General features: G+C 38.7%; 2 protein-coding genes and 1 pseudogene across 2 annotated transcripts; 2 read left to right on the forward strand and 1 right to left on the reverse strand.

Moving 5' to 3' along the window:
• Positions 1-7897: 7897 nt before the first annotated feature.
• Positions 7898-9044, reverse strand: LOC102416087 (olfactory receptor 2T27-like). Its single transcript, XM_006052765.4, has one exon. It carries the CDS (start codon positions 8834-8836, stop codon positions 7898-7900), a length of 939 nt encoding a protein of 312 aa, XP_006052827.3. The 5' UTR covers positions 8837-9044.
• Positions 9045-34877: 25833 nt separating this feature from the next.
• Positions 34878-36120, forward strand: LOC102415763 (annotated as a pseudogene).
• A 26623-nt stretch (positions 36121-62743) lies between these two features.
• On the forward strand, positions 62744-63712 carry LOC102415427 (olfactory receptor 2AJ1-like). Its single transcript, XM_006052763.4, has one exon. The coding sequence runs from the start codon at positions 62744-62746 to the stop codon at positions 63710-63712; it is 969 nt and encodes a 322-aa protein (XP_006052825.3).
• Positions 63713-72089: the final 8377 nt, after the last annotated feature.

The raw sequence follows: 72089 nt of genomic DNA on the forward strand, positions 1-72089 counted from the left end.
GTTGTGTCCAGCTCTTTGTGACCCCATAGACTGCAGATCACCAGGCTCCTCTGTCTTTGGAATTCTTCAGGCAAGAATACTAGAAAAAACAACAACAACAACAACAAAATTATAGGAGAATAAATAAAAAGTAAAAACAAACAAACAAGAATACTAGAATGGGTAGCCATTCCCTTCTCCAGGGGATCTTCCTAACCCAGGGATTGTACCTGGACCTCCTGCATTGCATGCAGATTCTTTACCTTCTGAGCCACCAGAGAAACCCTCCTTACTGTAAAAGCTCTAATTAAATATCCTTGATATTCTCTCATCTGTAATATCTTCAGTTATTTCCACAGTAGTGTTTAAAATGGTGTATGGACTCTTAAACAGGAGCTATAGAAGATTTACAATTCAGAATCCTAGGATTTTAAAGTTGTCCATGTCTTCTATAGCAGAGCGTGGCTTATTGGACATACAACCTGATGTCAGAAACTGAACGCCTGTATATGACAAGTGACTGTGCAGCAGGAGTAGCCTACCATGAGCCATTATTTTAAATGGATCAAATTGTGAGTTTAACCAGGCGCAGCAATCCAACATATAATGAAAATGATGTATTGAGAAATTGAATTAAGCAGATTCAGAGATCATAAGTAATGATCCACAAATGGTACCATGAATGGTAGCCCAATCAGTCTTCAAAGACATCTACTTTTGTTAAACCAATGCCTCTTCCTAAGATCAAAGAATGGAAAAAGCAAAAATGTGAACCTAATTCACTGATGCATTAGTTTAGTACATTGGTTTAAGCCAAAATAAGGGATTTCTTTTACATTATGACCCATTCTTAGGAGACCCTAAAGGACAGTTGTGTGTGAAAATCTTCCCTCAGGGCAGAGGTTTAATTATTTACTCTGTATGTAGAGAGATGTAGACTGAGATAAGGACATACATAACTTAAGCCATGGTTAATGGCTTGGCTAGTTTTATGTGGCCTGGGGAAGCATAATTTGAAAAATCAGAAACAAAGAAGTCTATGGAAGGAGCATGAAGTATGAATGAATCTGTAAGATAGGAATAAACTGAGCAGAACTTTCTACTTCATATCAGTGCCTTCTTAGAGCACCCATCATTGAATGGCCACTAAAGAAAGAGGTGGACAGAATGACTTATCCAGTAAAGGTCATGTAGTTTTTATCAGTGGCCAACCTGGTGCTTATATATAATAGGACCATGAATAGAATGACTATTAATGCAATGAAGCAGGCTGTGCATGGGTCCAATACCATGGATACCCTTGAACCAAAATCAATCAATTGGGGATTATCTAGAAACCAATGCTGAATGAACACTATGATTGCCACATTGGACCATAGTACCCCAGACAAGACAAGGAAGCTTCTTCATGGAATTGGCATCTGTGGTGGTGAATTTGATTTTTATTTTCTGCACTACCTCTTCCAGTACTTCTTCAAGAGTTTACACAGTTTCTTATTGAGAAATACTGAATCTTACATCAATATTGCCTCAGGCAAAAATACCTATTTTACAGGGATGGGCCTGTGGCAATGCATGTATGACCTCATGATTCTCTCATCCTACCATGTGAGAATTCATTTGGAAACTGTTAACCTGATAGAACAACAGAATACCTTTTAGAGTTTCATTGAAGATTCTAGCTCAAGGTCAGTGAGATGGGGTGTTGTCCTCCAGGATGTGGCATATGTACTGAATCAAGGGTTATTACATGGTGTTGTTGCACAATAGCTGGAATGTATCAGGTTTTTTGCAAGGGCTAAAGCAATGATTGCTTCTTCCTCCCTTTACTCTGTCACTTGTGACATTTATGCTTCCCATTCCCTCAGGCTTAGGTTCTGTCAAAATATAGGTCCTGAACTTGGGATACAACTGTGGAAGTAACTCCTGAGAACAGACATTGACCAAAGGAGACTGAGACTGGGGAGAGAATTTTTCTTTCTTCTGACCTTCAGTTAGGTAATTCTGGAAGGCATTATGTACGCTTCTTAGGAGGACCAACAAAATAGAACTCCAGCTACACACAGTAACATCCTTGAATACCCTATAAATGAAAATCTTATAATACATACTTCCCTGGCAGTTCAGGGGTTAAGACTCTGCACTCCAAACACAGGGGGCAGAGGTTCCATTCCTGATAAAGGAACTAAGATCCTGCATGTTGCATAGTGTGGCCAGAAAATGAACCAACCAACCAAACAAAAAAACCCAATAAAAACTTTATACTTTTCCACCTTCTCTATGTCACTCTCCCTACTGTATCACTCTTGCTTCCTGAGATCATCTCCCAAGTCCCTCTATCAGGTTCTGTTGTAAGGAGAACTCAAGACAAGAAATTCTTCAAACTTATTTCCCACCACTCTTTCCTTTCCTGCTAGTTACAATCACGAAGGCTTGGAGACATCAATACCCTAAGTACTTCACAAATTCTAGAATCCCCTGCTTTCTGTTCTTTATCCTGAAATACATTTTCTCTTTTCCTCAACTTGGTTACTCCCTATTTTCATGTTTTAACTTCAGTAAAACTTCATCATAAATCAACAATACTTCAATTTAAAAAGTAAACTTCCTCAGAGGAATCTTCCTTGACACTCCTTAAATGTACTAAACTTGGAAGTCTGCTCATCCCAACATTATTTTTTACTCAGATATAGTTGATTCACAAGATTCAATTAGTTTCAGGTGTACATAAAAATGATTCAGATATGTAATTTTTTTTCAGAGTTTTTTCCTTACAGGTTATGACAGGATATTAAATGTAGTTCCCTGTGCTATACAGCAAATCCTTATTGTTTATTTATTTTATGTATAGTAGTATGCATCTGTTAATCCCTTACTTCTGATTTATCCCTGTGCCCGTTTCCCTTTGATAACTCTGTTTGTTTTGTATGTCTATGAGTCTGTTTTTGTTTTGTAAATAAGGTCACTTGTACTATTTTTAGACTTCACATATAAATAATATCATATAATGTTTTTCTTTCTCTGTCTGATTTACTTAGTGTGATAATGTCTAAGCCCACTCACATTGCTGCAAATGGCAATGTTTCATTCCTTTTGTAGAAGTAATATTCCATTTTCCATTGTGTTTTTTATCTGGATAATGGATAAATGAATTTATCCATTCATTTGTTGATGCACACTTAGGTTGCTTCAATGTCTTGGCCAATTATAAATAGTGCTGATACGATCATTGGGATGCATATGTCTTTTCAAATTACATTTCTCATTTTTTGGATATAGGTGCAGGAATGAGAATCTTGGATCATATGGTAACTCCATTTTTAAAAAGAAACTGCATACTGTTTTATATAGTGGATGCATCAATTTTCATTTCAACCAACACTGTAAGAGGGTTCCCTTTTCTTCACGTACTCTTCAGCATGTATTGTGTGTAGTCTTTTTGATGTGCCCATCCCAGCATTAAAAATAGACAGATTTTAATTCATATGCATTTTATGGGACTTTGGTCACAAACATTAGCATAGTTTATGGCACATAATATTTTCACAATATGTTATATTCAATTTGATAAATATGATTGGTAAATCCTTGAGAGTAACAAGAGCTCAGGAAAGAAATGCATCTTAGTTCTCATTTTCTTTATTTAAGCAGGGTACTTAACATGGTTCAGATGTGTTAAAGAGTCACTATTTTGGAGAACCGTATGGTAGCTGTTATTTGGGATTTAATTAGAATATTTTTTCAGTTTTCTCAGGTGATAAATACATCATGAATACTACAAAGCACTATAAGGATACTAGGCTTTCCAGGTGGTGCTAGTGGTAAAGAGCCCTCCTACCAACCCAAGAGATGCTAGCTTGATTCCTGGGTGAGAAAGATCCCCTGGAAAAGGATATGGCAACCCACTCCAGTATTCCTGCCTGGAGAATCCCATGGACAGAGGAGCCTGGAAGGCTACAGTCCATGGGATCACAAAGAATTGGACACGACTGAAATGACTTAGCACACATGCACAGGTATGCTATACACACAAAACAACTTTTCAAGTTATTTTATGATATGATAGAAAAATTGAGTTGTAGAAAACAGTGAGAAAACAGTTTTAAATATAGTTTTTCACAGGAAATGAACTGTTTGAGGCCCAATCTGGTTGCTTGCTGTAATTAAAAAACATTTTTAGCATATTATGTAATTACCCTCTCATTTTACCTTGTTTCTGTGGGCATGTCCTTTAGTAGCTTCTTTCTTTTGATACTGAAGAGCATGTGTATTATTCAACAGTTTTGCTGAAGCCAGTAACTATGTTATTGACTCTATGTGCCAGGTATGACCTATCAAATCCCTTATGATTACATAGTGGAAGTGACAAATAGATTCAAGGGATTAGATCTGATAAAGTGCCTGTAGAACTATGGATGGAGGTTCATAACAGGTACAGGAGGCAGTGATCCCCAAGAAAAAGAAATTCAAAAAGGCAAAATGATTGTCTGAGGAGGCCTTACAAATAGCTGAGAAAAGAAGAGAAGTGAAAGGCAAAGGAGAAAAGGAAAGATATACCCATTTGAATGCAGACTTCCAAAGAATAGCAAGGAGAGATAAGAAAGTCTTCCTCAGTGATCAGTGCAAAGAAATAGAGAAAAACAATAGACTGGGAAAGACTAGAGATCTCTTGAAGAAAATTAGAGATACCAAGGGAACATTTCATGCAAAGATGGGCACAATAAAGGACAGAAATGGTATGAAACTAACAGAAGCATAAGACATTAAGAAGAGGTGGCAAGAATACATAGAAGTATACAAAAAAAGATCTTAATGATCCAGATAACCACAGTGGTGTGATTACTCAACTAGAGCCAGACATCTTGGAGTGCCAAGTCAAGTGGGCCTTAGAAGCATCACCATGAACAAAGCTAGTGGAAGTGATGGAATTCCAGCTGAGATATTTCAGATACTAAAAGATGATGTTGTGAAAGGACTGCACTCAATATGCCAGCAACTTTGGAAAGCTCAGCAGTGGCCACAGGACTGGAAAATATCAGTTTTAATTCTAATACCAAAGAAGGGTAATGTTAAAGGATGTTCAAAGTATCACACAGTTGCACTTATTTCACATGCTAGCAAAGTAATACTCAAAATTCTCTAAGCTAGGCTTCAACAGTACATGAACCGAGAACTTCCAGGTATTCAAGCTGGATTTGAAAAAGGCAGAGGAACCAGAGATCAAAATGCCAACATGTTTTGGATCATAGAAAAAGCAAGAGAATTTCAGAAGAACATCTATTTCTGCTTCATTGACTACACTAAAGCCTTTGTGTGGATCACAACAAACTGTGGAAAATTCCTAATCAGATGGGAATACCAGACCACCTTACCTGCCTGGTGAAACCTGTATGCAGGTCAAGAAGAAACAGTTAAGACCAAACATGGAACAATGGACTGGTTCAAAATTGGGAAAGGATTACGTCAAGGATGTATACTGATACTCTGTTTATTTAACTTATATGCAGAGTACATCATGTGAAATGCTAGACTGGATGAAGCAGAATCTGGAATCAAGATTGCTGGGAGAAATATCAATAACCTCATGTATGCAATTGACACCACCCTTATGGCAGAAAGTGAAGGGGAGCTAAAGATCCTCTTGATGAAGGTGAAAGAGGAGAGTGAAAAAGCTGGCTTACAATTGAACATTCAAAAAATGAAGATCATGGCATCCGGTCCCATCACTTCATGGAAAATACATGGAGAAACAATGGAAACAGTGACAGACTTTATTTTCTTGGGCTCTAAAATCACTTTAGGCAGTGACTGCAGCCATGAAATTAAAAGATGCATGCTCCTTGGAAGAAAAACTATGACAAACCTAGGCAACATATTGAAAAGCAAAGACATTACTTTGCTGACCAAAGGGTCCATTTAGTTAGAGCTATGGTTTTCCCAGTAGTCATGTATGGATGTGAGAGTTTGACCATAAAGAAGGCTGAGTGCTGAAGGATTGCTTTTGAACTGTGGTGTTGGAGAAGACTCTTGAGTGTCCCTGGGACTGCAAGGAGATCAAACCAGTTAATTCTAAAGGAATTCAATCCTGAATATTCGTTGGAAGGACTGATGCTGAAGCTGAACCTCCAATACTTTGGCCACCTGATGGGAAGAGCCGACTCATTAGAAAAGACCCTGATGCTGGGAAAGATTGAAAGCAGGGGGAGAAGGGAATGACAGAGGACAAGATGGTTGGATGGCATCACCAACTCAATGGACATGAGTTTGATCGAGCTCTAGGAGATGGTAAAGGACAGGGAAGCCTAGGGTGCTGCAGTCCATGGGGTCACAAAGAGTCTGACATGACGGAGTGACTGAACAGCAACAACCAGGACACAATACACAATTATTTGGCTAAGTATTCACCATACCCATTTTCTTTTCCTCTGGTGACACAGCTAGAAGATATTTTCCAGCCACCATTCAGTAAGATGTGGCATAGGACTTGCTGTTGTTGTCACTAAGCTGTGTCTGACACTTTTGCAACCCCATGGACTGTAGCTCACCAAGCTCCTCGGGAATTCCCAGGCAAGAATATTGGAGTGGGTTGCCATTTCTTTCTCCAGGGTATGTTCTCTACCCAGGGATCAAACCTACATCTCCTACATTGGCAGGCATATAGCATATTCTATACCACTGAGTTGCCAGGAAAACCCATGGTGTAAGACTCTGACAAATTCAATATGGGTAGATGTCATGTTTGCCACTTCCCTGACTAGCCTGTAAGACCATCTCAGACATTTCTGCACTCCTTTTTGCTGGATATACACCAAAGCCCATTCAATCTTAGAAATCACATGCTAATGATGTCAGAACCTCTGTCAGTCTGGATCACTGATTGTAAGGAACAGAACCACAGATTCTACCTCTCTAAAGATTAGACTTTTATGAACAAAACATAAACTTTTATTGTGTTAGTGAGCTAAGATTTCGGAGGGATATCTGTTATATCAGCTACTATTACTTTTACTAATGTTCTGTCTCTCTGAGATCATGAAGGGATCATGGGAATCTTTTCCCTGCGTATCAAGACACAGTTCCTTTGTTTGGCTATAATATTGCTGACCTCCATGAGGTTCTGATAGGGTAATGAGATACAATCTACTAACAAAACACTGTACTGTCTTCATCTCTCCTTTATCACTCCCCTACTTTCACCATCCAACTTTTTCTCATAGGAAGTGGGGAGGGATAGGACATCCATCTGTCCTTGAAATTTCTTTCTCAAAGATATGTTGGTTTTGTTTATCTGAGAGAAATGAATAATGGGAGATGAGGTTAGAGAACTAAGAAACAGTAAAGTAACAAATCTCTGAAAACTCCTACTGTAACTATGAGGTCAGAATGCAATTTCATCAAATTAAAAGATATGAAATACAGTCAATAGATAATCGTTCCTTAATAGTTGTCAAAGAAATAAATTTGGTTTTCACGTAATCAAAAGAAATATTATTAACCTGGAGAAAACAGTTCTTGGAGAAAATTAATGACCCTGTCTCCTTCTCTGTTCTACTCTCAGACCAGGCTGATACTTGGTCAAACGTTAGAATAAGTAGTCCCAGCTTTCTCTATCTCTGTGGTGATAAAAAAAAAAAAAATGATGGGAATCCTCATCCACTTTTGTGGATGAATTAGGAAACTGAGTATATATGCTTCCATCTATGTACTATTAAAGCCCTTTTCTCCAAATATTTCTATGAAAGCAACTCATAACTGAACTTAATTATTTTGTTTCAAACATAATAAAGTAACTGGATAGTCAATATTTCTAAAATAATATATGTTCCTAAATAGGAATTCTGTGTAGAGGAAGAAAAAGCAAGCCAGGAACTTGGACTTCCATATTGAAACTAGATTTATGGTAATGATATTTCTTAAATTACTTTGATACCAGCTTCTTCCTCAGGACCTTTCTCAGGGCCCCCATCACCTCCTTGTTCCTCAGGCTATATATAATGGGGTTCAGCATGGGAGTAAGTATAGTGTAGAACACAGAAAGACCTTGATCCAATGCTGGGGTGTGGGAGGAGCCAGGTGTCATGTACACCACTATGCCTGGCCCCAGGTAGAGACTCACCACAGTCAGGTGAGAAGAGCACGTGGCCAGAGCTTTGTTCCTCCCCTCAGGAGATTTCATTTTGAGAACAGTGAGGAAGATTCGAATGTAGGAGGCAATTATGAGGTTGAAAGGGATGAGGATAAATATGATACTTACCACAAATACCACCATCTCATAATCTGAAGTATCCTCACAGGATAGCTTCAAGATGGCTGGCATCTCACAGAAGAAGTGATTTATTTCCTTTAGACCACAAACAGGAAAATGCATGGTGTAGATGGTTTGAATGAGTGAATTTAGAGCACCCCCAGTCCATGATGCTACTGCTATGAGCAAACAGACCTTAGAATTCATGATGACTGTGTACTGCAGGGGATTACAAATAGCCACAAATCGGTCATATGACATGAAGGTCAGAAGGAGACACTCAGCACCACCTAGACTTAGGCAGAAAAACATTTGGATTCCACAGGCAATGAAAGAGATGCTGTGCTTCCCTAAAGAGTGGTTGATGACCATCTTAGGAACTGAGCTGGAGATGTAGAACAAGTCAATGAGAGAGAGCTGGCTGAGTAAGAAGTACATGGGAGTGTGGAGGTGAACATCCAGCCAGATCAGGAAGATGAGTATGGAGTTCCCTGTGAGGGCAATGAGGTAGACCAGAAGAATGAGGTAGACCAGGAGGCTGGCATATTGGAACTCAGGAAAGAGGCCCAAGAGGATGAAATCTGTAGTAGATATGTTATTTCTTTTTGCCATATCTTAACTTCCTCTATGATGGCTGATGCACTGTGGGAGAAAAAATATAGGACATCTCGTAAATCTTATGCCTAGTTAAGAACCTTTATTTTAGATTAGTTATTCCCCTATCCATTCTTTCTATGTCTTAGTTGAACAAAATGATATTTAAAATGTCTTGAGGAACTTACAGTCTTCCCACGTGGTGCTAGTGGTAAAGAACCTGCCTGCCAATGTAGGAGATGTAAGAGATGTGAGTTCGATCCCTGGGTTGGGAAGATCCCCTGGAGGAGGAAATGGAAATCACTCCAGTATTCTTGCCTGGAGAATCCCATGGGCAGAGGAGCATGGTGGGCTAGAGTCCATAGGGTTGCAAAGAGTTGGACATGACTGAAGCGATTTAGCATGCACATGAGGAACTTATGGGTGTGAACATATGGAGAGTTGGGGAGAGTGAAGCACTCAGACAAGGCATGGAACCTCCATGTCTTACATATTTCTTTCATCTGAATGTTCATCCATATCTTTTATCACATCCTTTTATAATAAATCAGAAATCCACTAAAAAAAGGTGAGGTTCACCAGTCTTTAATTATTGTTTGATAAACACTAAAAGCTGATAATTTTACTCCACTATTTAAAAATTATTTCATATCTACAGTTATCATACCCATCCAAGAATTAAAAACTCATTATTTGGAATTTCCTGGGACAATGAGACTCCATATTTTGGTCTCCTTTTAGTTTTTGACTTATCAACGGGACCATTTCCTCAAGCGTCTTAAGTAGCTCCTCCTCTCCTCTGTCTATATCATCTCCCTTGTCAATCTTTCATAGCCCCATGCAGGACCAAATACATATTTCACATGGCAAAATTAAAATGTGGTACCCTTTTTTCAAAATTATTAAAAATTTCAAGATGGCAACATCAGATCATTAAATCACACACGGGCCACTCCTAAGCACAGGAAACTGTATGACCTCAGAGTGAAGCTTTTCCTGATTCTGAGTTCAAGCTCTCAGAACAATATATTTACCTGTCTATCCTCTTTGGAGCTCACTTCTGTATTTCCAACAATTTCTTAAACACTTGCATCACATGTCCTGCCAGCACTTCCAATTTATCATGCCAAAACTGAGCTCAACTCCCACCTTTTATGCCTTTATTATTTCAGTCATCACCTCTCCTCTAACACAAACATTCAGGCTTATAACATTGAGACCATGTTTAATTATTTTTCCTTATATATTTAATTAGTTAATTGATCTAACCATATTTAACTATCATATCTCTCAGACATTCCTCTCTTTTCCAAACTTATTATTTCACTCAATTCTAAATCTTTAGTCTTCTTTTCCTGATTGTCCAGACTCCTTCTTCTTCAAACATAATCATCTTAAAGCATAGCTGTGATTGAGTCACTCTCTGTGGCAACATTTGAAATGTTCTCCATGAATTAGTGAATTAAGCTCAATGCTGCTTATATTTGCATTTAAATACTCAACAAGTTTGTCACTAATTTAGCTGGCCAATTTTCTTGTATTGCAACAAAAATTTTCCCTTATAATGACTTACACTATAATCTTATGAAATATCATATCTTTCCATCTTCATGCATTTACTTATGTACTGATAGTTTTCCTTTTATTTAGACCAGGCTCCCTCCAGTAAAGGCTGTATCAAATCCTTCCCATCATTTAACATTCTGATCGATGTCAGTGCCTTTTTGAATTCTTCTCAAAACTCTGTCCATTCCATTCTGATCAAAAACTGATTTTACCTTCTTTTTAAAATATTTGATTCCCTTTGAATTTCAACACTTGTTATCCAGTCCCATCACTTCATGGGAAATAGATGGGGAAATAGTGGAAACAGTGTCAGACTTTATTTTTTTGGGCTCCACAATCACTGCAGATGGTGACTGCAGCCATGAAATTAAAAGATGCTTACTCCTTGGAAGAAAAGTTATGACCATTCTCCCGGTGGATTCATTTTGATATTTGGCAAATCTAATACAGTTATGTTAAGTTTAAAAATAAAATAAAATTAAAAAAAAAAAAAAAAGAAAAGTTATGACCAACCTAGACAGCATTTTCAAAAGCAGAGACATTACTTTGCCAACACAGGTCTGTCTAGTCAAGGCTGTGGTTTTTCCTGTGGTCATGTATGGATGTGAGAGCTGGACTGTGAAGAAGGCTGAGCGCCGAGGAATTGATTGCTTTTGAACTGTGGTGTTGGAGAAGACTCTTGAGAGTCCCTTGGACTGCAAGGTGATCCAACCAGTCCATTCTGAAGGAGATCAGCCTAGGGATTTCTTTGGAAGGAATGATGCTAAAGCTGAAACCCCAGTACTTTGGCCACCTCATGTGAAGAGTTGACTCATTAGAAAAGACTCTGATGCTGGGAGGGATTGTGGGCAGGAGGAGAAGGGGACGACAGAGGATGAGATGGCTGGATGGCATCACTGACTTGATGGATGTGAGTCTGAGTGAACTCCGGGAGTTGGTGATGGACAGGGAGGCCTGGCGTGCTGCGATTCATGGGGTCGCAAAGAGTCGGACACGACTGAGTGACTGAACTGAACTGAACTGAATAGAGTAGTAACTTTAATACCTGTAGTTGACAATCCCTACATATTGTTCCCTCAGTACAATTTTACAACATGGATCATAAAATAGGTAAGTGTATAAGAAAGTATTGGAATGCAGATATTTCAAGATTATTATATCTTTGCTATTATTCACTTTTGTGAACATATGAAAATGAAATATTTCTTTACTTTGACAAGCTCAGTGCTCAAGCAGTATGTCTGGCTGCTGTCACAAATCATTGAAACCTAGAGTTAAAATAGCTCATGAAAAAGGGAGTTGAATAAAGATTGGGAGGAGAAAGAGAAGGAAGTGGAATGGAGATAAAAGAAGTAAAATAAGAGGAGGGGGAGGAATAAGATGTTAGAGAATGTAAAGGAAAAAGAAGAAGAGGAAACGTGTTAACTGAAATGATGCCCATGAACTTCTCTAGCAATCCAATAGTTAAGAATCCACATTTCCACTGCTGGGGACATGGGTTTGATTCCTGCTCAGGGAACTAAGATCCCACATGCCACGAGATGTGGCTAAAATATAAAATAAAATGGTGCCCAAGTTTTATTCTTTTATGATATTATCAGCACATACCATAGATATTATTACAAAAATTTTGCTTGTGGGTCACTTTTGAGGCCTCTAAGCCCTGGGTCCTTCTAATCACTTGTGAGTAATCATTTATGTGAATTAATGTACTTGTTAATTAACTTTTTATTTTAACAAACTTTCCTTATGGCTCTTTGTCATAATCAAAATACAGTTTGTGAGAAATGTGCTTCTTCTATTATGTATGACAGTAAATTAGTTTTAGAAAAACCAAGAAATTTTCTCAATCACAAAAAAATTGGTATAGAATCAGAGCTCTAACTGACGGAATTTGACTACTCTTCATGACCTAATTAGGGCTTCCCAGGTGGCACTAGTGTTAAAAGAATCTGCCTGCCAATGCAGGAGACACAAGAGATGCAGATTCAATCCCTGGGTTGGAAAGATTCCTTGGAGGAGGAAAATGGCAACCTACTCCAGTATTCTTGCCTGAAAAATTCCATAAACCAGAGAAGCCTGGTGGGCTTCTCTGTCCATGAGGTTGCAAAAAGTTGGACATGACTGAGAGACTGAACACAACATGACTTAATTATACCATGTTTACAAAGAAATCTGACTTTTCTATGAAGAGAGGTAGAGACAGCTAGATAAACACATGCACTCAAATCTCCAAATTGGGTGAGAGTTATTATGCATCGGACTTCCCTGGTGGCTCAGACGGTAAAGCGTCTATAATGTGGGAGACCTGGGTATTAAGCATCAGCTTAATTCCAACTGGCAACCTGGTTTCAAGCTTAGCACTAGAACATGGCTAAATACTGGAATGCAGCCAGATCCTATCTCCAAAAGTAGGAGATATAATGTGCAGTCTATGGACCTTTTTAGAACTAGAATGTGTTACTGAAACCAGTGGACATTTATCACCAACAAATATAAAAGCAAAGAAGTCTCCTGCTCTTGGATCACTGCTTATTAATTGAGATTAATTCCTGTTGGTCATTTTATACCATAGGATAAGGAAAAAAGGTGGGTGGGACACCATAGAAATAGTAAGTGAATAAGGCAGTTGATAAGAGGGAAAAATAAGGGAGAAAAGGAGAGAAATAACTGGGCTCTTAGCTATAGCTCTCTCTGCTTTTACTGCCACACCCACCGCATTGCTGCTTCTCCTGTCACTCTAAATCTGTTAGCAACAGCTTCAGGCATTAAACCAAAAACTTCTACCTCTAATATCAGTGGCTTATGTGTCTGCTCTGTAGAATCCTATGATAGTTATCACCTGGTTGTTTTTGGAGGAAAACATGTTTAGAACTCTCCCCTGAACCTCATCAGGAACTAAGTTTCTCTCCACTAGAGAAAAAGCAGAGTAGGGGGTGAGGCTGATGAAGAGAGCTGCTGCTTCTCACTATTCCATCATATAGAAAGAGACCCTGGAGCCTGTGTTCCAGGAGACCCAATGGGAGCAGAGAAAGGGATGGAGCATAGGACATTTCCAGGGCTTGTAGAGGTCACGCAAGTCAACCTTTCATCAAATAAGGTGATCTCTGCAACAACAGACAAAAAAACAAATGGCGAGAACTTGCTTACCAGGCATTAAGTGCGTGCGTGCGTGCGTGAATGCTCAGTTGCTTCAGTTCAGTTCAGTTCAGTCGCTCAGTCGAGTCCGACTCTGCGACTCCATGAATCGCAGCACGCCAGGCCTCCCTGTCCATTACCATCTCCCGGAGTTCACTCAAACTCACGTCCATCGAGTCGGTGATGCCATCCAGCCATCTCATCCTCTGTCATCCCCTTTTCCTCCTGCTCCTGCCTCCGAGCATCAGAGTCTTTTCCAATGAGTCAGCTCTTCGCATGAGGTGGCCAAAGTACTGGAGTTTGAGCTTTAGCATCATTCCTTCCAAAGAACACCCAGGACTGATCTCCTTAGTACTAATTAAAGATGCCACAAATATCCATTTAAAAAAGAGGTTCATATTATTAGTACTATCTCCTTTTTTGCTGAAGTGAAACAGGGGCACAGAGAGGTTCTATAATTTCCCATCCAGCTATCAAGGAGCAGAGTCAGGTTTCAAACCAGGACCCTGAGCAGCTCTACAGCCAGGGTCTTCTTCCTCTCAAATGCCATAGAGCTCAAGGATGTTTTCCTTCTCCTAAAAGTTTTCCACAAGGGTCCACAATAAGTAGGGGCACCTGAGTGCTGAAAAAAAGAGAGGGTGGGGAATTTAGGTGCTGGAAAAGTGAAATGTGCTACATTAGAAATGTGCTACATTTCTAACCAATCTACCTAGATTGCTTAGAAACAGCACAGATATCAACAGTGATGTTGGGAGAGCAGAAAGAGGATGGTGTGAATGGACACAGCACTGAAGCAAGACAGGAAAAAAATTGGAGAGGCTGTAAAAATATTGATAAGGGGCCTTGGCAGAAGGCTGAAGGAAGGAGTGATTGTGCCTGACAATGTAAGAAATCATTAGTTACATGATATTTATAGAGAAGTTAACATCTTTCAAGCAGTCCTTCATAATTTATTATTCTCATCTTTTTTCAGTTTTAGTTTCTATCTATATATCTGTCTCCACCATGAGTTTTTTGACTGCTGTGATCCTGCCTCATTTATCTTGATAACCTCCACATTTAGTATTATTTGTAGAACATAGAAGGTGCTAATAAATGAAGAATGAATAAATCATAACTCTATGAAGAAAATAGTATCATCTCTATTTTTCAGACAAGAAAACTGATGTTGAAAGATTCAGAAGTTGGCCCAAGTTTTCCCAAGTATATGCCACATCCTGAGTCCTTAGTCTGTCATGTCACAATTCCATATTTCATCTCTATTCCCGTAGCACTGAACACCTAATGAGAACACCAGGAGTTTGACCAAAGGTTTATTTGTGCTGGCATAGTTACTCACATGAACCATTTGTTGTTGTGCTGTAAAATATAGTACGGAAAGAGACAAGCTAAATGGTCTCCATATCCTTTTAGAGCTTTAATTATGAAAATTCTCGGCTGCTTAGTCACTCAGTCATGTCTGACTCTTTGTGAACCCATGGACTGTAGCCCACCAGGTTTCTCTGGTCATGGGATTATCCAGGAAAGAATACTGGAGTCGATAGTCATTCCCTTCTCCAGGGGATTTTCCTGACCCAGGGATCAAACCCTGTCCCCTGCATTGCAGGCAGATTCTTTACCATCTGAGCCACTGAGGAAGCCCTGGAAAATGCCCTAGTAGTGGCAAAAAGTGGCAAGGATTTGTTTTTTCTTGGAGGAAGGGCTGAAAATAAAGTACAGGTAAACTTACTATTGTCGTAGTCATTCATATATTTCTACATCTATTCCCAAGCCCTGACTCAATCGTGTGTCTATTAATTGTAATTTTATGCTTCAGAAAATGCTTGTATAATGACTAGAAAATGCCAAGAAAATGCCAAACCTCAGAATATTGTTTTAGCAAGTTGATAACTTCTTAGACTTATTCAAGTCCATCCATCCGATCTTTTTCTTGTAAATGTTGGTTTTCAGACTTTTGTTCAGTGAGTGGTGACTGTTCTCACAAGGAGACACCTTGTGTTTTTAAGAAATGAAATGTGATATTGACAGAAATCAACACATCTTCACTTTCATCGGGTCACAGGCTTAGCCCTGAGGACAGGTTTTGACGCCAAAATAAACTAAGGATTAAATATGAGCTGGGTTTGAGGGAGTGAAACCTCCCTCAAAGTATTAAAGTGAAGTATTTCATAAAAGGAAGCAAACCTCTTTCATTCTGGTGACTTAATAGTGCTTAGGGCCTTGTTTCAGATCCCCTGTGGGATTTCTGTCCTTTCACTTTAATTATTAGGATCTTCCACTTCCCTGAGCTTCCAGAACTTCTCTAAGGTATACCCACAGTTAAACAGCCACTTTTTCCCCACTGGGCCCTGGAATATGTATATAATATCACCTCCTCTGGGGCCCTGAGCCTGTTGTCATCTTAAAGTTTCCCTAGGGTTTTGTTTCTTGCAGATGAGTAGAAGGCCAATGAATTCCCTTAATGCTTTGTGAAATTAGCTATGTAAACACTTGATTTTTTTCTCATGAAAGTAAAAGTATGATGAAAATGTACAAGTATATGTTAATAAGTTCTTACTAAGAAGTTGCTCACAAGAAATGATATTCTAGGAGTTTGATGATTCAAATTATATCTTCAGGAATACTGTGTCATATTTATCAAAAGACTATTAAAACTGCATTTGGATGGACTCTCAAGCATCATTCACAACTGATTCAAATTAAACTAATGGCGTTTTCCTTTATTTTTTAAAATTTATTTTTAGTTGGATGGTAATTGCTTTACAATGTTGCACTGGTTTTTGCTGTACAACAACATGAATCAGTTAAAAGAATACATATGTCCCCTCCCTCTTGAAACTCCCTGCCACCCCCAATCCCATCTCACCCATCTAGGTTGTCACAGAGTACCGAGTTGGGCTCCCTGTATTACACGGCCACTTCCAACTAGCTTCTACTTTATGTATAGTAATGTATATGTTTATAAGCTACTCCCTCAATTCATCCCACACTCACCTTCCCCTGCCATGTCCATAAGTCCAATCTCTATATCTGTGCCCTGAAAATAGGGTGATCACTGCCATTTTTCTAGATTTCATATGTTCATTAACATATGATATTTGTTTTTCTCTTTCTGACTTACTTCACTCTTTACAACAGGCTCTAGGTTCATCCACCTTACTACAACTGACTCAAATTAATTCTTTTTTATGGCTGAGAATATCCCATTGTATATATGTACCACAACGTTTTTATCCATTCATCTGTTGATGTACATCTAGGTTGCTTTCAAGACCTGGCTATTGTAAACACCTCTGCAATGAACACTGGGGTACAGGTGTCTTTTCAAATTTGGGTTCCTCAGCATATATGGCAGAGAAGGCAATGGCACCCCACTCCAATACTCTTGCCTGGAAAATCCCATGGATGGAGGAGCCTGGTGGGCTGGAGTCAATGGGGTCGCTAAGAGTCAGACACGACTGAGCAACTTCACTTTCACTTTTCACTTTCATGCATTGGAGAAGGAAATGGCAACCCACTCCAGTGTTCTTGCCTTGAGAATCCCAGGGACAGGGAAGCCTGCTGGGCTGCTGTCTATGGGGTCGCACAGAGTCGGACATGACTGAAGCAACTTAGCAGCAGCAGCAGCAGCAGCAGCATATATGCCTAGTACTGGGATTGCTGAGTCGTATGGTAGCTTTATTATTAGTTTTGTAAGGAATCTCCATACTGCCCTCCAGAGTGTCTGTATCTGTTTACATTCCTACCCAACAGTGCAAGAGGCTTGGTTTCCTTTCTCCACACTCTCTCCAGCATTTGTTTGTAGATTTTTGATGATGGCCATTCTGACTGGTGTGAGGTGATACCTCGTTGTGGTTTTCATTTGCGTTTCTGTAATAATGAATGGTATCTTTTCGTGTGTTTATTAGCCATATGTATATCTTTTTTGGGGAAATTCTCTTTAGGTCTTTCCCCCACTTTTTGATTGGGTTGTTTGTTTTTCTGATATTGAGTTTTATGACCTGCTCGTATACTTTGGAAATTAATCCTCTGTTAGTTGTCCCACTTGCTATTATTTTTTCCTATTCTGAGACTTGTCATTTCACCTTGTTCATACTTTCCTTTACTGTGCAAAGTTTGTAAGTTTAATTAGGTTTCACTTGTTTATTTTTGTTTTCATTATTCTAGGATATGGGTCATAGAGGATCTTGCTGTGATTTATGTCATTGAGTGTTCTATGTTTGCCTCTAAGTTTTATAGTTTCTGGTCTTAAAGTTAGGTATTTAATCCATTTTGAGTTTATTTTTGCATATGGTTTTAGGAAGTATTCTAATTTCATTCTTTTACCTGTAACTGTCCAATTTTCCCAGCGTGACTTATTGAAGAGACTATCTTTGCCACCTTGTATGTTGCCTCCTCTGTCAAAGATAAGATGCCTACAGGTGTGTGGGTTTATCTCTGGGCTTTCTGTCTTGTTCCCTTGGTCTATATTCTGTTTTTGTGCCTGTACCATACTGTCTCAATGACTGTAGCTCTTTAGAATACTCTGAAGTCAGGATGGTTGATTCCTTCAACTCCATTCTTCTTTCTCAAGATTCCTTTGGCTATTTGTGATTTTTTGTGTTTCCATGCAAATGGTGAGGTTTTTTGTTCTAGCTCTGTGAAAAATGCAATTGATAATTTGATAGGGATCACATGGACTCTGTAGATTGCATTTGGTAGGACAGTCACTTTCACAGTATTGTTTCTTCCAACCCAGGAACACAGATTATCTCTCCATCTGTTTATTTTTTCTTTGATTTCTTTCATCAGTGTCATAGTTTTCTGTATACAGCTCTTTTGTCTCCTTAGTTTTGTTTATTCCTATGTATTGTATTATTTTTGATGCAATGGTAAATGGAATTGATTCCTTAATTTCTCTTTCTGTTTTTCATTGTTAGTATATAGGAATGCAAGTGATTTCTGTATATTGATTTTGTATACTGCAACCTTACTAAATTCATTGATTTGCTCTAGTAATTTTGTGATAGTATCTTTAGGGTTGTTATGTATAGTATCATGTTGTCTGCAAACAGGGGGAGTTTTACTTCTTCTTTTCCTATCTGGATTCCTGATATTCCATTTATTCCTCTGATTGCCATAGTTAAGACTTCCAAAACTATGTTGAACAATAGTGGTGAGAGTGGGTGCCCTTGTCTTGCTCCTCATCTTGGAATGCTTTCAGTTTTCACCATTGAGAATAACATTTGCTGTGGTTTTGTTGTATTATGGCCTTTGCTACATTGAGGTAGGTTTCTTCTATGCCCATTTTTGAAGAGTTGTTTAATTTATCATAAATGAGTGCTGGCTTTTGTCAAAGGCTTTTTCTTCATCTATTGAGATTATCATATGGTTTTTAATCTTTCAGTTAGTTAGTATGGTGTATCCCATTGATTGATTTCTGTATATTGAAGAATCCATGTATCCCTGGGATAAACCCAACTTGATCAGGATGTATGATCTTTTTAATGTGTTGTTGAGTTCTATTTGCTAGAATTTTGTTGAGAATTTTTGCATCTAAGTTCATCAGTGATATTGACTTGTAATTTTTTTTTCCTATGTGTGTGTGTGTGTGTGTGTGTGTGTGGTGTGTGATTCTTTGTCTGGCTTTGGTATCATTGTGGTAGTGGCCTTGTAGAATGAGTTTCAAAGTGTTTCTTCCTCTGCAGTTTTTTGAAAGAGTTGCAAAAGGATAGGGCTTAGCTCTTCTCTAACTGTTTGATAGAATTCACCTGTGAAGCAATCAGACCCTGGGCTTTTGTTTTTTGGGGAAGTTTTTTTTTTTTTTAATCACAGGTTTGATGTAGGTGCTTGTAATTAGTTTGTTCATCATTTCTCTTTCTTCCTGGTTCAACCTTGTAAGGTTGACCTTTGCTAAGAATCTGTCCATTTCCTCTAGATCATCCATTTTATTTGCATTTTGTTGTTCATAACAGTCTCTTATGATCCTTTGTATTTCTATATTTCCTGTTGTAACCTCTCCTTTTTCATCCTAATTTTGTTAATTTGATTCTTCTCCCTTTTATTTTTCTTGATGAGTCTGGTTAATGGTTAATCTATTTTGTTTATCTTCTCAAAGAACCATATTTGTTTTATTAACCTATTGTTTCCTTCATTTCCTTTTCATTTATTTCTGCTCTTATCTTTATGATTTCTTTCCTTCTACTAACTCTATGGTTCTTTTGTTCTTCTTTTTCCAGTAGTTTTAGGCATATAGTTAGCTTGTCTATTTGATGCCTTTCTTGTTTCTTCAGGTAGGATTGTATTGCTATAAATTTCCCTCTTAGAACTGATTTTGCTGTACCCCATAGGTTTGGGGTCATTGTGTTTCCATTGTTATCTGTTTCTAGGAATTTTATTTCCCTTTTTATTTCTTCAGTAATCTATTCACTGTTTAGAAATGTATTGTAAAATCTCTAGGTGTTTATGTTTTTACAGTTTTTTCCCCTGTAATTGATAAATGTCCTATAGCACTGTGGTCAGAAAAGATGCTTCATGTGTTTTCAGTTTTCTTAAATTTACTGAAGCTTCGTTTGTGACCCAACTGATTCTTGCATTTTCTCCATTTTATTTTCAAGGTATTGGATTATCTTTACTATCATTACTCTGAATTCTTTTTCAGCTAGCTTGACTATTTCCTTTCATTTATTTGGTCTTGTGAGTTTCTGCCTTGTTCTATTTGTGCAGTATTTCTCTGTCTTTTCATCACTTTTTTCTAAGTTACTATATTTGAGGTCTTCTTTTCCTAGGCTTTTGGAGAAGGAAATGGCAACCCACTCCAGTACTTCTTGCCTTGAAAAATCCCATGGACGGAGGAGCTTGGTGCAGGCTACTATCCATGGGGTCACAAAAAGTCGGGCACAACTGAGTGACTTCACTTCACTTCACTTTCCTAGGCTTTAGGGTCATATTATTTCTTCCTTTTGTTTTCTACCCTCGATGCATAAGGTTGGTCCAGTTGTTTGTGTAGGCTTCATGTTGGGAGTGACTTGTGTCTGCATTCTAGAGGGCAGAGGTGAGTTTTATTTTTTTCCCTCTGATGAGTAGGGCTGTGTGAGATTGTATGTTTTGGAGTGTCTCTGGTAATCTTGTCTGCTGTTGATTGAGTCTGTATTTTTCTCTTGCTTGTTAGTTGAGTGAGGCATCCTGTACAGGGTGCTGTCAGCAGGTGGGTGATGCTGGGTCTTGCATATAAGTAGAGGCTTTTCTGGGAGTTCTCACTAATTAGTACTCGCCTGGGCTAAGAGTTCTTGGGCAGTTTAGGGTCCCGGACTCAGCAGTCCCACTCCAAAGACTTAGGACTGATCTCTGGGCAGGGAATCAAGACTCCACATGTCACTTGTTATGATATTAAAGGGGATTAAAACAAACATACAAAGAAAACAAACAAAAAACATAGTAAAAGATAAAACTTGAGCCCAGAGGAATGGTATGTGGAAAATGGGACTAATAATAACAAAAACAATGTAACATACCCACACACACATACACATAAACAAAGTCGAAACAGTACAAAGGAAATAAAAATACACTAGATTGACCTGGTAGGCAAAGGAATTAAAAAATTATATCGAACAATTAGAAACAAAGCTAGCTAAAATATAATCCAGGAAGCCAAACCAAAGCAGAGTGCCAACTGGTGAATATTGCAAAAAAAACAAAGCAAACTAACAAACATGGTTAAAAAAAGAAAAAGAAAGAAAGAGGAAGAAAAGGTAAGAGGAAAATAACAGAAAAGCAAAGTTAAATAGAAGTAATAGAAAGATTTGTATGTATTAAAGAATGACTACAGCAGGAGAAGAACAATAAGAAAAACAAAGAAACAAGACAGGAAAAAAAAAGCATTTCAATAAGCCAAAATGGAGTTAGAAGTATATAAATGAAATTAAAAGTGTGGTTAAAAAAAGAAAAAAAATGTTCTCAAGGTTGTACTTGAGACCAAATAAAACACACTATAAGAGAGCAATTCAATGAACAAAATAAATAAAAAACAAAATTAACCAATTAAAAACAACTAACTAAAACACAAAAGAGAAAAAAAAAATCAAAAGGGAGTGCCAAGTGAGAAATAAAGCAAATAGGACAAACGGACATAAATTGTAAAGAAAATAAAAGAAAAGCAAAGTTAAAATAGAAGTAAATATATATATATATATACACACATACATACACAAACAAAAGTAGAAAAGACATAAAACAGCAAACAGTAGAAGTAGAAATATAGGAATGAAATAAAAGCATTGTTAAAATAATTCTATGTTTTCATAGGGTCTCAGCTGTCAGTGTTCTTGATCCCAGTTTCAGACACAACCTTCCTCCACCTTCTTAAGAAGCCCTCCAATTCTAGGGAGGGCTGGCCTCTGGACCTACTGTGGGCAGCTCAGACTCTAGTCTGGCCCTGCTCATGTGTGTACTTGCCTCCAATGTCTGCAGCTGCCAGACCTAGTGTTTTCTTATGTGAAAACACTCATTGTCCTTTTACATATTCCATAGACACAGTATAACTAGTTGATTGTATGTATTTCATCTGCAGCTTGTGCAGCTGATAGAAAGGTTTTTAATCCTGCTTCTTATTTGCCCCACCCCTAGAGCTCAATTGTGGTTTTACACTCACCTCTGTGTGTGAGACAGCCACAGGAGTATACTCCTGAGGTGTCCCTGGAGGACTTGGGTCTGCCCTAGGAAGGACAATGAATAGAGGTGGCATGACTGCTTGGATTGCAGGGATTTTGGCAACACAGGGTGTGCAGAGAATCTGACAGCCATGGGCACAAGAGATATGGCTCTATTAGGAGCCTTTTCTAGCCTCCAGCAGCAAGCACTGAAAGGGCAGTCCTGACTGGTGCCTCTATTGCTCAACTGATAGCACTGCCAAGTGGGGAGGGAAGGTCTATAGTGGTGGCTCCAGTCCTGTACACAACTCACAAGTAGCCCCTGGCTTCCATGGGTACCCAGTTTTTCTCCAAAGACATTGGAGAAAATGTCTATTGTGAATCTCCTCCCTACCATTCCTCATGCCAAATCCCCTCAGTCAACAGCAGTCTTCCACCTGAGTTTCTAGTCCCCAGCCCTGGTGCATACCATTGGACCTGTGTCTCAGTCTGGGATATGTACAGCTGCAGAACTGATTTTGTGGTTTTTCACTCATTTCAGACTCTCACAGATCAGCTGCTTCACCCTCCTTCAACAGCCTCAAATGCTTCCCTTCTGTTCCAACTGATTTCCCTGGATGTAGGAGTCTCTCTTGCTTCAGCTTTCCCATGCCCACTGCAGGTCCTCTCCTGATTTTGCTCTGTTCCTCCATCTTCCTTCTTTCTTTTGCCATACCCAATCATGTGTCTATCCATATAATTCTTTCTGTTGGTTAAGGACTCCTGCTAGTATTCTTCCAATGATCTGTGAAAACTGTACTTGTATTCCCAATACATTTGTGGACAGAGATGTATGCACTCAATATCCACCTACTCCTCTGCCATCTTGGTTCTCCTCAGTCTTTGCCTTTAAATCCACTTCACTTTCTCTATTTGTGATATAATCCTTGAAACTAATGCTGCCATGAGAGTAACTACTCAACAACAACAACAAAAAAACCCTGCTATATCAGATCAGAAAAAATTTTATATGGCTTTAACAGCTTTCAGTTCAGTTCAGTTGCTCAGTTGTGTCCGACTCTTTGTGACCCCATGGATTGCAGCACACCAGGCCTCCCTGTCCATCACCAACTCCCAGAGTTTACTCAAACTCAAGTCCATTGAGTTTTTCGGTGATGCCATCCAGCCATCTCATCCTCTCTCATCCCCTTCTCCTCCTGTCCCCAACCCCTCCCAGCATCAGAGTCTTTTCCAATGAGTCAACTCTTTGCATGAGGTGGCCAAAGTACTGGAGTTTCAGCTTCAGCATCCTTCCTTCCAAAGAAATCCCAGGGCTGATCTCCTTCAGAATGGACTGGTTGGATCTTCTTGCAGTCCAAGGGACTCTCAAGAGTTTTCTCCAACACCACAGATCAAAAGCATCAATTCTTCTGCACTCAGCTTTCTTCACAGTCCAAATCTCACATCCATACATGACCACAGGAAAAACCACAGCCTTGACTAGACGGACCTTTGTTGGCAAAGTAATGTCTCTGCTTTTGAATATGCTATCTAGGTTGGTCATAACTTAGGGTGGATGTTAAATCATGACTTAGTGACAAATTTGATCAGGTTTTTGTAACTAATGCAATGCTTTTTCTTTAATAAACATCTGTTTTTTATAAACATTGTAATGTTTAACGGTTTCTGGAGCCATGGCTGCGCGGGCGCAGGAGGGCCTAGAGGAGCTGTCCCACCTTGAAGGTCAGGAAGGGCGGCGGTGAGGAGATACCCCTCATCCAAGGTAAGGAGCAATGGCTGTGCTTTGCTGGAGCAGCCGTGAAGAGCTACCCCACGCCCAAGGTAAGAGAAACCCAAGTAAGATGGTAGGTGTTGCAAGAGGGCATCAGAGGGCAAACACACTGAAACCATACTCACAGAAAACTAGTCAATCTAATCACACTAGGACCACAGCCTTGTCTAACTCAATGAAACTAAGCCATGCACGTGGGGCAACCCAAGACGGGTGGGTCATGGTGGAGAGATTTGACAGAATGTGGTCCACTGGAGAAGGGAATGGCAAACCACTTCAGTATTCTTGCATTGAGAACCCCATGAAAGGTATGAAAAGGCAAAATGATAGGATACTGAAGGAGAAACTCCCCAGGTCAGTAGGTACCCAATATGCTACTGGAGATCAGTGGAGAAATAACTCCAGAAAGAATGAAGGGATGGAGCCAAAGCAAAAAGAATACCCAGCTGTGGATGTGACTGGTGATAGAAGCAAGGTCCGATGCTGTAAAGAGCAATATTGCATAGGAACCTGGAATGTTAGGTCCATGAATCAAGGCAAATTGGAAGTGGTCAAACAAGAGACGGCAAGAGTGAATGTCGACATTCTAGGAATCAGCGAACTCAAATGGACTGGAATGGGTGAATTTAACTCAGATGACCATTATATCTACTACTGCGGGCAGGAATCCCTCAGAAGAAATGGAGTGGCCATCATGGTCAACAAAAGAGTCTGAAATGCAGTACTTGGATGCAATCTCAAAAATGACAGAATGATCTCTGTTCGTTTCCAAGGCAAACCATTCAATATCACAGTAATCCAAGTCTATGCCCCAACCAGTAACGCTGCAGAAGCTCAAGTTGAACGGTTCTATGAAGACCTACAAGACCTTTTAGAACTAACACCCAAAAAAGATGTCCTTTTCATTATAGGGGACTGGAATGCAAAAGTAGGAAGTCAAGAAACACCTGGAGTAACAGGCAAATTTGGCCTTGGAATACGGAATGAAGCAGGGCAAAGACTAATAGAGTTTTGCCAAGAAAATGCACTGGTCATAACAAACACCCTCTTCCAACAACACAAGAGAAGACTGTACACATGGACATCACCAGATGGTCAACACCGAAATCAGATTGATTATATTCTTTGCAGCCAAAGATGGAGAAGCTCTATACAGTCAGCAAAAACAAGACCAGGAGCTGACTGTGGCTCAGACCATGAACTCCTTATTACCAAATTCAGACTTAAATTGAATAAAGTAGGGAAAACCACTAGACCATTCACGTATGACCTAAATCAAATCCCTTATGACTATACAGTGGAAGTGAGAAATAGATTTAAGGGCCTAGATCTGATAGATAGAGTGCCTGATGAACTATGGAATGAGATTCGTGACATTGTACAGGAGACAGGGATCAAGACCATCCTCACGGAAAAGAAATGCAAAAAAGCAAAATGGCTGTCTGGGGAGGCCTTACAAATAGCTGTGAAAACAAGAGAAGCGAAAAGCAAAGGAGAAAAGGAAAGATATAAACATCTGAATGCGGAGTTCCAAAGAATAGCAAGAAGAGATAAGAAAGCCTTCTTCAGCAATTAATGCAAAGAAATAGAGGAAAATAACAGAATGGGAAAGACTAGGGATCTCTTCAAGAAAATCAGAGATACCAAAGGAACATTTCATGCAAAGATGAGCTTGATAAAGGACAGAAATGGTATGGACCTAACAGAAGCAGAAGATATTAAGAAGAGATGGCAAGAATACACAGAAGAACTGTACAGAAAAGATCTTCATGACCCAGATAATCACGATGGTGTGATCACTGGCCTAGAGCCAGACATCCTGGAATGTGAAGTCAAGTGGGCCTTAGAAAGCATCACTACGAACAAAGCTAGTGGAGGTGATGGAATTCCAGTGGAGCTATTCCAAATCCTGAAAGATGATGCTGTGAAAGTGCTGCACTCAATATGCCAGCAAATTTGGAAAACTCATCAGTGGCCACAGGACTGGAAAAGATCAGTCTTCATTCCAATCCCAAAGAAAGGCAATGCCAAATAATGCTCAAACTACCGCACAATTGCACTCATCTCACATGCTAGTAAAGTAATGCTCAAAATTCTCCAAGCCAGGCTTCAGCAATATGTGAACCGTGAACTTCCTGATGTTCTAGCTGGTTTTAGAAAAGGCAGAGGAACCAGAGATCAAATTGCCCACATCCGCTGGATCATGGAAAAAGCAAGAGAGTTCCAGAAAAACATCTATTTCTGCTTTATTGACTATGCCTAAGCCTTTGACTGTGTGGATCACAATAAACTGTGGAAAATTCTGAAAGAGATGGGAATACCAGATTACCTGATCTGCCTCCTGAGAAATTTGTATGCAGGTCAGGAAGCAACAGTTATAACTGGACGTGGAACAACAGACTGGTTCCAGATAGGAAAAGGAGTTCGTCAAGGCTGTATATTGTCACCCTGTTTATTTAACTTATATGCAGAGTACATCATGAGAAACGCTGGACTGGAAGAAACACAAGCTGGAATCAAGATTGCCGGAAGAAATAGCAATAACCTCAGATATGCAGATGACACCACCCTTATGGCAGAAAGTGAAGAGGAACTAAAAAGCCTGTTGATGAAAGTGAAAGTGGAGAGTGAAAAAGTGGGCTTAAAGCACAACATTCAGAAAACAAAGATCATGGCATCCGGTCCCACCACTTCATGGGAAATAGATGGGGAAACAGTTGAAACAGTGTCAGACTTTATTTTTCTGGGCTCCAAAATCACTACAGATGGTGACTGCAGCCATGAAATTAAAAGATGCTTACTCCTTGGAAGAAGGTTATGACCAACCTAGATAGCATATTCAAAAGCAGAGACATTACTTTGCCAACAAAGGTCCGTCTAGTCAAGGCTATGGTTTTTCCTGTGGTCATGTATGGATGTGAGAGTTGGACTGTGAAGAAGGCTGAGCACCAAAGAATTGATGCTTTTGAACTGTGGTGTTGGAGAAGACTCTTGAGAGTCCCTTGGACTGCAAGGCGATCCAACCAGTCCATTCTGAAGGAGATCAGCCCTGGGATTTCTTTGGAAGGACTGATGCTAAAGCTGAACTCCAGTACTTTGGCCACCTCATGCGAAGAGTTGACTCATTGGAAAAGACTCTGATGCTGGGAGGGGTTGGGGGCAGGAGGAGAAGGGGAGGACAGCGGATGAGAATGGCTGGATGGCATCACTGACTCGATGGATGTGAGTCTGAGTGAACTCCGGGAGTTGGTGATGGACAGGGAGGCCTGGGGTGCTGCGGTTCATGAGGTCGCAAAGAGTTGGACATGACTGAGCGACTGATCTGATCTGATCTATGTTAATTTTGTAAGGCCTCTGCAGACAGCCATTTTGCTTTTTTGCATTTCTTTTCCATGGGGATGGTCTTGATCCCTGTCTTCTGTACAAGGTCACAAACCTCATTCCATAGTTCATCAGGCACTCTATCTATCAGATCTAGGCCCTTAAATCTATTTCTCACTTCCACTGTATAGTCATAAGGGATTTGATTTAGGTCATACGTGAATGGTCTAGTGGTTTTCCCTACTTTATTCAATTTAAGTCTGAATTTGGTAATAAGGAGTTCATGGTCTGAGCCACAGTCAGCTCCTGGTCTTGTTTTTGCTGACTGTATAGAGCTTCTCCATCTTTGGCTGCAAAGAATATAATCAATCTGATTTCGGTGTTGACCATCTGGTGATGTCCATGTGTACAGTCTTCTCTTGTGTTGTTGGAAGAGGGTGTTTGTTATGACCAGTGCATTTTCTTGGCAAAACTCTATTAGTCTTTGCCCTGCTTCATTCCGTATTCCAAGGCCAAATTTGCCTGTTACTCCAGGTGTTTCTTGACTTCCTACTTTTGCATTCCAGTCCCCTATAATGAAAAGGACATCTTTTTTGGGTGTTAGTTCTAAAAGGTCTTGTAGGTCTTCATAGAACCGTTCAACTTGAGCTTCTGCAGCGTTACTGGTTGGGGCATAGACTTGGATTACTGTGATATTGAATGGTTTGCCTTGGAAACGAACAGAGATCATTCTGTCATTTTTGAGATTGCATCCAAGTACTGCATTTTGGACTCTGGAGTTGGTGATGGACAGGGAGGCCTGGTGTGCTGCGATTCATGGGGTCACAAAGAGTCAGATACGACTGCGTGACTGATCTGATCTGATGTTAAATTTAAATAATTATGAACTTTTAATACACAATTATAGATAATTTGCATTTTTTAGTATTTTTGAAACTATTTTAATGAGTACAACTTGCTTATAATCTTCCCATTCTTGTACTGTTTTGGTCAGGTTTTTGTAATGAAGTCTTAGGAGTCTCACAGGAGAATGGTGCATGTCCTTTAGTGCACTCAACAAGAGTATGTGTGGGAGTTTAAAGGACTATACAGGTATCAAGGAGAAAGATTATGTAGAGCTATGAATATCTAAGAAGGAAAAGTTGGTAAGCCTGAGGGAAATAAATCCTAATTTCACCTGTACCTATCAGGCACATTAACTACTATGACTAATCATTAAGGTAATATGAATTTTGCAAGAGTGGAAGTTTCTATGAGGTCATGTAGAAAAAAACATTTTCCCTTATTGTTACTTGATATGAATTTTCTATAAATCATGTACCTACAATGAATTTATTGCCTGAATAGAAGGGTCAATTAGATTAAAAGCTTAAAAAACCATAAGTGAAAACAACATAAAACACAGTCCTAATGGTTAGTTTGTCCTTAAAATATAACACCCAGACCAGAAGCTTTGGATAAACTTGGAGAGTATATCATGAGAAATGCTGGGCTGGATGAAGCACAAGCTGGAATCAAGATTGCCAGGAGATATATCAACAACCTCAGATATGCAGATGACACCACCCTTATGGCAGAAAGTGAAGAAGAACTAAAGAGCCCCTTTGATGAAAGTGAAAGAGGAGAGTGAAAAAGATGGCTTAAAACTCAACATTCAAAAATGAACATCATGGCATCCGGTCCCATCACTTCATGGCAAATAGATGGGGAAACAATGGAAACAGTGACAGACTTTATTTTCTTGGGCTCCAAAATCATTTCAGATGGTGACTGCAGCCATGAAATTAAAAGACGCATGTTCCTTGGAAGAAAAAACCTAGACAGCATATTAAAAAGCAGAGATATTTTATCGACAAAGGTCCGTCTAGTCAAAGCTATTGTTTTTCATCTTTAATCATGTAAAGATGTGTGAATTGGACCATAAAGAAGGCTGAGTACCAAAGAACTGATGCTTTTGAATTGTGATGTTGGAGAAGACTCTTGACAGTATCTTGGACAGCAAGGATATCAAACCAGTCAGTCTTAAAGAAAATCAACCCTGAATACTCCTTAGAAGGACTGATGCTGAAGCTGAAACTCCAATACTTTGGCTACATAATGCGAAGAGCTGACTCACTGAGAAAAAACCCTGATGCTCAGAAAGATTGAGGCAGGAGGAGAAGGGGGTGACAGAACATGAGATGGTTGGATGGCATCATCAATTCAATGGACATGAGTTTGAGCAAACTCAGAGATATTGAAAGATTGGAAAGCTTGGTGTGCTGCAGTCCATGGGGTCACAAAGAGTAGGATACAGTTTAGCAACTGAACAGCAATAAAATGTCAATAAAGATGAAAACATGGTGAGGAATTTATGAGAACTCTCTGTATTATCTTTACAACTTCTCTGTAAATCAAGAACTTTTCAGAAAATAAAAGTTTATTTTAAAGTATTATTGGTCTATTAAAAGTGTGTATTTTGATGAACCAGTTTAATTTTTTTTTTGATCAAGAACCTATTTGAATTCATATTTAGAAGGAAAGTATCCAAAAACTCTGTCTGATAAATTCTAATGGCCAAAATAATTGATTGGAGGTCAACAGCAATTGTGGAGAGAAGCAACAAAGTTGAGTGTGAGGAAAAGAAGAGCAGAGGAGAGTATGAAAAGGCACAGAATTCTCCAAACACAAGATGTTTCCACATTTCATTAAATTCTTCAAGGCCCTTGATGTGTCTGTCTTCAATTATGTGGCCATTTAAGTATGTTGATTATTCTAAAACCTGTCTTTTATTTCATAATACCTGTTAATCATAAAAGCTTCTCCCTTTGGTTGGGGTGTACAATAATTTAGTGCCCAGATCATACTCACTTCCCCTAAGCTAAGTATACATTTGAGCCTCTTTCTATATTCCATCATCATTTCCTGTCCATTCCTACAGCTTCTATATCCATCAAAATTATGGATGATTAAGTTTTTCCATAAAAACCATGTTCGTCCATCTGCCCTGAAACAGCTTCCCATGTTTAAATTTTCCTCATTTCTACTTTCATTCATTCCTACTTATTCTTTAAAATTCAATTCAGATGTTATTATACACATGAAACCATCCTTTAATCATCTACCAATTATCTATCTAGACAACTTAATCCTCCCTCACTTGTGGAACCATAGCAATTTCTACATAATTTTGTTGTGGTACTAATAGGTCATATCATAATCTCTCTTTTTTTTCATAAATCAGTTTCCCCACTTGATCAGATCTTACTGCATTTATTATTTTTCCATTTCAGTTCTCAGCATATAGTACAGCTTTTGCTGATTTTAATGAAACATAAATTTAATTAATAGTGTTAAGTCAGTGCCTACTAAGAAAAAGATAATTTATGAAAAAGAGGGACAAAAAAGGAGGGAACATAATGAGGACTGAGGCAAAATCCTAGGCTTCCATAGCTTTATTCCCACTGTTAATTGTAAGGGAGTTGGAAAAAATCATTAACAGTGTGACGTAGGTATGATAAGCCAAGGGGGAGAGAGAGAGCTGTAATTAACTAATGAAAACATGCTGATATTCACTGTGGAAATAAAGGTAGATTTTGATGCAGAGATAAGACTTAAATCTGACCTTGAAGAAAAGGGAGAATTTAGCTAAGAAGATAAGAAAAAGTGATATTCTACACAGGGGAAATAGATCTAGAGTGAGGGTCCTATGAATAGAAATGAAGGAGAAAATAAGAATTGTTAGAAAAGAGAAATCAATATTGGTTACTTAATGGTTGCTTAATGGTTGTATGAAATTAATGATTAAAAGTAAAAGAAAAGTACAAGTTGGAACTTAGAGGAAATGATGGTGATGTTGACAGGAAAACAAACAAAAATTCAGAGTATGTAGCTAGTGGATAGTTTTAAAAAATACTAATTATATCCTGGAGAGAAGATTCCTTTAGGCCACTACACCTGGGCCCCTCAACCCTTAATGAGCAGTTGGTGGGGCTGAGTCAGGAAGCAGCAACGCTCAGAGTGACTGGCCACTCTACGCTAAATCCCAGGCCACTTAGGAATTAGGGAGATTCCAGTTCTGCTTACAACTTAGGCTGAGGAGAGACAGCTTATCAAGATATACCCAATTATCTATCTTTTCCTACTGAATAGTTTACTTGTCTTTTTAAATGGTATAATCAGAGTCACTGAGCCAAAGGAATTTTTAATATTTTATACTTTGTAAGATCTTATGACTGAGCACAAATTCAAGGTAAGCATCTTGATAGAGAATCCAGTTTTTTGTGGTTGTGAAAAATCCATTCCTAATGTTAATTCTATAGTTATTTGTAAATAATATTTGTAGGGTTCAATCTTGTTAAGCTGATAACTATTAAGCAGTGAGAAAGTGTTATTTAACTATGTGACTAGCAAAGTTGTGTGTCCTTCAGTCATTTATGGATATTATTTCTCAAGTGGACATAGAAATGATGAACCCCTTCCCATATAGTCCAACCAGATAAAATGCTGCAAAATGCTCTGAAGTCAATGAGGGATCATAAAAGCAACAAAATAATGTTAGGTAGAAAAATGGTTTTTGTCCTGTAAGCTTCTTTTTTGATACAGGAATTAAATCCAGAGTTCTAAGACCTGTATTCCAATCCTGAATTGATAGTGTATCTAACTTATTTTCACTGAAGGCAACATGGCAGATCTAGAGAGAAAAGGTGGAACTTAGCAAATACAGTTCCTTTCATCACAAATTTTATGACAATGGGTGAGATACATATTAACACATGTAACCGCAACAATGATGAAATATAGGTTTAAATTCAGACTGTGATGAATGGAATTTGGAGTGAGAGTTTATAATTGAACCTAGCCAAGTAGGAAAGCAGCACCTGTGCTAGAAATGGGATGATGTGTAACAAGCACTTACATCACAGAACCCTGCTTTCTTATTTACAAAGTCAGAAAATTTTCAAAGATCTGGCCATTCTGAAATCTCAGTTTCTCATCATCTGATGACTCTAGATGAACCACATATAGTGCCCTGACTGCACGAAGGCTCCCTTTAAGGCAGGAGAGAATAAGATAAACGTTGACCATTTTTGTTATTAAATTTACTTTTTTAAATCTTAAACTGTCCACATCTAAAATCAGGCTAACCCTTCAAGACATTCACCCAGAAGAAAGGCCCTGATTAACTGTGATTTCTTGGTTTGAAGGTGATCAACATGGTATGCTCAAATAAAAGGTGGATATGTAAAGATAGATGTCTCAATCTGGCAGTGCCAACCCATAGAGTTCAGCTAGTTCTTCACAAGAAATGAAGCCTTTTAGTGATTGATTGGAGAAGGCAATGGCACCCCACTTCAGTACTCTTGCCTGGAAAATCCCATGGACAGAGGAGCCTGGTGGGCTGCAGTCCATGGGGTCGCTAAGAGTCGGACACGACTGCACGACTTCACTTTCACTTTTCACTTTCATGCATTGGAGAAGGAAATGGCAACCCACTCCAGTGTTCTTACCTGGAGAATCCCAGGGACGGGGGAGCCTGGTGGGCTGCTGTCAATGGGGTCGCACAGAGTCGGTCACAACTGAAGCGACTTAGCAGCAGCAGCAGTGATTGATCAATGGGAGAACAGACTTAGATCATTTTTGTTATCAGAATTTCTGCATTAAAAACTTATCATTATTTTTGATGAACAAATTTAAATCAATATCTGGATGGAAGCAAGGAGTTGAGGTCAAATTGCACAAGATTAGAAATGTATTGTTGTTCAGTCACTCAGTTGTGTCTGACTCTGTGACCCCATGGACTGCAGCAGAAGCTTGCTCAAACTCATGACAATGACTTAGTGTTTGAGTTCACTGCTTCTGAGAAGGGAATGTTTTGTTAGAGGGAGAAAGACTCTCTGCAAAAAGACTTCTTGAAAAAAGTAAAGGAAACCTGGATCTTGCTGTTAATGTTGACACATATACAGTGCACACCTGTGAAGAAAGAACTAGCTTAACAATTTAGAGATGATGTGTGTGTGTGTGCTCAGTCACTCAGTTGTGTCAGACTCTTTGTGACCCCATGGACCGTAGTCCAACAAGCTCCTCTGTCCATGGAATCTTCCAGGGAAGAATTTTGGAGTGAGTTGCCACTTCCTCCTCTAGGGGATCTTCCCTACCCAGTGATCGAACTGGCATCTCCTGCGTCTCCAGCATTGGCTGGCAAATTCTTTACCACTGAGCCACCTGAGAAGCTCCTTAGAGATAGTGAAAAGTGAAAGTGAAGTCACTCAGTCCTGTCCAACTCTATGCGAGTCCATGGACTGTAGCCTGCCAGGCTCCTCCGTCTGTGGGATTCTCCAGGTAAGAGTACTGGTGTGGGTTGCCATTTCCTTCTCCAGGAGATCTTCCCAACCCAGGGATAGAACCCAGGTCTCCCGCATAGCAGGCAGGCGCTTTACCATCTGAGCCACCAGGCAAGCTCCTTAGAGATAGTATTTTCAGTAATTCCATTAACAAATGAATGTCACATATTGGCAGGAAAGTAATACAATAGGATGTTAGAATATCTTTTTCTACTACTAGTTATTAATAGTTAGGATGGATTTTAAATCAGTATTTAGTAATTAATTTTATCAAGTTTTTGTTCTAATGTGTATACTTTTTCTTTAATCTGTTCAAATGCTTAGACACATCCATTCTTACTTTATAAACATTCTAATGTTAATTGTGCTTACATTAAATTTGGACAATTATGAGGCTTTAATACACTGTTAGAGTCACTTTGATCTTTTTTAGAATTTTTAAAACTATTTTCATGAGTACTTGTTTACAGTTTTCCCATCCTTATACTGTTTGGTCAGGTTTTTGTAACTAAGCCCTATGAATCTCAGTAGAGATGAGTAAAGTCCTCTTGTAACCCCAGCAGGAGTATGTCTAGGAATTTAAAGGGTTATACAGGTATCAAGGAGAAGGATTGTATACAGCTCAGAGAGTCTTAAAAGAAAAAGTTCCTAAGCCTGAGAGGAAGGAGCTCTAAAATTTCTCTGTGTCAATCATGCACATAAATACTGTAACTAAAATTCTAGGTAATATGAATTTTACAATATCAGGAACCCTGCTAGTTCATGTAGAAATACCTTTTTCCCTTATTGATACTTGGTATGAATTTATTGTATCGAAACCATGTAGATATAATGCATTTATTTGCCAGAGTATAAAGAAGGGTCAATTAGATTAAAAGCTTAAAATAACTTAAATGTATATAACACAAAACACAGTCCTAATGACCAGTTTATTTGTATGTTTATAATGCCCAAAGCCAGAAGTTTTGATTAAGCAGGAGCATTTAAAAATGTTTTAAATCCTTGTATAAATTAAATTAGTACTATTTTTTCATGAGCAAATAAATACTATATTATATGACCTGGAAATAAATGTAAATTATTCCTCAGAAATATTGCTAAGAAAATCATTGAAAAGATAAAAATGGAAATATCATCATTTTCTAAAAACAGCAAAAAACTGAAAATGTGCAAGTGGTGATTGTGATTTCTCAACCCAATAACAAACATTATCATTTTAAAGAAAAAACTGTAATGATCAAAAATTGTTCTTAATATAAGAAAATATATTTCAAACATTAATGATAATGAGTCACATTTAAAAACTTACACTCTGGTTTCTAAAGTACATTAGATCGTGGTTTGGGGTTACTGAAAAAAAAATGTTAAGAATTGATGCAGATGATCATGGATAAACACTTTATGCTTGTCATTTTTGTTATAAATTATTTTAAACAAACTTTAAAAAACTGTTTCAGCACTGACTTTTTTTTTTTTAATCTCCTCCCTTTGTGTTGTCATCGCAGAGAACCATGTGGGGAGGGAATGAGACAGAATCCACAAATTTCATCCTCCTGGGATTCTTCCCTGAATTTAGATACATCACAGCTTTGGTTTCCATTGTTCTCCTCATCTACATGGCTGCCTTCATTGGCAACACTCTTCTGGTCCTCCTCATTTGGTTGGATTCCCGGCTCCATACTCCCATGTACTTCCTGCTCAGTCAGCTCTCCTTAATGGATTTGACTTTGACCTCTAGCATCATACCCAAGATGGTGGCCAACTTCTTCTCTGGATGGCAAAGCATCTCATTCCTGGCTTGTGGGACTCAAATCTTTTTCTCGCTGACAGTAGCCATTGGAGAATGCATCCTTATAACTGTCATGTGTTTTGATCGCTATGTAGCTATCTGCAATCCCCTGCGGTACCCTGTCATCATGAGTCCTAGGATGTGCTGGCAGGTGGCTGCCATGTCTTGGGCTGGAGGTACCCTTACTTCCTTTGGCCACACTGCTTTCACCTTACATTTTCACATCTGCAGCCCCAGAGAGATTCCTCACTTTTTTGTGAAGTCATGGCTGTTCTTAGGATTGTCTGTGAGGACATCTCAGCCTATGAGAAGGCTGTAGTGGTGACCAGCATCCTAGTCCTGCTGCTGCCCTTATCTCTCATCTTGTCCTCCTACATTCTCATCTTCCTTGCTGTACTCCGAATGAACTCCCCAGAAGGCAGGAACAAGACTCTGGCCACTTGCTCCTCTCATGTCTGTGTGGTGGGTCTCTATTTTGGTCCAGGTATGTGCATCTACATGAGGCTTGGTTCTGCCAAGACTCCAGAATTGAACCAGGGTCTCTTTCTCTTTGGGACTGTCCTTACCCCTCTCCTGAACCCTCTTGCATACAGTCTTAGAAACAAAGAAGTTCTATGTTCACTAAAAAAGTTGATGGGGAGGTTTCAGTCCACCAGATAGAGGGCAGAGTTTTCCTTTTAGCTGCAAACAATCTTAGTGATGCACCTGCAAAGAGGCATTTTTTTTAAGTAAAATATTATCCCTGTAAGAATTATATTTTCTAATCCCTGAAAAAGTCAACCAGTTTTTAAGAGCTGCTTCCCTCAATGACACCCCACTCCAGTACTCTTGCCTGGAAAATCCATGGATGGAGGAGCCTGGTGGGCTGCAGTCCATGAGGTCGATAAGAGTCGGACACGACTGAGTGACTTCACTTTCACTTTTCACTTTCATGCATAAGGAAATGGCAACCCACTCCAGTGTTCTTGCCTGGAGAATCCCAGGGACGGGGGAGCCTGGTGGGCTGCCGTCTATGGGGTTGCACAGAGTCCCTCAACCTGACTTCATCTGGAAGAAAAAAAAAATGTTTGATATCCTTTCCTTTCTTCATCTCGGAATTTCTGTTCAATCGTCCTAGATGATACACTGATGAGGGAAAAGATATTATGCTCATCAGCCCTCTACACCATTCATACTTGATAACCTCGTGTACCATAATATTTGCCAAGTTTCTCGTTGTTTCATGAGTGAAAGGTCAATATCTGCACCTGTAAAATGAAGAATATTGTCAAGCACACAGGCGGTGCTCAAAATCAATCACTTGTTAAATTAATGAGCATTATGAAGTTTCCAGTGTTGTTTTGTTCCACCAAACAGGAATGTAGTACCTCTAAATCCTATGAAAATGCAAAGTCTTCAATCCACATCACTGTTTACAGAGTAGTTCTTTGATCATCTGCTTTAGAATTACTTATTGCCTTTATTAATAGTATCTATAAAGTTCAGTTCTGTGTCCATCTCAGACCAGCAGAATTAGAATATACTATGTGAGCCTCAAGAATCTGAGTGGAAGACCTTCTTCCATTGATTCTCTCATGAAACACTGGGTAGGAGCCACTGATCTATTTAATGACTTAGTTTCCTAGAGCATCATTACAAAATGATTTTTCAGTCTTAAAGTTTCCTGATCTGTTTATAATGAAGCATAGAATGAGTTAAAATAGATGGCAAAAACTGTTATTTAAAAAAAATAGTAGAGGCTTCCCTGGTGATTCAGTGGTAAAGATCCAGCTGCCAATGCAGGAGACATGGATTTGATCCCTGATCTGGGAAGATCCTACATGCTGTGGAGCAATTAAGCCTGTGAGCCACAATTACGGTCTACAGCATGGAAACCACAATTACTGAGCCCATGCACCACAGCTCCTGAAGCCCATGTGCCCTAGATCCTATGCTGCACAATAAGAAAAGTCACTACAGTGAGAAGTCTGTGCACTACAAGGAAGAGTAGCCTCTGCATGCTGCAACTAGAGAAGCCTGCATAGCAATGAAGACCCAGCACAACCAAATAAATTAATTTATTAGCATAGAATAAATTAATAGTGTAGAAACTATATCAAGCATCTTTTCTGACCACAACAGCTTGAAACCAGAAATTAACACAGGAAAAAAAATGAGGAAAAAATAATTACATGGAGACTAAATAACATGCTACCAAATAAATGGCTCAATGAAAACACTAAAAAGAAAAATTTAAAAGAAATTAACAGATACCTTGAGGCAAAAGAAAATGAAGCACAGCCATATGAAATCTATAGGATGGAGCAAAACCATTTCTTGGTAGTTCATAGCAATAAAGGCCTTCCTCAAAAAACAAAACAAAACCAAAAACCAAGAGAAACTCAAACTACCAAACAGACCACTTAAAATAATTAGATAAAGAACAAACAAAACTCAATGTTATCTAAAGGAAGGAAATAACAAAGATCAGGGAGGAAATAAATAGATATTAAAAGAAAAAACAACAAGACAAAAATACAATAAAACCAAGAGCTGATTATTTGAAAGGATTAACAAAATTGACAAAACTCTGGCCAGGTTCACTATGAAGGAAAAAGAACCTCAAAAATAAAAACTGAAAAAGGAGAAATCTCAATTGATATCTCAGAAATAAGAAAAGAAAATACTATGAGCAATTATATGACAACAAATTTTTGAAAGGCTAGAAGAAATGGACAACAGTCTGAGAAACATATAGCCCACCAAATTGAATCAAGAAGAAATAAATAATTTAAATAGAACAATCACTAGACATGAAATAGAATCTGTAATTAAAAAAAACAAAAACACTCCCTACAAAGAAGTCCAAGACCAGATGACTTCACAGGTGATTTCTAACAAATATACAAGGAAGAGATTATACTAATCATTCTCAAACACTTTCAAACTATTGGAGAGAAGGGACCACTCCCAAAGATATTCTATGAATCCACAATTACCCTAATACAAAAACCAAAGATACCACCCAAACAGAAAATTAAAGGCCATATCTCCAATGAATATAGGTCCAAGAATTCTCAACAATATATTACCCAATCAAACACAACAAAACATAACAACAATCATACATAACCAAGTAAAGTCAACCAAAAAAATACAAATAAATAAAATATCTGGGAATTGTTGTTGTTTAGTAGCTATGTCATGTCCAGTTCCTTGAAATCGCTTGGGCAGCAGGCTTTCCTGTCCTTCACTATCTCCTGGAGTTTGGTCAAACTCATATCCATTGAGTTGGCGATGCCATCCAACCACTTCATGCTCTGTTATCCCCTTCTCCTCCTGCATCTTTCCCAGCATCAGCGTCTTTTCCAACGAGTCAGTTCTTTGCATGAGGTAGCCAAAGTACTGGAGCTTCAGCTTTAGAATCAGTCCTTTCAATGAATATTCAAGGTTGATTTTATTTTAGGATTGTCTGGTTTTATCTCCTTGCTGTCCAAGAGACTCTCAAGAGTCTTCTCCAGAACTACAATTTGAAAGCATCAGTCTTCAGATTAAGCATTCATCCTTTTTATGATCCAGCTCTCACATCTGTACATGACTACTGGAAAAGCCATAGTTTTGAATATATGCACCTTTGTCAGCAAAGTGATGTCTTTGCTTAATATGCTGTCTAGGTTTCTCATAACTTTTCTTCCAAGGAGCCAACTGTCTTAATTTCATGGCTGTGGTCACCATCTTTAGTGATTTTGGAGCCCAAGAAAATAAAAATCTGGCACTGTTACCATTTTTCCTATTTATTTGCCAAGAAGTGATGGGACTGGATGCCGTGATCTTAGTTTTTTGAATACTGAGTTTTTTTTTTTTTTTCCCACTTCCCCTCCCCCAGCCCGACAATCATCCTTCTACTTTATGTTTTTATGAATTTAAGCCAGCTTTTTCACTGTCCTCTTTCACTTTCAGCAAGAGGCTCTTTAGTTTCTCTTCAATTTTTGCCATTAGGATGGTATCATCTGCATATCTGAGGTTGTTGATATTTCTTCTGGCAATTTTAATTCAGCTTGTGATTCAACCAGCCTGGCATTTTGTATGATGTACTCTGCATATAAGTTAAATACACAGGGTCAGGGTACTCCTTCCCCAATTTTGAACCAATTTGTTGTTCCATGTCCAGTGCTAACTGTTTCTTCTTGACCTGAATACAGGTTTCTCAGGAGGCAGGTAAGGTGGTCTGGTATTCCCATCTTTAAGAATTTTCCACGGTTTGTTGTCATACACACAGTCAAAGGCTTTACCATAGTCAATGAAGCAGAAGTATATGTCTTTTCGGGAATTCCCTTGTTTTTTCTATGATCCAGCAGATGTTGGCAATTTGATCTCTGGTTCCTCTGCCTTTTCTAAATCCAGCTTGTACATCTGGAATTTCTCACATCACATACTGTTGAAGTCTAGCTTGAAGGATTTTGAGCATTACTTTGCTAGCACATGAAAAGAGTGCTATTGTATGGTAGTTTGAACATGCTTAGGCATTGCTCTTCTTTGGAACTGGAATGAAAGCTGACATTTTCCAGTCGTGTGGCCATCGCTGAGTTATCCAAATTTGCTAATATATTGAATAGAGCACTATAACATTTATTTCTTCTATAACTATAGGATTTGAAATAGGTCAACAGGAATTCCAACACACCAATAGCTTTGTTCATAATAATGCTTCCTAAGGCCCACTTGACTTCTTACTCTAGGATATCTGGCTCTAGGTGAGTAACCACATCATCATAGTTATCCAGGCCATTAAGACCTCTTTTTGTGTAGTTCTTCTGTGTATTATTGCCTCCTCTTCTTAATCACTTCTGTTTCTGTTAGGTCATTGCAATTTCTGTCCTTTTTTTGTGCCCATCTTTGCAAGAAATGTTCCCTTAGTATCTGTAATTTTCCTGAAGCGACCTCTAGTCTCTCTCATTCAGTTGTTTACCACTATTTCTTTGCATTGTTCACTTAAGAAGGCTTTCTTATCTCTCCTTGCGATTCACTGGAACTCTGCATTCAGTTGGGTATAATTTCCCTTTCTCCTTTGCCTTTTGCTTCTCATTTCTCAGCTATTTGTAAGGCCTCCTCAGTTCAATTCAGTTCAGTTCAGTCACTCAATCGAGTCCGACTCTTTGCGACCCCATGAATCGCAGCACGCCAGGCCTCCCTGTCCATCACCAACTCCCAGAGTTCACTCAGACTCACGTCCATTGAGTCAGTGATGCCATCCAGCCATCTCATCCTCTGCCGTCCCCTTCTCCTCCTGCCCCCAGTCCCTCCCAGCATCAGAGTCTTTTCCAATGAGTCAACTCTTCACATGAGGTGCCCAAAGTACTGGAGTTTCAGCTTTAGAATCATTCCTTCCAAAGAAATCCCAGGACTGATCTCCTTCAGAATGGACTGGTTGGATCTCCTTGCAGTCCAAGGGACTCTCAAGAGTCTTCTCCAACACCACAGTTCAAAAGCATCAATTCTTCGGTGCTCAGCCTTCTTCACAGTCCAACTCTCACATCCATACATGACCACAGGAAAAACCATAGCCTTGACTAGACGGACCTTTGTTGGCAAAGCAATGTCTCTGCTTTTGAATATGCTATCTAGGTTGGTCATAACTTTCCTTCCAAGGAGTAAGCGTCTTTTAATTTCATGGCTGCAGTCACCATCTACAGTGATTTTGGAGCCCCCCAAAATAAAGTCTGACACTGTTTCCACTGTTTCCCCATCTATTTCCCATGAAGTGATGGGACCAGATGCCATGATCTTCGTTTTCTGAATGTTGAGCTTTAAGCCAACTTTTTCACTCTCCATTTTCACTTTCATCAAGAGGCTTTTGAGTTCCTCTTCACTTTCTGCCATAAGGGTGGTGTTATCTGCATATCTGAGGTTATTGATATTTCTCCTGGCAATCTTGATTCCAGCTTGTGTTTCTTCCAGTCCAGCGTTTCTTTTTCCTTCTTGCGTTTCTTTTTCTTTGGGATGGTTTTGGTCACTGACTTTTGTACAATGTCACAAACCTCCATCCATAGTTCTTCAGACACTCTGTCTATCAGACCTAATCCCTTGATTCTGTTTGTACCTCCACTGTATAGTCAATTGTAAGGAATTTGATTTAGGCCATACCTGAATGGCATAGTGGTTTTCCATACTTTCTTCAATTTAAGTCTGAATTTTGCAATAAGGAGCTCATTATTTGAGTCACAAGGGTTAGATTTTTGGCTTCCCTGATAGCTCAGTTGGTAAAGAATCCCCCTGCAATGCAGGAGATCCCGGTTCAATTCCTGGGTTCAATCCCCTGGAGAAGGGATTGGCTACCCACCCCAGTATTCTTGGGCTTCCCTTATGGCTCAGCTGGTAAAGAATCTTCCTGCAATGCGGGAGACCTGGATTCGATCCCTGGGTTGGGAAGATTCCCTGGAGAAGGGAAAGGCTACCCACTCCAGTTTTCTGGCCTGGAGAATTCCATGGACTGCATAGTACATGGGGTCACAAAGAGTCAGACATGACTGAGTGACTTTAAATGTAAATGTAATATATCTGAGTCATAGTCAGCTCCACATATTGTTTTTTTTTCTGACTGTATAAAGCCTCCCCATCTTTGGCTCAAAGAATATAATCAATCTGATTATGGTGCTGAACTATTTGTATTGTGGTGATGAACATGTGTAGATTCATCTCTTGTGTTGTTGGAAGAGGGTGTTTGCTATGACCAGTGTGTTCTCTTGACAAACTTCTGTTAGCCTTTGCCCTACTTCATTTTGTACTTCAAGGCCAAATTTGCCTGTTACTCCAGGTATCTCTTGACTTCCTACTTTTGCCTTCCAATATCCTATGATAAGAGCTTCCCTGGTGGCTCAAAGGTTAAAGTGTCTGCCTGCAATGTGGGAGCTGGGTTCGATCCCTTGGTTGGGAAGATCCCCTGGAGAAGGAAATGGAAACCCACTCCAGTATTCTTGCCTGGAGAATCCCATGGACAGAGAAGCCTGGTAGGCTACAGTCCATGGGGTCACAAAGAGTCAGGCACGACTGAACGACTTCACTTTTACTTTTCATCCTATGATGAAAAGGACCTCTTTTTTTCGTGTTAGGTCTTGGAGGTCTCCATAGAACTGTTTGACTTTAGCTTCTTCAGCTTATTTGGGCATATACTTGATTTACTGTGATGTTAAATGGTTTACCTAGGAAATAAACTGAGATCATTCTCTCATTTTTTGGGCCTGCATCCACTGAGATTGCACCAAGTACTGCATTTTGGACTCTTCTATTGACTATGAGGGTATTCTATTTCTTCTAAAGGATATGTGTAAAAAATCTTATATGCTGTGGACTATAAAACATTAAAAAAGAAAATAAAGCAAATTCAAAGAAATGGAAATATATCTGAAGCTCTTGGATTAGAAAAAAATATATTGTTAAATGGCAATGCTAACCAAAGCAATGTACAAATAATGCGATTTCTATCCAATTACTCATGACATTTTTTCACAGAACTAGATTAAAAAATCCAGAATTTTATATGAAATTATAAAAGACCCAGAATTGCCAAATTGCTGGGAGCCACCATGGGAGATCCTACCCATGACAAAGGTCAGGCAGAGAGGACCTGACAGGCAAAGGTGGATCAGGACTCCAGGGACCCCATGGACTTGCTTGAGCATCTACCCCAAAACCAGAATCTGTCTGTCTTAACTATTTTATGACTCTCACCAACTCCTCTGACAACGGGGGCCTATCCCCGACCACCTTTCTTTGAAGGACATCAACTAAGAGCTCTAGTTAATAAGTCTCCTGGGCACAATAGGAGTGTTTCAATCCAAACCCCTCAGATGGCTTTCTAACCTGCCTGACAGGTTTATCTGGACTCTTAGAGCTACGCATGTGATTGTTTACAGCCTCCCAACCATGAGAGGCACAGGAAGCTTAATACATTCTAACAATATAGAGCCTTTTGGGGAGTTAAAAATTATTAGAATAGAACTGGTGGAGGATTTCATTGTTGAGCCAATGCTTGCTGCCAAGTTTCCATATCCCTTACCCACTGTGTCCCTGGGAGTATATTAATTAATATAGTTGGTATATAGAAAAATAAGTAGTAGCCTTGATGTTAACAATCTTAGACCCTTGAGTTAATAAATTCTTTCCTTGTTATCCCCCTTTGCACCTTTGCCCTATAGGAATGCAACTATCTAGTGCTTTTGGAGGGTGGCGCCAAACTTTAGAAAAATTACTCTTACAGAAAATAAGTTTTCTGGTTGACTAACCTTTATCAGAGAAAAAATGTTAACAGGCCTCCTGGCCAGAAGATGATGTAAATCACCTAAAGCCTTTGTATACGATAAATTTGCAGAAAGAAAGCCTGGTCTCTATGAGGGTCAAGGACTGCTGACCCTGCATGACTCTGTATCTTCCATTATCCTCTATGTACAACTGAGGGTATAAAAGCTCCTTTTAAAAATAAAGTTACGGGCCTTGCTCACCGAAGCTTGGTCTCCCCGTGTCATTCTTTCTTTTCTCTCTCTCTCTCTTCTTTTTCAGGATGACTCCTTGGAGCACAGGGGCTCTCTGAGTTCACTTATCTCCCAGGGCTTCTAAGACTCAATCGGGAAGGCGCCTAGCGTCTTCAGGGAAAGGGCGCCCTGCGTCTTCACCCCACCGAGAGGGCGCCTGTGGCCTCCGTGAACAGAGTAAGTCCAGTGTCATCGGCTTTATTGGCTTTCTGTGTAAACCAAGGAAGATCAAGCCTCTTTTTCTCCCTTTTGCTTTCCTTATCGCCAACGCTGTCATCCTGAGGGAATCCCTGGATCCTGCTGGGGCTAGACCCTGGTAAGTGGCGCCTGGAACAGGCTCCCGAAGGTAAGTCTCCCCCATTGTGCAGTTTTTCAGATGGCTAGGACCCCACTCAGGGTGTCGCGAACCCCCCTGCATAAGATAGGTAGGGTAAGAAGGAGTGGGAAGTGGAATCTTTTTGTGTAGACAGAAGCAAAAAAGACAGAAATTTCTGACATGGGTAACAATGACTCAAAAGAACAGCAACTCTTTATAGGAGTAATCTTGCATTTGTTAAATAAAAGAGGAATTTAAGTTAAGAAAGCTAGTATTTAATCCTTTTTTACATTTGAACAAGAGCAGTGTCCTTGGTTTCCAGAAGAGGGCACTGTTATCCTAGATAGTTGGGAAAAGGTAGGAAAACAGCTAAAAACTTATTACACTTTGCATGGCCTAGAAAAAGTCCCCACTAACACCTTTCCTCTATGGAACATGATTAGGGACACTTTAGATCCTGCTCATGAATCTGAAGGGTAAATAATTTGAGACTGTAACGCAGGGCGGTTGGGATCGTACCTGCCTAACTGCCGTCAGGGTGAAGAGGGTACAGAATTAATAAGAATATTCTCTAGAAAAATGGGTTTCTCTGCATCTAAGAATAGACAGATGTTTATTGAAATATTACTTCATATGTTAGTCCATAGAGGCATTAAGAAAGCACAGGAAGACTGTCTAAATTTCTACGTTTGTTTTATACTTTGCTTGGACCAGAAAAGATTCCTGTAGATGCTTTTTCTCTGTGGAATGTGATTAGAAATGTCTTGGACCCCGGTACCAAATCAATCCTGAGGGGAGAATATCCCAAAGCAGGAGGCATAACCTTCCCAGATTTCAGAAAATATTACAAACTTGTGCTAGTCAAAAATCTTGTGGTATTGGTAGAAAAGCAGACATATGTATAAATGGAACAGAATAGAGACTCCAGAAATAAACCCACATACTTAAGATCAATTAATCTTCAACAAAGAAGGCAAGAACATAAAACGAGAAAAAAATCTCTTCAGCAAGTGAAGGTGAGAAAATTAATCATTGAAAGTAGAACACACCCTCACACCATGCATGAAAATAAATTCATGATGGCTTAAAGATTTAAACTAAAGGTATGACACTAGAAAACTAGAAGAGAGCATAAGAAAAACATTCTGTGCCATAAATCATACCAATGTTTTCTTAGATCACTCTCCCAAGGCAATAGAAATGGAAAAAATATAAACAGATGGGACCTAATCAAACTTACTGGTTGGGCATAGACTTGGATTACTGTGATATTGAATGGTTTGGCTTGGAAACGAACAGAGCTCATTCTGTTGTTTTTGAGATTGCATCCAAGTACTGCATTTTGGACTCTTTTGTTGACTATGATGGCTACTCCATTTCTTCTAAGGGATTCCTGCCCAAAGTAGTAAATATAATGGTCATCTGAGTTAAATTCACCCATTCCAGTCTATTTTAGTTCACTGCTTCCTAAAATGTTGATGTTCACTCTTGCCATCTCCTGTTTGACCACTTCCAATTTACTATGATTCATGGACCTAACATTCCAGGTTCCTATGCAATATTGCTCTTTACAGCATCGGACTTTACTTCCATCACCAGTCACATCCACAACTGGGTATTGTTTTTGCTTTGGCTCCGGGTCTTTATTCTTTCTGGAGTTATTACTCTACTCTTCCCCAGTAGCATATTGGGCACCTACTGACCTGGGGAGCTCATCTTTCAGTGTTATATCTTTTTGCCTTTTCATACTGTTCATGGGGTTCTTAGTCATGTCTGACTCTTTGCGACCCCATGGACTATGCAGCCCATGGAATTCTCCAGGCCAGAATACTGGAGTGGGTAACCTTTCCTTTCTCCAGAGGATATTCCCAACCCAGGGATTGAACCCAGGTCTCCCGCATTGCAAGCAGATTCTTTAGCAGCTGAGCCACAAGGGAGCACCATAGATTCAAGGGATTAGATCTGATAGAGAGAGTGCCTGAAGGACTATGGACAGAAGTTCATGACATTGTACAGGATGCAGGGATCAAGACCATCTGAAGAAAAAAAGTGCAAAAAGGCAAAATGATTGTATGAGGAGGCCTTAGAAATAACTGAGAAAAGAAGAGAAGTGAAAGGCAAAGGAGAAAAGGAAAGATATACTCATTTGAATGCAGAGTTCCAAAGAAGACCAAGGTGAGATAAGAAAGGCTTCCTCAGTGGTCAATGCAAAGAAACATAGGAAAACAATGGAATGGGAAAGACTAGAGATCTCTTCAAGAAAATTAGAGAAACCAAAGGAACATTTTGGGCAAAGATAGGCACACTAAAGGACAGAAGGTATGGACCTAACAGAAGCAGAAGATATTAAGAAGAGGCGGCAAGAATACACAGAACTATACAAAAAAGATCTTCATGACCCAGATAATCACGATGGTATGATCACTCACCTACAGCCAGACATCCTGGAATGTGAAGTTAGGTGGGCCTTAGGAAGCATCCCTACGAACAAAGCTAGTGGATGTGATAGAATTCCAGTTGAACTATTTCAAATCTTAAAAGTTGATGCTGTGAAAGTGCTGCACTCAATATGCCAGCAAATTTGGAAAACTCAGCAGTGGCCATAGGACTGGAAAAAGTCCATTTTCCAATCCAATCCCAAAGAAAGGCAATGCCAAAGAATATTCAAACTACCGCACAATTGCACTCATCTCATACGCTAGTAAAGTAATGCTCAAAATTCTCCAAGCCAGGCATCAACAGTATGTGAACCATGAGCTTCCAGATGTTCAAGCTGGATTTAGAAAAGACAGAGGAACCAGAGATCAAATTGTCAATATCCGTTGGATCATCAAAAAAGCAAGAAAGTTCCAGAAAAACATCTATTTCTGCTTTATTGACTATGCCAAAGCCTTTGACTGTGTGGATCACAACAAACTATGGAAAATTCTTAAAGAGATGGGAATTCCAGACCAGTTGAGCTGCCTCTTGAGAAATGTGTATGCAGATCAGGATGCAACAATTAGAACTGGACATGGAACAACAGACTGGTTCCAAATAGGGAAAGGAGTATGTCAAGGCTGTATATTGTCACCCTGCTTATTTAACTTATATGCAGAGTACATCAAGAGAAATGCTGGGCTGGATGAAGCACAAGCTGGAATCAATATAGCTGGGAGAAATATCTATAATCTCAGATATGCAGATGATACCACCCTTATGACAGAAAGCGAAAAAGAGCCTCTTGATGAAAGTGAAAGGGGAGAGTGAAAAAGTTGTCTTAAAACTCAGCGTTCATAGTTTCTGGTCTTATGTTTAGATCTTTAATCCATTTTGAGTTTATTTTTGTGTATGGTGTTAGAAAGTGTTCTAGTTTCATTCTTTTACAAGTGGTTGACCAATTTTCCCAGCACCACTTGTTAAAGAGATTGTCTTTTCTCCATTGTATATTCTTTCCTTGTTTGTCAAAGATAAGGTGTCCATAGGTGCATGGGTTTATCTCTGGGCTTTCTATTTTGTTGCATTGATCTATATTTCTGTCCTTGTGCCAGTACCATACTGTCTTGATGATTGTGGCTTTGTAGTAGAGCCAGAAGTCAGGCAAGTTGATTCCTCCAGTTCCGTTCTTCTTTCTCAAGATTGCTTTGGCTATTCGAGGTTTTTTTGTATTTCCATACAAATTGTTAAATTATTTGTTCTAGCTCTGTGAAAAATACCGTTGGTAGCTTGATAGGGATTGCATTGAATCTATAGATTGCTTTGGGTAGTATACTCATTTTCACTATATTGATTCCTCTGATCCATGAACATGGTATATTTCTCCATCTGTTAGTGTCCTCTTTGATTTCTTTCACCAGTGTTTTATAGTTTTCTATATATAGTCTTTAGTTTCTTTAGGCAGATATATTCCTAAATATTTTATTCTTTTTGTTGCAATGGTGAAAGGAATTGTTTCCTTAATTTCTCTTTCTATTTTCTCATTATTAGTGTATAGGAATGCAAGGGATTTCTGTGTGTTGATGTGGAGAAAAGGGAACCCTCTTACACTGTTGGTGGGAATGCAAACTAGTACAGCCACTATGGAGAACAGTGTGGAGATTCCTTAAAAAACTGGAAATAGAACTGCCATACGACCCATATTACTGCTGGGCATACACACCGAGGAAGCCAGAATTGAAAGAGACACGTGTACCCCAATGTTCATCGTGGCACTGTTTATAATAGCCAGGACATGGAAGCAACCTAGATGTCCATCAGCAGATGAATGGATAAGAAAGCTGTGGTACATATACACAATGGAGTATTACTCAGCCATTAAAAAGAATACATTTGAATCAGTTCTAATGAGGTGGATGAAACTGGAGCCGATTATACAGAGTGAAGTAAGCCAGAAAGAAAAACACCAATACAGTATGCTAAGTCACTTCAGTCGTGTCCAACTCTGCGACCCCACAGACGGCAGCCACCAGGCTCCCCCGTCCCTGGGATTCTCCAGGCAAGAACACTGGAATGGGTTGCCATTTCCTTCTCCAAGGCATGAAAGTGAAAAGTGAAAGTTAAGTCGCTCAGTTGTGTCTGACTCTTAGCGACCCCATGGACTGCAGCCTACCAGGCCCCTCCATCCATGGGATTTTCCAGGCAAAGTACTGGAGTGGGGTGCCATTGCCTTCTCTGGCCAATACAGTATACTAATGCATATATATGGAATTTAGAAAGATGGTAATGATAACCCTGTATGCGAGACAGCAAAAGAGACACAGATGTATAGAACAGTCTTTTGGACTCTGTGGGAGAGGGAGGGGGGGATGATTTGGGAGAATGGCATTAAAACATATATAATATCATATAAGAAACGAATCGCCAGTCTAGGTTCGATGCAGGATACAGGAAGCTTGGGGCTGGTGCACTGGGATGACCCAGAGGGATGGTATGGGGAGGGAGGTGGGAGGAGGGTTCAGGATGGGGAACACGTGTATACCCGTGGCGGATGCATGTTGATGTATGGCAAAACCAATACAATATTGTAAAGTAAAAAAAAATAATAATAAAATAAAATAAAAATGGGGCTAATAAAAAAATAAAATAAAGAGCTTTTGATGAGGGTGAAAGAGAAGAGTGAAATACTCACTTGAAACTCAAAACACTAGGATCCTGACATCCAGTTCCATCACTTCATGGCAAATATTAACAGAAGGGTGAAAAGTTGAAGCAGTGACAGTTTTTATTTTCTTGGGCTCCAAAATCACTGCAGATGGTAACTGTAGCCATGAAATTAAAGGATGCTTGTTCCTTGAAAGAAAAGCTATGACAAACCTAGACAGCATATTAAAAAGCAGATACATCACTTTACCAACAAAGGTCCATATAGTCAAGTTATGGTTTTTCCTGCAGTCATGTACAGGTGTGAGAGCTGGACTATAAAGAAGGTTGAGTGCTGAAGAACTGATGCTTTTGAATTGTGGTGCTGGTGAAGACTCTTGAGAATCAGTGGCCCACAAGTAGATCAAACCAGTCAGCCCTAAAGGAAATCATTCCTGAATATTAATTGGAAAGACTAATGCTGCAACTGAAACTCCAATACTTTGGCCATCTGATGCAAAGAGCCAACTCATTGGAAAAGGCCCTGATGGTGGGAAAGAGGGAAGGCAAAAGGACAAGGAGCAGTAGAGAATAAGATAGTTAGATAGCATCATCAACTCAATGGACATGAATCTGAGCAAAGTCTGGGAGATAATGGAGGACAGAGCAGCCTGATGTGCAGTAGTCCATGGGGTCAGATAGAATCACACATGACTTGAAAGTGAAAGTGAAGTCGTTCAGTTGTGTCTGACTCTTTGTGACCCCATGGACTGTAACCTACAAGGCTCCTCCATCCGTGGGATTTTCCAGGCAAGAATACTGGAGTGGGTTGCCATTTCCTTCTCCAGGGGATCTTCCCAACCCAGGGATCAAACCGGGTCTCCCGCATTGTAGGTAGACACTTTGCCTTCTGAGCCACCAGGGAAGTCCATGACTTCCCTTCCATGACACATGCCTTAGTGACAAAAAATTAAAAAAAAACAAGAGTATTGAAATGGAAGAATAATGAAATATAGTATTGATTATAAAACTTAAAAATAGCACAAAAATTCTTTTAAGCAAATTCATACAATAAAATCTACCTTATCTTTTATAAATATAAAATATTTATAATTTAAAATACTATAACATATAAAATTGATGAATCTGATCATCTGAAAATAAAAAAAACCTTAGCTTGTCAAAAATAAAAATCTCCAAGTAAAGTCAAATGATAAATGAAAAACTGCAGAAAATATGTTTACACTTGTACCACAAAGAATTAGTGTTTCTAATATTTAAAACCTTCTTAAAAATGAGAGTTAAAAATCAACAACCCCTTAGAGAAATGGCAAAAGCTTTGAAAGGACAGTTTATAGATAGGGAAATGCACATGGTTCTTAAATACTAAAAAATGATCAATCTGATGCTCATAATACAAATTAAAATAATACTATATTAAAACTGATATTAAAAACACAATGCCTCACCTACAACATTGACAAATCTCCTAAAGTTTAACAACACATATTATTGGTGAGGCTGTGGAAAATCAGTTCAGTTCAGCTGCTCAGTCGTATCCAACTCTTTGTGACCCCATGGACTGCAGCACACCAGGCCTCCCAGTCCATCTCCAACTCCCAGAGCCTACTCAAACTCATGTCCATTGAGTCAGTGATGCCATCCAACCATCTCATCCTCTGTTGTCCCAAAATAGGCACTTTCAGACATTGCTGGTAGAAACAGAATATGATACAATCCGTATACAAATAAATTTGTATTTAGTAAAATTACGCTCACAGTGCCCTCCAACCTAACAATTCCACTTCTAAAATCCTAAACTGAATTTACACGTGTAAAAATTAAAAAGGTATTTGTTGTAACACCATTTATTTTATAATAAATAAAGGAATCAAAAGAAACATCTCAAATATACCTTTCCTATTTTTTTAATTCATGCTCTCTTTAGGAATGCAATCCTGACACCGTGATGCTTCTTCAATTTTCTCCATTATCAAAGAAAAATATACTAACATAAATACACATTTATGGAATTTTACAGTTTTGTTATTCTATATGCCATTCTGCAACTTGTTCTCACTTGACGTTACCTCATGGACATTTTTCTCAGTAAATAGATTTGGATGTAGCACATTGCTTTTAACATATACAAAATACAAAAATATGAATGTGTGTCAAAATGTTCAGCTCATTTGCAGGATTTTGCTTCCGTGGTTAATGGTAGTTACAATAAAAATTCTTAAACATATATTTAAATTGTGGTGCTTTCATTTCTGTAGAATAGTTTTAAGGTATGTGTGTTCTAATGTGTTTTCAGGTTACTTTCTTAAAAGATTGTGACAATTTAACCTACCACCAACACTTTATGAGAAGGTATATTTGCCTGAATCTTAACTAGCACTTGATAGGGATTATGGAAAAAGGTTGTAGTCTGTGAAGCCTTTACATTCACTCTAAAGTGAATTGGCTTAAACAGAGATTTAACCTTGGATACTAAGGTCACTGACTCAATCATTAATATAATAATTATTCAGATATCTGCTCATGTAGATACATCCCAGACTAAAGAATATGGATTAAAATGGTGACATGATTTAGAAACACTTGGCTAAACTATCTTCTTCCCATAATTTCCATTAGCCCTCTCTCTATTTATTGGTTTGAATAATGCATATTTTCTCACTTTTAATTAAGTGAAAGAAAGTGAAGTTGCTCAGTCATGTCTGACTCTTTGTGACCCCATGGACTGTAGCCCACCAGCTTCTCCGTCCATGGAATTTTCCAGGCCAGAGTACTGGAGTGGGTTGCCATTTCCTTCTCCAGGGAATTTTCCCAACCCAGGGATCGAACCCAGGTCTCCCACATTGCAGGCAGACACTTTACTGTCTGAGCCATCAGGGAAGCAGGTTTGCATAATGCATATTTTCTCACTTTTACTTAAGTACATTGTAAACACCACATCCAGGTAAGTAAACACCACACCAGCCTCTTGTCATCCTTTGCCACAATAATGAGTCCAATGATGGGATAAAGCACAAGTAAAGTTAAGCAAAATGTTGGCTAAATTTATGGCAGCCTGAAGAAAAGAATGGTGAATGGTGGCTATTTTTCTTCAGAGAATAATTGTAAATAATTAGATGTGATAATATGTTAATTTATCACAATATGTGGGTATAAAGTCACGCTAATTAAAGCCTTTGGACAAGTTTCCAGGATATTTCCCCCTGAGGTCCTCAATTAGCAAAGCTGGACTGTCAGACACATCCTGCCTCTGATCAGTAACCTTAATTTACAGACACTACTCATATTAATGATGATTTAGGGCCTCTTGGAAGATAAAATGAGCCTCTATCTACCTACACCCTCAACCAATCTTTAGTCTTAGTTCTGACACAGGAAAGGGGAACATAGCACTTATCACCCAGGGAGAAGCACAGAAGACACATGGATTTCCAGATGACAGTGACAGAATTCACGAGGTAGCTAACTTATTATTTACTTTTGCATAAGATAGCAGAAGATATGCCTATAATTTTCTCATACTTCCTAAACAAAGTTAATCATATTGACATTTTACAGGTAATTTACATTAATAATGAAATCATGGGCTATTAAATACAATTTTAATTACCTGGTGTATTAACTCTGATGGGCCAAGCAGATAAAATTGTCAAATTATACTGAGAATGTAGAAACAAAGTCATAGCTATATGGGTGGTTAATAAATAGTGCCTATCTTTATTCTGTATAAGAGTTTTTATTTAATGGTATTTAGACTTTTAATGTTCCATCTCTAAGACAATTTTTCCTCATAAATTATGTATTAATAATAGATAAGCCTACATGTATTTTGGGCCTAAAATTTTATATTAATGATGGTGATTATGGTCATGGGCTCCAGAGTATGATAGAATTGGGTTAAAACTTCATCCCCATCACCTATATGCTCTGTGGGCTTGGGCAAAGAGTTAACATCTTTCTATACTTTGGCTTTGACATCTGGAAATTGGATGTATCAAGAGCACCCATCTCTGAAGGTTGTCAATGGGACTGAATGCAGCAACATGTGTGAAGAGCTGAGCTGGTACTCAATAAAGGAAGGCTTGTAACTGTTATTTTCTCCAGTCAGTGAAATATGTAGTGACACAGGGGGATCTGTATAACTTTCTTCTAGATTTTTTACCAAGTTGCATATTTTGGCTGATTTTGTATAGTCACGTGAAAATATTAAAAATAGAATTCATTAAAAATTCTATCGAAGGGGTTTCCCTCTGGTTCAGTGGTTAAAACTCTTCACTTTCAATGTAGGGGACTCAAGTTTGATCCCTGGTCAAGGAACTAGATCTGGCATGCCACAACTAAAGACCTAGTGCAGACAAATAAATAAATATTAACATTTTTTTCCAATAAAAATAAATTAATATTAAACCATAAATCAAAGTAGATGATTATCACATAATCCAACATGTTTTTAAAAGTTGGCTTATGAAAGCATCTTTATGTAAGAATCAACACACCAGCTAGTCTCTTAGAGATCTTGTCCAACAGTTTTTTCCTGACAGAAAACATTTGGAAGGTCATGCTAAAACCCAAGCCATCATGGGTGGGGCTATGATTTGCTTTGAGTTTTTTTCAGTTCCTGACTCATCCAGATTTAGGAGAGGTGACAGACAGGCATTACTCTTACCAGTGAACTGGTCTGATGTCAGGGAGAAGGATAGGGGTGTGCTCACAGATAACACCTCTGCCCCAGCGTTATTAGGACTGATTTGAAGCCGAGCAGAGGCAAAGCTGTTTTTCAAAGAAGTAAGAATTGAACAGCCAGAAGGCCACTACAGGTGTGGAGTGTCCGATCCCTCTCTGTTCTATTGGGTCTCTGGGAGAGAGGCCACAATCGATGGAGATGTCTCATGAGAATCACTGGACACCATAACAAATGGCATTTCATTGGCAGGTGGGCCAAAAGGTACCAGGCCATGTTGGCTGTTCATTCTAAGATGTTTGTACAAAAGAGATGTGCTTATTTCCACCTGTCTTTTTGATCTGATAATCTCAAGAAGAGGAAAGAGAACTTAGGAAAAAAAAAATTGATACAAAGGAGAGATACAGGGGTTGTGGTGACTGAAGAGTTAAATGTATTCTTTGAGAATATAGGTATATGATATGTCATTAAAGCATTCTGATTCTCTGGAGAATTTCTACTCATCTGTTTTTAAAGATTAAATTGAAATCCTTTTTAATATCCATGCCCTCTTCCACATCCTAGGTTTGGATTGTGGTAAGGAAATATGGGTTTTTATAAAGGTCTTTGATGCTGATGAACATGTAACTTTAGGAGATATTGAGTAAGTTGAGTTCAGGCTCTAGAATCAGGTTGCCAGGGTTAGTTTATGGCTCCTCACCTTTGGAAAATTAATCCCTCTAAGTTCCAGTGCTTGTATCAGTAAAATGAGAATACAGTTAATAATTTATATAAATTAATTCTTAGGTATTTTTGAGAGAATTCAGTTATAACAAATGCTTATAAAATGCTAGCATTTGATGAACGATCAATAACTATTATGTTATTATCACTGCTGTTATGGTGATGAATTGTACCAAATGCTTTAGAAGGATGTCAATGTGCATTCAAAGTAGTATATCCAATTGCTATAAAAATGATGTTTTAAGTGCCATGCAAATAGATCTTAACTCTACTAATTCTCTAAATACTCCTAAAATGTGAGAAACAGAATCTATTTGTATGGTACCTAAAGCATTTTAGTTACAAAGGTCTCACTATAAATTGCTTATCTAAATATTTACATTGACCTAAGGCAAGAGGAAATGGAGAAGGCAATGGCACCCCACTCCACTACTTTTGCCTAGAAAATCCCATGGATGGAGAAGCCTGGTAGGCTGCAGTCCATGGGGTCGCTAGAGTCGGACACGACTGAGCGACTTCACTTTCACTTTTCACTTTCATGCATTGGAGAAGGAAATGGCAACCCACTCCAGTGTTCTTGCCTGGAGAATCCCAGGGACGGGGAAGCCTGGTGGGCTGCTGTCAATGGGGTCGCACAGAGTCGGACACAACTGAAGCAACTTAGCAGCAGCAGCAACAGCAGCAGGAGCAGTCATGTCTGACTCTTTGCGACTCCATGGACTGCAGCATGCCAGGCTTCCCAGCCCATCAACAACTCCTGGAGCTTAGTCAAACTCATATCCATCAAGTCGGTGATGTCATCCAATCATCTCATCTTCTGTTGTCCCCTTCTCCTCCTGCCTTCAATCTTTCCTAGAATCAGGGTCTTTTCCAATGTGTCAGTTCTTTGCCTCAGGAGGCCTAAGTATCGGAGCTTCAGCTTCAGTGTCAGTCCTTCCAATGAATATTCAGGACTGATTTCCTTTAGGATGAACTTGTTTGATCTCCTTGTAGTCTAAGGGACTCTCAAGAGTCTTCTCCAACAACACAGTTCAAAAGCATAAATTATTCAGTGCTCAGTTTTCTTTATAGTCCAACTCTCATATCCGTATATGACTACTGGAAAAACCATAGCTTTGACTACATGGACATTATTGGCAAAGTAATGTCTCTGCTTTTTAATATGCTTTCTAGGGTTGGTCATAGCTTTTCTTCCAAGGAGCAAGCCTCTTTTAATTTCATGACTGCAGACACTATCTGCAGTGATTTTGAAGTCCCCCCAAAATAAAGTGCCTCACTGTTTCCATTGTTTCCCCATCTATTTGCCATGAAGTGATGAGACTGTATGCCATGATCTTAGTTTTTTGAATGTTGAGTTTTAAGACAAATTTTTCACTCTCCTCCTTCACTTTCGTCAAGAGGCTCTTTACTTCTTCACTTTCTGCCATAAGGGTGATGTCATCTGCATATGTGAGGTTATTGATATTTCTCCACGAAATCTTGATTCCAGATTGTGCTTCCTCCAACCTGACATACCACATGATGTACTCTGCATATAACTTAAATAAGCAGGGTAACGATATACAGCCTTTTCCAGATATACTCCTTTTCCAGTTGGAACCAATCTGTTGTTCCATGTCTGGTTCTAACTGTTGCTTCTTGACCTGCATACAGATTTCTCAGGAGGCAGGTAAGGTGGTCTGGTATTCCCATCTCTTGAAGAATTTTTCACAGTTTGTTGTGATCCATACAGTCAAAGGCTTTAGCAGAGTCAATGAAGCAGAAATAGATGTTTTTTTTTTTTTTGGTAATTGTTTTCCTTTTTCTATGATCTAACAGATGTTGACAATTTGATCTCTGGTTCCTCTGCCTTTTCTAAATCCAGCTTGAACATCTGGAAGTTCATGGTTGATATACTGTTGAAACCTAGCTTGGAGAATTTTGAGCATTACTTTGCTAGCTTGTGAAATGAGTGCAATTGTGTGATAGTTTGCATTTCCTTTCTTGGAGATTGGAATGAAAACTGACCTTTTCCAGTCCTGTGGCCACTACTGAGATTTCCAAATTTGCTGACATATTGAGTGCAGCACTTTCACAGCATTATCTTTTAGAATTTGAAAGAGCTCAACTGGAATTCCATCACTTCCACTAGCTTTGTTCGTAGTGATGCTTCCTAAGGCCCACTTGACTTCACACCCCAAGATGTCTGGCTTTAGGTGAGTGATCACACCATTGTGGTTATCTAGGTCATTAGGATATTTTTTGGTATAGTTCTTCCATGTACTTTCCACTCTTAATATCTTCTGCTTCTGTTAGATCTATACCAATCACTGTGTGTATTATGCTCATCTTTGCATGAAATGTTCACTTGGTATCTCTAATTTTCTTGAAGAGATCTCTAGTCTTTAGCATTCTATGGTTTTCTTCTATTTCTTTGCATTGTTCACTTAGGACGGCTTTCTTATCTCTTCTTGCTATTCTTTGGAACTCTGCATTCAGATGGATATATCTGAATATATATATCAGATATATTGCCTTTCACTTCTCTTCTTTTCTCAGCTATTTGTAAGCCTTCTTCAGACAGCCATTTTGCTTTTTGGCATTTCTTTTTCTTGGGGATAGTTTTGATCACTGCCTCTTGTACAATGTCATGAACCTCTGTTCATAGTTCTTCAGACACTCTATCAGATCTAATTTCTTGAATCCATTTGTCACTTCTACTGTATAATCATAAGGGTTTTGATTTGATTGTGCTTGAATGGCACAGTGGTTTTCCCTACTTTCTTCAACTGAAGTCTGAATTTGTCAATAAGGAGTTCATTATCTGAGCCACAGTCAGCTTCTAGTCTTGTTGCTGACTGTATAGAGCTTTTCCATATTTGACTGCAAAGAATATAATCAATTCAATTTTGGTATTGATCATCTGGTGATATCCATGTGTAGTGTCATCTCTTGTGTTGTTGGAAGAGGGTGTTTGCTATGACCAGTGTGTTCTCTTGGCAAAACTCTGTTAGCCTTTGCCCTGCTTCATTTTGTATTCCGAGGACAAACTTGCCTGTTACTCCAGGTATCTCTTGACTTCCCACTTTTGCATTCCAGTCCCCTATGATGAAAAGACATCTTTTTTTTTGGTCTTACTTCTAGGTCTTATATGTCTTTGTAGAACTATTCAACTTCAGCTTCTTTGGCATTAGTGGTTGGGGCATAGACTTGGATTACTGTGCTATTGAATGGTTTGTTTTGGAAATGAACTGAGATCATTCTGTTGTTTTTGATGTTGCACTCAAGTACTGCATTTCAGACTCTTATGTTAACTAAGATGACTACTCCTTTTCTTTTAAGATATTCTTCCCCACAGTAGGAGATATAATGGTTATCTGAATTATATCCACCCATTCCAGTCCATTTTAGTATACTGATTCCTAAAATGTTGATGTTCACTCTTGCCATCTCCTGTTTGACCACTTCCAATTTGCCTTGATTCATGGACCTAACATTCCAGGTTCCTATGAAATATTGTTCTTTACAGCATCGGACTTGACTTTCACCACCAGACACTTCCACAACTGGGCATTGTTTCTGCCCAGAAAGGCTCAGCCTCTTCTTTCTTTCTGGAGCTATTTCTCCGCTCTTCTCCAGTAGCCTATTGGGCACCTACAAACCTGAAGAGTTCATCTTTCCATGTCATATCTTTTTGCCTTTTCATACTGTTCATGGGGTTCTCAAGGCAAGAATACTGAAGAGGTTTGTGTTCCCTTCTCCAATGGACTACATTTTGTCAGAACTCTCCACCATGACTCTTAGATTCCATAAATAGACATGATACTTTCAATATTACATCTCTCTTTCTCTCTCTTTTCCTTAGAAAGTCGGAGCCCTGAAATAAAAAAAATTGCCTATAATCCTATTTCTTGTTCCTCTGCTTCATTATGTATAGAGCTCCTGACACTTGAAATGCCCTTTCTGAAATGGAAAACTTATTTGTCCATTTAATGCAATCTCATATTTTATTATATTAATGGTTCTTCTGTTTCCTCAAGCTTACTATGCCAGAGGGGAGGATTTACTAGAGTTTGTTTAGAACAGACACTGGACTCAATAGACATGTATAGAGTGAAAGAATGACAAATGAGTCAGTGAAATGAGTCATGTAAAAAATGAGGGATTAATTTCTAAATCTATAAATGCATAAATCTTGAATTCATCTTCTTTACCATGATTATTAGTAGATGACTACATATCTTGATGAAAATGTATAGTCTTAGATATACCCTGTAATAAAAGGGAAAAATGATTAAGAAGTAAGACATTTTTGTTATTCTGGAAATAACTTACAATAAAATACTGGATGCAATTGAAAGCTATGTCAAGTTTTCAAGTTTTACTTGACTGACTTACCATGTGAACTAGCAAATATTATACAGCTTTGAGTCAATTTAATCAAGTCAATTAAAATCAATGAGTTTCATTTCCTTGTTTATATAATGCAATTACTATACTACATCTCTGTTTCTTAATCTTATCTGATTGTAAGAACTTGGAGAATATGATTTAATAAGTCTGAAGGAGGGGACAGGTGATTTTTCAATAGGCAGCTGTATGTAACTCTGGAACACTTGATTTCATGGAACTGTAAGAATCAAATATTGTATTATTAACTTTTCAGAAGCTATAAGCAGAAAATATGGGAACAAAATTCATCTTGTCATGGTTATTGATAACCTGCTTCTTCAATTTACAAGCCTAGGCAATCTTGGGAGTTCAAAGTATTTTATTTAAGGGAAAAAAACAGAACCTCTCCTCTGAAAAGGCTAACAATCTACAGGGTTAAAGATTTATCCACAAATAACTGCGCCTTAAGGCAAACTGCAACATACACTGTGATAAACTGATGAACATAAAAGAAGACAGAGAAGCAGTGGATGCTAACTGGGAGGACCACAGAGGAGGGGACATTTAAGCTGGGACTTTGAAAGTGGATAATATGATTTATTAGTTCAAGTAAAACTGAATTGCTGTCCCTCTATCCACTGGGTTTTTAAAAACATGCCTCAAATCTGTGGCTTAGTCACAACACTTGCTCCCATACAGCACTCAGAAACCTGTTATAAGTTCCTGTCCTTGACATTATTTTTTCTTCTAGTTTTATTGAGATATTGACATACAGCACTGTATAAGTTTAAGGTGTACAGCATAAAGATTTGACTTACACACATCATGAAATAATTAACACAGTGAGTTTAGTGAACATCATCTCATATAGATACAAAATTAAAGAAATACAAAAAAAATTTCTTTTGATGAGAACTCAGGATTTATTCTAGTTACAGCTTTCATATTTAACATATAGTAGTTTAATTATATTTATCATGTTGTACATTACATCCCTAATGTTTATTTACCTTATTACTAGAAGCTTGTACTTTTTAGTCAAAAGGACCACCTTCAGCCAATTTCCTCTGCTCCTATCCCACCACCCCTAGTAACCACAAATATGATCTTTTTCTGTGATTTTGTTTATTTGATTGTTATTGAAGTATAATTGACCTACAATACAATGTTTTCCTGGTACACAACATAGTGATTCAGTCTTTGTATATACATTTTTATTGGCCATGCTGTTGGCATGTGCGATCTAAGTTCCCTGACCAGGGCTCAAACTCATGCCACCTACAGTGAAAGCATGTATTCTTAACCACTGGACCATCAAGGAAGTCCTTATTTCTATACTTTTTAAAATGATCACTATGATAAGTCTAGTTGCAATATTACCACACAAAGATATTATTTAGATGCTGGCCATACTCCCCTCTCTGTATATTTCATGTTTGTGACTCATTTCTCTCTGCCCCTCAACCCTCTATACTCTGGCAACCACCTGTTTGTTCTCAGTATCTATTACTCTCTGTTCATTGGTTTTTAGATCCCACATATAAGTGATATAGCACAGTATTTGAGGAGAAGGCAATGGCACCCCACTCCAGTACTCTTGCCTGGAAAATCCCATGGACAGAGGAGCCTGGTAGGTCGCTGAGGGTCGGACTCGACTGAACGACTTCACTTTCACTTTTCACTTTCATGCATTGGAGAAGGAAATGGCAACCCACTCCAGTGTTCTTGCCTGGAGAATCCCAGGGACGGGGGAGCCTGGTGGGCTGCCGTCTATAGGGTAGCACAGAGTCGGACACGACTGAAGTGACTCAGCAGCAGCAGCAGCACAGTATTTGACTTTCTCTGACTTATTTCACTTTGCAAAATATCCTCTCGGTCCAATGCACCTTATCAGTCAACCTACAAGAAACACAGCAGAATCACTCTGATTAACTGTATTACTCAGTGTGCACAGCTCTGTGTGTAATAAGGGACCAGAAGGCCTGATTCTGCCTCTTGTGCAAAGTAAACTTCAATTATGCCTACTATATGCATTTAACACTGCTGCCCAGGCAATGTTCTCAAATCTATACTCATTGATACTTTTAATCTGCACATCCCCCCTATGTTGTGGGTCTACTTTAGTCCAGTTTTACAAAGGAGAGAAGAGAGGCACAGAAGGACGATTCTCCTAGACCAAGGATATCAGGTAGGTAAATGTGGTCTTTTAGCAGGAGCTCTAAACCATGGTACTGATCTTCTAGAAGTTATACTTTTAACTGGTCCACAATAATCTTTCTGCTTATAGAGTTAATAAACCCAACCAAAACTTTGCTAAACAGAAGATATCCTGCCTTTTAAAATAAATAATTTCTTACAAGCGGTATCCTAGCAATCTCTTTCATCTTGACCTTGTGTTTCTCCTTGTGCAACATCAGCTAGTACCAGGAATTACATTGATGATAGTTTCAAAGTTTACAAGGAGGAGGGTGACTTAGTGAAACTGGCAAAAATCACATTTTTAAGGTTCCTCCCTAAATACTGGTGCTATATATAGTTGGTCATTCTGTTCCAGTTCAGTTGACTTAAGAGATACTTGTTGCTATTGTTCAGTCGCTCATTTGTATCTGACTCTTTGTAAACCCATGGACAGTAGCACACCAGACTTCCCTTTCCTTCACTAAATCCCAGAGTTTGCTCAATCTCATGTCCACTGAGATGATGATGCCATTCAAACATCTCATCTTCTGTAACCCACTTCTCCTCCTGCCCTCAATCTTTCCCAGCATCAGAGTCTTTTCCAATGAGTCAGCTCTTCACATCAGGTGGCCTAAGTATTGGAGCTTTATCAAAGGGGCAGCATCAATCCTTTAATGAATATTCAGGGTTGATTTCCTTTAGGATTGACTGGTTTGATCTCTTTGCTGTCCAAGGTACTCTCAAGAGTCTTCTCCAACACCACAGTTCAAAAGCATCAGTTTTGGTGCTCAGCCTTCTTTATGATCCAGTTCTCACATCCATACATGACTACTGGAAAAATTATAGCTTTAACTATATGGACCTTTGTCAGCAAAGTGATGTCTCGGCTCTTTAATATGCTGTCTAGGTTTGCCATAGCTTGAATCAGGATCAAAGTAAGGAGGACTCATGGGAAGTGGGAAAGTTCCCCAAATGAGAGGAAAAGGTGAACATAGACCACATTCAATTCTGAAAATGTTTTTCTTTACTCAGGTTATTAAGGCTCTACTTCCCATCTTCAAAAGAATTTTTTTTTTCATGAAACCTCATAAGATTGAGTGAAAATGTTGACTTTTCAAAATGTAAAATCATCATAACTGTTGTGTTGAAGCTGTGTGGGCCTCAAGGTGATGACTAAATTAGCTCTTTAAGAACTTTCATCAAATTGACTGACTTGTTATTGATAGCACATTCAATGTATCTGTGTTCTTATTTGGTTAGTGTTAGTGGTTATAGTTTGTAACAGTAGGTACAGTGTGTAAACATTAGGTTATTAAATAATCCATGAGATAATTAATGAAAATTATATATTTTGAGAAGTTATACATAATACTGAAGAAAAAAAAATACTGAAGAGAGCTCAACAGGAAAAAAGTTACAAAAAAATATTCAAAGGAGTCCTGGGAGTAAGGAAAATAGACGAGCTGTGCAGTAACACATCATCAGATGGAACAGTGTTCTTAAAGTTGTTTCCTGGGCAATAATGTTCATCCATGGAGAAAAACAATGAGACTATATCCACAGATTTTATTCTCCTGGGGCTCTGGCCTGAGTTCAGCCACCTTGTGATCCTTATCTACCTTATCCTTTTGGTCTACTGTATGGCTGTTATGAGCAATGTTGTTCTCATTCTCCTCATCTGGCTTGATTTGCAACTTCACTCCCCCATGTACTTTCTGCTCAGCCACCTCTCCCTCATTGACTTGGCCTTGATCTCAACTTCTGTCCCCAAAATGGTCACAAACTTCTTCTCAGGAGAAAGAATCATATCACAGGTAGGTTGTGGAACCCAGATCTTCTTCAGCTTAACCCTGGGAATTGCTGAGTGCCTCCTGCTAACTCTCATGTCCTATGACCGCTACATTGCCATCTGTAACCCACTTCGTTACTCAGTCATTATCAGCGATATCACCTGCAAAAAGATGGTCATTGTGTCCTGGACAGGGGGAGCAATAACTTCCCTGGTTCATACAGCCTACGCCATGCATTTTCCCATTTGTCACCCCCGAGAGATCCTGCATTTTTTGTGTGAGGTCATGGCCCTCTTGAAGCTCACTTGTGAGGACATTTCAGCCTATGTGAAGTCAGTGGTGGTCTCAAGCTTTCTGGTGGTCCTCATCCCTCTAAGTCTCATCCTGGCCTCCTACACCCTCATCTTTCTTGCTGTCCTCCGCATGAACTCCTCTGAGGGCAGGAACAAGGCTCTGGCCACCTGCTCCTCCCACCTTTGTGTGGTCAGCCTCTACTTTGGCCCTGCCATATTGGTCTACATGAGACCAGGGTCTTCTAAGACTCCCAAATTAAATCAATGTCTTTTTATGTTTAATGCCATCCTTACCCCTATGCTTAACCCACTCGTCTATAGTCTGAGAAACAAGGATGTTATAGAAGCTTTGAAGAGTAGAGTCATCAATAGATTCCCCCTGAGAAAGATGAAAAGACATCTACACTGCTATACATGATTATAATCCTATGTTAGCATATTTATTTAAATTGCTTTCAGGAGCCTTTAAGACTTGAAAAATCCTATTATGAATTATAGAAATGTTATTTATTTCTATACTTTCTAAGCCAATACAATATTTTAAAGTGAAAAAAATAATAATAAAAAAATAAAAACCAAAAAAAAAATAAATAAAGGTATTTATTTCAATCCTCTTGTTGTGTGAAAATAAAACATAAAATAATCTGTCCATGGTCTCAGAGCACCATCAAAGAGCCAGTTCTTCCAACACAAAATTCTGAAAACACGCTTATTTTCTAAATAACACAGAGCATCATTTTTGCTCATGTATGCACTCATCCACTTAGATATACCTGTGAAGAAGGCATGAGCTGCTCCTCAGAACAGTGAGAAAACTCACAATTTCAGGATTGGCTCAGGAAGCAGAACTTCTGATATACACTTTCAACACTGTGATATTAAAATAGTCTTATCTTTCTTGAATGAAGAAAAGCAGCTTTTAGATTGCCAAAATATCATACACATTCAACCTAATGTCAGCATTTTGTTTCATGAGAAACAAAGGGTAAATCTGTCTTTTCTTTCTCTTGGCTCCAACAAATGTTTCTGATTCTTTGTGCTCCTTTTTCTGAGTTCAAATCCATTGTCTAAGGCAAACATGGCACTAAATAAGACTACAAAATTCTGACAATCTGAGAAACTGGGATAAAATGATGGTACCTTCTATCTAGCACTGCTAAGAGGATTAAACAAGTTACAGTGTGTTAATCAGAAAAGAAAGCAGGAAATGAGTGCTACATTACAAATGTCTGTGCAACTGAAGGCCAGGCACTGAACTTAGCATTCAGTAGGGAAGTAAGAGAACTAGACTCTTTAAAGCCTTCCTCCTAGGCATGGCACATGGATCTTTATTTTAAAGATAATAAAGATTTACTATATTCACTTTAGGAGGAATGCAAAATAAGTGCTAAAATCAGCCCTAGTTAAAGCTGAGAGAAAAAAATTAAAAACTTTCTTCTACAATGTAAATAAATTCATCTGTACCATTTCTCTATATTCCATATTTTTAATGCATTAATATATAATATTTGTTTTTCTCCTTCTGACTTACTTCACTCTGTATGACAGACTCTAGGTCATTCGACATCACTACAAATGACCTAATTTCATTCCCTTTTATGGTTGAGTAATATTCCATTGTGTATATGTAAAATAAATCTAAAATTGTATTCAAAAATATAAATGATATTGGTGCTTTATTTTAAAAAGTTGTAGTGAAATTTAAAAATATTGTAATTATTGTAGAGAATGATAATTTCTCAGCATTATCAGCTCCTACAATCACTGTATGGTAAATATTTAAACTGATAAATATCTTTTACTCTTTTGATTATGTAACTAGTATTCACTTAATACCATTATATCACTATTGGTCAACATAAAACAACAGAATTCCATATCACTAAAACTACCATTAGAGAAAAACATGTAATTATTTTTAAAAATCCAGATGCATATCAGAATTTTCTTGGAATTTTTGGAAAAATACAAATGCCTATGTATTGACTTTTCCCCCCAAGGCTCCAGGTGTGTTTTTAATGAGCAGCCATGTTTAAAATTCAAATTGTGGTGCCAGAGAAGACTCTTGAGAGTCCCTTGGACAGCAAGGAGATCAAACCAGTCAATCCTAAAGGAAGTCAACCGTGAATACTCATTGGAAGGACTGAAGCTGAAACTGAGGCTTCAATACATTGGCTGCCTGATGTGAAGAACCAATTCATTGGAAAAGATCCCAATGCATGAAAGATTGAAGGTAAAAGAAGAAGAGGGTGGCAGAGGATGAGATGGTTGAATAGCATCACCAATTCAATGGATATGAACTTGGGCAAACTCCAGGAGAGTGAGGGACAGGGAAGCCTGGCATGCTGCAGTATGGGGCTGCAAAGAGTTGGACATGACTTAGGGACTGAACAACAACAACATGTTTAAGAACAAGTGGATTACACGATGATGTTTTACTTTTTATCTAGTTTGTTTTACCTTTTCTATTTAATATTCAGTGCTCCCATTTCATTTAGTTTAGTTTTTCAATTTCTCTCTGTTTTGTTGTTGTTCTTTGTCAAGGCTTTATCAAGCAGAGAAGAAAAGTTTTCATATATGTATGTATGTTGTGGTCATTCAGTCGCTCAGTGGCGTCTGACTCTTTGTGACCCCATGGACTGCTGTATGCCAGGCTTCCCTTTCTATCACCATCCCCAGAGTTTGCTAAAACTCATGTCCACTTAGGCAGTGATGCCATCCAACCATGTTGTCCTAGGTCATTCCTATCTCCTACTGCCTTCAATCTTTCCCAGTATCAGGGCTTTTTCTAATGAGTCGGCTCTTCTCATCAGGTGACCAAAGTATTGGCACTTCAGCTTCAGCATTAGTCCTTCTAATGAATATTCAGGACTGATTTCCTTTAGAATGGACTGGTTTGATCTCCTTGCAGTCTAAGGGACTCTCAAGAGTTTTCTCCAACACCACAGTTCAAAAGTGTCAAATTCTTCAGTGCTCAGCTTTCTTTTTGGTCCAACTCTCACATCCATACATGACTACTGGGAAAACCATAGCTTTGACTAGATGAACATTTGGTGGCAAAGTAATGTCCCTGTCTTCTAATACGCTGTCTAGGTTTGTCACAGTTTTTCTTCCAAGGAGCAAGCATCTTTTAATTTCATGGCTGCAGTCACTGTCTTAAGTGATTTTGGAGCCCAAGAAAATAAAGTCTGTCACTGTTTCCATTGTTTTCCCATCTATTTGCCATGAAGTGATGGGACCGGATGACACGATCCTAGTTTCAGGGTAGTTACAAACAAAAAGAAGATAGGCACAAAAGATAGAAAGAAATCAAAGCATGACATTACAGAAAATCATCGAAATACAAAGAAATGTAGCAAGAGAGGAAGAAAGTAACAGACAAACCAGGAAACAACCAGAAAACAACAAAATGACACACATAAGTCCATACTTATTAATAAATATTTAAGTGCAAATAGATTAAACTCTCCAACTGATAGAAATAGAGGGGCCTAATGCAGAAAAGAGTTGGACTATAAAGAAAGCTGAGCACCGAAGAATTGATGCTTTTGAACTGTGGTGCTGGAGAAGACTCTTGAGAGTCCCTTGGACTGCAAGGAAATCCAACCAGTCCATCCTAAAGGAGATCAGTCCTGGGTGTTCATTGGAAGGACTGATGTTGAGGCTGAAACTCCAACACTTTGGCCACCTGATGTGAAGAGCTGACTCATTGGAAAAGACCCTGATGCTGGGAAAGATTGAGGGCAGGAGGAGAAGGGGACGACAGAGGATAAGATGGTTTTATGGCATCATTGACTCGATGGACATAGGTTTGGGTGGACTCCAGAAGTTGGTGATGAACAGGGAGGCCTGGCATGCTGCAGTTCATGGGGTCGCAAAGATTCAGACAAGACTGAGTGACTGAACTGACTGAATGCAGAAAAAAAAGACCAAAATTTTGCTGTCCATAAGAGACTTACTTCATGTATTAGGCCACACATAGCTTCCCTGGTGGCCCAGACAGTAAAGAATTCATCTGCAAACCAGGAGACCTGGATTTGATCCCTCCGTTGGGAACATCCCCTGGAGCAGGGCAAAGAAACCCACTCCAATATTCTTGCCTGGAGAATCCGCATGGACAGAGGAGCCTGGTGGGCTACAGTCCAAGGGGTTGCAAAGAGTCAGACACTACTGAGTGACTAAGCACATAGACTAAAAGTGAAGAGATGGAAAAAGATATTCCATAGAAATAGAAACAAAAGAGATCAAGGGCAGCTATACCTATATCTGTATAAGTATATAAGGAGGAGAAGTAAAAGTATATAAGGAGAAGGAGATGACAGAGGTTGAGATGGTTGGATGGCATCAGCTACTCATTGGATATGAGTTTGAGCAAGCTCTGGGAGTTGATGATGGACAGGGAGGCCTGGCTTGCTGCAGTCCATGGGGTTGCAAAGAGTCAGACATGATTGAGCGACTGAACTGATAACTTGTATCGCATGAAATAGGCCTTAAGAAAAAACTATAACAAGAGAAAAGGAAGATTATTCTATAATAATAAAGGTGTCAATTAATCAGAATGAGGTAAGAATCATAACTGTATATTCACCCAACACTGAAAAGTGAAAGTGTGAGTCACTCAGTTGTGTCTGACTCTTTGCAACCCCATGGACTGTAGCCCACCAGGCTCCTCTGTCTGTGGAATTCTCTTGGCAAGAATACTGGAGTGGATAGCCATCCCCTTCTCCAGGGGAACTTCCCGACCCAGGGATCGAACCTGGGTCTCCTGCATTGTAGGTAGATTCTTTACCATCTGAGTCACAACATTGGAGCACCCAAATATATAAAGCATACAGATATTAAGGGAGAAATGGAGAGTAAAAAAATAATGGCAAGGGATTTCAATAGCCCACATTTAACAATGGATAGATCATGCAGATGGAAAAATCTATAAGGAAACATTGGAATTAAACTACTTAATATCAGATTTAAGCAGTAGAATATACATTCTACTGTATAGCTTGTTCTCAAGCTCACATGGAACATTTTCAAGGACAGGATATATTAGGCTGCAAAACATCCCTAACAAACTAAAAATGATTGAAATCATATCACACATCTTTCCAACCAAAATGGTATGAAACTAGAAATCAATTACAAGAAGAAAATCTACAAATATGTGGGAATTAAACAACATACTTTTATTTTATTTTTTTACTTTACAATATTGTATTGGTTTTGCCATACATCAACATGAATCTGCCATGGGTGTACATGTGTTCCCCAAAACAACATACTTTTAAACAACAAGCTGGCTAAATATAACTAAAAAGGAAAATCAAAAGTCAAATTTGAGTGAAAATGGAAATACAATACATCAAAACTTAGCAGCAAAAGTAGTTCTAAAGAGTTTATAGTGATAAATGCATATATTAAGGGAAAAAAATCTCAAATAAAAATTAGTTTATGGACATCCCTGGTGGTCCAGTGGTTAAGAATTCACCTTCCAATGCAGGGGACACAGGTTCAATCCCTGGTCTGGGAAGATTCCACATGCCGTGGGTCAACTAAGCCAGTGTGTTACAACTACTGAGTCTGTGCTCTATAGCCCATGAGCTGCAACTGCTGAGACTGCATGCCTCAACTACTGAATCCCATGCATTCTAGAGCCCATGATCTGCAATAAGAGAAGCCACTGCAATGAGAAGCCTTCACACCACAACTAAGGGTAGCCCCCTGCTTTCCACAACTGGAGAAAGCCCACACACAGCAATGAAGACCATAACCAATACAGCCAAAAATAAACAAATAGTAGCAGCTGATTTCTTTTTTAAAAAAACTAATTTTAAACCTCAAGGGAAAAAAAAAACATTGAGAATCATAAGAACTACTATGAACAATTACATGACCACAAATTAGATAACCTAGAAGAAATAGTGGAGAAGGCAATGGCACCCCACTCCAGTACTCTTGCCTGGAAAATCTCATGGACGGAGGAGCCTGGTGGGCTGCAGACCATGGGGTCATGAAGAGTCAGACACGACTGAATGACTTCACTTTCACTTTTCCCTTTCATGCATTGGAGAAGGAAATGGCAACCCACTCCAGTGTTCTTGCCTGGAGAATCCCAGCAACGGGGTAGCCTGGTGGGCCGCTGTCTATGGGGTCGCACAGAGTCGGACACGACTGAAGTGACTTAGCAGCAGCAGCAGAAGAAGAAATGGATAAATTCCTAGAAATGTAAAACCTACCAAGATTTAATGAATAAACAGAAAATCTGAACAGACCAATTATTATTTAACAGTAAGAAGACTGAATTCATAGTCAAATACCTCCCACCAAAGAGAAGTTCAGAATCAGATGGCTTGAAAAATGGAATCTACCAACATGTAAAGAATAATTAATGCCAGTTCTTCTCAAACTCTTTCCAAAACTGAAGAGGAAGGAATATTCCCAAACTTATTTTATGAAGCCAGAATTACCCTGATAGCAAAATCAGATAAGAACACTGAAGGACAAGGAGACTATAGACTAAAATCCCTGATAATATAGATACAAAAAGTCCTTAACTAAATAGAGTCCCTTGGACAGCAAGGAGTTCAAACCAGTCAGTCTTAAAGGAAATCAACCCTGAATATTCAGGGTTGGAAGGACTGATGCTGAAGCTGAAGCTCCAGTTTTTGACCACCTGATGAGAGCAGCCAACTGATTGGAAAAGACCCTGATGCTAGGAAAGATTGAAGGCAGAAGGAGAAGAGGGTGACAGAGGATGATATGGTTGCTTGACATCACGAATGCAATGGACAAGAACTTGGGCAAACTCCAGGGGATGGTGAGGGACAGGGAAGCCTGATGTACTACAGTCAATGGGGTTGTGAAGAGTCAGACATGACTTGGGGACTGAACAACAACAAAAATACTAGTAACCACTTCAACAGCACATTAGAGGAACATATACCATGATCAAGTGAAATTTGTGCCTAGGATGCAAGAATGGTTCTACATACTCAAATCAATAAATATAACATAACACATTAATAGAATTAAAGGTAAAAATTATATGATCATCTCAATAGATAGTGAAAAAAACATTTGGCAAAATTCCAAATCCATTCATTACAAATACCCTCAAAAAGTGGAAATAGAAGTAACATATCTCAACATAATAAAGGCCATATATGACAAGCTCACAGCTAACATCATATCCAATAGTGAAAGACTGAATGTTTTCTTCTGGGATTAGGAATAAGAAAAAGGTGTCTATTATCAACTCTACTTTTCAAGATAGTACTAGAAGTCCTAGCAAGAGAGATCAAACCAAAAAAATGAAAGATAGACAAACTATGAAGTAAAATTATTTGTTTGCAGATGGCATTGCCTTCTATATAGGAAATCCCAAGGACTACAAAAAACAGTTGTAACTAATGAACAATTCAGTAAAGTTGTAGAATACCAAAATCAACATAGAAAATTAGTTGTTTTTCTATGCATCAAAAGTGAACTGTCTAAAAAAGTAATACAGAAAACAGTCTCATTAGTAACAACATCAAAATGATGACAGAGTTAGAAGTAAATTTATCCAAAGAGGTGAAAGATCTGTACAATGAAAATTATAAGACATTGACAAAGAAAATTGAAGAAAACACTAGCAAGTATAAAGATATCCTGTGTTCAGTGTTTAGAAGAATTTATATTATCAAAAATATCCATACCTCACAAAGCCAACTATAGATTCAATGCAATTCCTATCAAGATCCTAAGGGCATTTCTCACATAAATAGAACAGATGATCCTAAAATTTGTATGGAACCACAAAAGATCCTGAATAGACAATGAAATCCTGAAAAAGAACAAAAGTGAAATCAGACATCACACTACTTGATTTGAAAGTATAATACAAAGCTATAGTAATCAAAACAGTATGATAATGGCATAAAAACTGACACATAAACCAATGGAACAGAATTGAGAATCCAGAAATATATCCAGGCATATACAATCAACTAATACTTGAAAAGGCATCCAAGAATACTCGATGTTGAAGTGATAGTTTCTTCAATAAATGATTGGATATGCAAATGCAAAGGAATGAAATTGGACCCCTATCTTGCATAATTCACAAAAAATTCATAGGGGAACACCTAGGAGAAAAGCTTCCTGACAGATTTTGGCAGTGATTTTTTTTGGATATGACCCCAAAAGCTCAAGCAACAAAAGCAAGAATCAACAAGTAGGACGTCAGATGAAAAATCTCTGCACAGAAATAGAAACAATCAATAAAAATAAATAGGCAATTTACAGATTGTGAGAAAAAAATTTTAAAAACCACATATCTGATAAAGCATTCCAAAATATATTGAGGAATGCATACAACTCAGTAGTGAAAACTCTAATAATCCACTTTTTTAAAGGGGCAAAGGACCTGAATAGACATTTTTTCCAAAGAATACATTCAAATGGTCAACAGTTTCTTGTATGCTCACCACATTAATTTGTTTCAAATGCATGAAGAAAGTAACTTAGGATAAGGATGATTATGATTCATTTTTTGGTGAAATTTCCAACTGGAAACCATGTAGTCTAACTTTTTTATTTACCAACGAGGACACAGAGCTCTAATAAGGCTCTGTTTTCATCCTATTAACTCACTCAGCCTAATGTCTAACACACAGGCTGGAAAATCCAGGAAAATAAAACTTCAAAAAACAGAGCCAGTGGCACTGGGATCTCTGTCTGGGATCTGGGATTTGGAACCTACTGCTCTAATTCCCAAAGGTGATTGGAACTACCCAATAACCAGGTTGAATGGCACTTTT

The sequence above is a fragment of the Bubalus bubalis genome, chromosome 9 (genome assembly GCF_019923935.1).
Source record: "Bubalus bubalis isolate 160015118507 breed Murrah chromosome 9, NDDB_SH_1, whole genome shotgun sequence".
NCBI lineage: Eukaryota > Metazoa > Chordata > Mammalia > Artiodactyla > Bovidae > Bubalus > Bubalus bubalis.

Coding starts and splice junctions, on each gene's coding strand:
- LOC102416087 (XM_006052765.4), bottom strand. CDS start 8,836: ATGGCAAAAAGAAATAACATATCTACTACAGATTTCATCCTCTTGGGC.
- LOC102415427 (XM_006052763.4), top strand. CDS start 62,744: ATGGAGAAAAACAATGAGACTATATCCACAGATTTTATTCTCCTGGGG.